General features: G+C 39.5%; 1 long non-coding RNA gene across 1 annotated transcript; it reads left to right on the plus strand.

Annotated features, from left to right (window-relative positions):
- Positions 1-686: 686 nt before the first annotated feature.
- LOC120244077 lies at positions 687-33010 on the plus strand. The gene is made up of 4 exons (XR_005531457.1): positions 687-757; positions 1511-1627; positions 4982-5087; positions 32720-33010. It is a non-coding gene; the product is annotated as an uncharacterized LOC120244077 (long non-coding RNA).
- The last annotated feature ends 39079 nt before the right edge of the window (positions 33011-72089 follow it).

The following is a 72089-nucleotide window of genomic DNA, read 5'->3' on the forward strand; positions in this document are numbered from 1 at the left end:
AAGGGATGCTGTGATATATTTATTTATTAATTTTCGGTGTCTCTCCAACAGGGTGTAAGCCCCATAAAATTAGGACTTTGTCTTCTTTATTCATTGCAGTTTCTCTTGTGCGTAGGACAGACTCTGACCTATCACAGACCCTTAATAAATATTTATTGAAAGAAAGAAAGAATGAATATGAGGGCTCTAGCCCTTAATGAAGGTGGTGGTTTACATCTAGCACGTGATACATAAGATGTACATCACAGCTTGAGAGTGCTTATTTTTTCTGGCTCTTGCTATGTTTTCATAGTTGCATCTACTGTGCCATGCTGATTTGTTATGGAAAAATCATATATACATACATGGCAGCAGTGATATAAGTGTCACAAGCACGGCCTTAGAATAAATATTGCAGCAAGCACACATTTCAGCATTGTTTGCAGTAGCAAAAGATTGGAAACAGCCTAAATATAAGTTACTAGGGAAATGGCTAAAAAAACCCAAAGGCATATTTATACAATGGAATACCATACAGCTGTTTAAAAAACAAAAACAAAAACAAGAGAAGAATCAATATGGAAAGATCTCTAGGATAAACTGCATTATTAAGTTAAAAAAGTATAGAGCAGACTATAATACACAACCTTTTGTGGACAAAAGGGGAAGAAATAAAAATACATATTCATGTTTGCTTCCAGATGCAGAAAGTAACTCTAAAAGGATGAAAAGAAATTAGTAAAAGAAATTACCTGTTGGAGCTGTGGTAGGAACTGGGGTGAGTGTGACACTTTTTACCATCTGTTTTTATATATGGCTTGATTCTGGAACTATTTGAATATATTACCACTTAAAAATGAATAAAGTATAAGATAAAAAATAAATGATGAAGATAATGATTATTTTTCATCTAAGAAATTCTACCTGCTTGTTGGTACAACAAAGAAGTGTGGGCACCTGGGTGGCTCAGTTGGTTAAGCGTCTGACTTCTGCTCAGGTCATGATCTCGCCATTTGTGAGTTCAAGCTTCACGTCTGGCTCTGGGCTGACAGCTCAGAGCCTGGAGCCTTCTTCAGATTCTGTGTCTTCCCCTCTCTCTGTCCCTCCCTGCTCACGCGCGCTCTCTCTCTCTCAAAAATAAATAAACATTAAAAAAAAAAAGAAATGAAAATTATTTTGGATCTGGTTCAATAATAATTGTGAAAGTTCTCTGTGAAATGCATCATACAAATGTATGGTATTATATTTTTGGCATGCATTGTAACAAAAAATATTTTAAAAAGGTAGAAAATGACATAGAAGGCAAATGGACAATTCAGGCTGGGGAAGATGGATGAAAGTAGTTCTAATAAACACAATCAGCTTTTAGCTAGGCAGAAAGGCCCCACAAATGTTCAGGTTATTAGCTGATACTCACAACTACTTGGTAATCATGCTTCTAATGAGAGTGAGCACTAATGGCTCAAGGAAATGTGAGTCAAATTATGAAGTTTTATTAAAATGTTTTCTCCATTTGTCTTCAATTATTTAGATCCAATCTAATTTTCCTTCAAAATTATAGTCTGGGGCTCAAGCTAATTTATGTGACTGAACATTTAAAAATAGATGTCCTCTCTACCTGGATGTAACATCACTGAGAAAGAGTACGGTACGTTTCCACAGCACCGTTGCTGAAACACAACCGTTTTTCCTCCTAAACTTATTCAATAATGTGCAACGGAACAAGCATAACCAAAGCTTTGTCCCTGAACGCCAAAATGCCGAGAGCCTGCATGTGATCCTTTCTTCCCCTTCCCTACTGTAATTACTTCTTCAGTGGCTGTAGCAAGCTCCCTTGCACTTTTATTCTAACCTTTGGCAGTTGGACATAGACAAAGCCAAGAACCAAGGTCAGAGTCTAGGCAAGTGAAACATTCAGGGTCCAGAAGAGCAATACTTATTCAGCTTTTTAGATAATCATCACCAAACTGTTCCTAAACCTGGCCATTCAAAAAATAACCGCTTTGTGGCATCTGGATGTCAGGGACTTATTTTATTTTGATGTGCAGCCCCTGGATGTCATTCAACATTGGTCAGGAGCCCGTATGGTTACTTGTGGAAGGATGTGTGTGTGATGAATAGTTTGCTGTCTTTCCCAGTCAAGGTACCTGATGGCCAGCTATTCTTCCTCACTTTATTCTTCATCTTCTATTCCTTTTCTTTACGGCTCTGATCTTCTTTCCCTCTCTGTCTTCATGTTTTGAGACAAAATTTACCTTTCCTTTAAGGCCACAGTTGCATAGCATCTTAGAAGGAAAAAAAAAACCATTTTGATAGAACTGGCACTTAAGACTTTAATAACTTATTAATATGAGTGCCCCAAGTTACAGTAGTTATGAATATTTCAGGTGGAGTAACTTTTTCCTCAAGGGTAGGTATTGTCTCATATAATTGGACAATACACATATTTTAATTCCTAAACATCTACACTCCTACAGTATGCAGTGATTTCTCAATTATCTGCATAAGAGTGTTGACCAAATGAATAATTTGAAAGTATTTGACATTGAAGTCCATGATACATTTTTTTCTCCCAGAAGCTTATTTTACTAATTACTTAATAATAATTTTACTTATTATTACTAGTTTGGTTTGAACCTGTATTAAAATAAACACTTCTCTAGAATACATACCAAACTGCTTCAAAGGAGAGGCAATCTAGAAATAGTTGAGACATAGGCAGAGGCCAAAGGGAAATGAAATATGTTCAGAATCAGAAGACTCAACATTTAGTCAAATATTTATTTGTACCTTACTATATTCCAAAAAAATTTTGAGATGGAATAGTAGCTGTGCTTCATTATAGGGGTGTTATACCTTCTGAAGCCCAAATGCAAGATTCCAGCTCTTTGTCCAGTGTAGGGTTTTGCTGTCTGATAATAACAACAGTAATCGTTCCTCAACAGTCTACAGTGTCAAGTACTGTGCTGAATACTTAATATGGTTTATCTTAATTAATCTTCAAATTATTGCTGCATCATTTTACAGATGAGGCTCAGAGAAATTAATCACCATGCCCAAAGTCACATAGCTAGTACCTGGCAGAAGTGTCAGTTGGAACCCAGATTGTGTGGCTCTGATGCCAGTGTTCCTAACACATTCGCCCTATTGCCTCTGTTTGTGTTGATGATGATAGCTGTGCAGCTATGACTGCTTTTTAGGAAAAAACAACTGGGCATTTTTAAAGTGGATCTCAGAGCCTGAAACAGTATCTACACTGTGAAGGAAGTAGGTTTTGTTAATGTCCAAGTATCCTATCTGAGAAAGGGGTTGTATTCGTCTTACCAGGACAGTTCTGTGAAAACAAGTGAAACCGTAAACATTTAATGATTTCCCAGATTCATTAGTTCCAGGTAGGTGTAAAGTCTTCAGATCTCTATAGCCACATGGTTTTGGCTTGACCAGAGGACCTGGCTGTGGAACTCCTCACCCAGAGTTGCACCTTCCTATTTGCCATTACATTTCTTTTTGTACTATCCCCTGCTAAATGATTCCCTCAAATACAGGTCTTTCATCTGCCCTGGGCTGCGCCCTAGTCCTAGGGTGGGAAGTATCACTTGGTGGGCCTTAAACCCCACACTCTTCATAGGCTCTGCTGTCCAGATGGTAGCCATTGTGATTGTCCTCTTAGTTGAATGTCCTGGCCTTACCTGCCACTTATCCTTCCCAGTTACTGTTCCTGAGAATTCAGTGGTATTTGAGCCCATCTGTGATCTTTGGTGCAATCTCAACTTAGTGTACCCTCCTAGAGGAAGACTCCTCCACAAGTTCTTTATCTACACCTCTCTTTCCCATCCTGCTGTCTACCCTCCACCACTTTCCTGTGTCTTAAAACACAATCAAAGATCAATGAATATTAAGTTTTAGCTTTTAGCAGCTAATATCAATACTTCCTATAGTGGTAAAATTTTTGGTAGTTACACAAAATTGTTAGATTCAATTATATGCAGTTTTGTTTTTTTAATGGGGCGAGGGAATCAGAACCTATAGTAACATGAATCTTCCTAAGGACGCACTCACCCGCCTCATGAAAATTACTTTGCAGAGACAATGCACAGTATCTAAATCATGTCAGTGCAAATCATTACTTTGTCAAGAAGTGGGGACTTAATGCTTGTGTTATTTTAAAATTGTTTTCAGGCTGAGATTGGCATACCTAATTGCTTTTTAAATACACTTGTTAAAGCATCAAGGATATTGCTGATGATATTTAAACGCCTTTGGGTGGGCTGCTGTCATTAACAGGCAAGGTTGGCATTTTCCTCTCTAACCTCGAACTTGATGGTTTTAATATCTAGGCTATTAAATTTACACCAGGAAGAACTCTGGCAGACAAATCTTTTACCAAAGCAATTTAAGCAAACAACAAAAATAAAGAAAAGGGTAAAGCATTTAGCTTTCAGATAACATATTATCCAAGGACTGCCCTCTATTTTTGTGGCATTATACAGACTTGTTTGAGACTGAAGATGCTGCATTTGGGGTTGACTTTTTTGTGGAATCAGCTTCTGAATTCAGCCCGGAAGCAAATGTTTTGGCTTCAAGTGTGGTGTTAATGAATTACTGAAGAAATTTCAATGGGAGGTAAAGATCCTAAACTCTCTTTAATTCTTTTTTGAAGGTCAAAAGTTAATTCCTTTGGGGAAAAAAAGAAAAGATAAAACTGATTTAGTTTGCTTCATTTAAAACTATTACTTTGGTCTTCTGCCTTCCCAAAAATCTGAGGGTCCTTCATTCAACAAGTATTTATGGGTCATTTATGACATTCTCTGCACCAGGAAGTATAGTGACCATACCCCAAAAAGACACATCCGTGGGAGCTTCTGTATGCCAGTTTGATAATAAGTTAACAAGGAGAAATTTGGGCTGAGACTAACATGCCTTAGGAGAGTTGTGGAAAATAAATGTATAGAGTTATTGTTTTCTCTTCTGATATGCATTTCCATATGGATTCTATTTGCAGATGCTTTCTCATTTCTTTCCTGTAAGATATACACACAACAAAGGAGCCCAGCCTGTTTTTAGAGAACCTGCTTGCTTCCTGTTGTTGAAAGAAAGTCTTATGTGAGGTAAAAGCACTAGGCAAGTCTGGGACTATTGGTGACAAAGAGTGTTATTTGGATAGAGGAAATATGCTATTTTCCTCCTCCGCTGGTATGATGTGCATTTATTAGAGCATGTATCAAATAATTTGGTTTTCCAATACATTATCAGGAATTAGTGAGATTGGTTATGGACTTAATTATGGTTTTCTCAAAAATGTTTTTAGTGTGCTCTCAAACATTTTGAAGTGGACCTTTATTATAGTTACCAAATTGTATGAAAGTGCATTGCCCTCATCACATAAGGGTCACAGGTGGAACATAGCAGGGCTGAAATGAAGGGTAATGGAAAAATCCAGTACTTGTGTTTGCTACTTAAATGTCATGGCTCGGTAAATGGATTTCTGTACTTCCTAGGACTCGGCTTCTACTACATTAGCCTGGCAAATTAGAGAGGAGAGGTTGCTCTGCAAATTGGCTTGGCGAACCATGTAGTTCATCTTTTTATTGTGCAAAACAGAAAAAATTGCTTCTAATCAATCCACTTCAACTTTTAGTCTAAAAATTATTTACCATCCCATCAGCTGAAAGTACCTATGAAATGGTCTATTTGAATTAACTGAAGGGAAGAGGTATTTGTATCAATAAGCTGATTACAATCATGAGGGCACAGTCTTACTATGGAACAATAAAGAGACTGCATTATTATTGAGGTGTCCTTGCCAAATTGATTAATGCTTTGAGGAGAATTAATCTACATTTCAAATATAATTGGACTCTTATTAACTAAATCAGAAATGTACCACTTCATGCCTGTGATGCTCAAAAGAGATAGGTTTTCCTTCCAAATAGGACATGATTAACTTTGAACTTTTTGTAATCTTTGCACTTGATTCTGCTTTGTAATGTGACGTTGGAGGTGCTAAGATGAAAGTTTATTATTTTTAATTTTTTTCAAAGAATAAATTAACAGAGAACTGATGTGAGGTACAGGGAAATTTCCACTTTGCCAATTACCACCCTCAATGATTTAAAAAAGTGAATGAAAGAAGTACACTTCTAAACGAAGTGTAATAATGAGGTTGGGGTATGCAAATTACAGGAGTAGACACTTTTAAGCTGTGCCTTAGCACAGCTGGCTTCATTAGAAAAGCATCAAGGACCAGGAGGCAGGGTTGCCTGGAAGGAAAGGGAAGAAGGGATGAGCAGGATGGGCAGAGACACAGAGGGGCAGAGGGGCAGTCTGATGACAAGGGATTTGTGAGATTCAGGTAGTCTGTGCTGGGAGTGAGGGGACTGTAGGCTGAGAAACCTCGGCCTCATTTGAGAAGAAACTTCACTCACAGCTCCAGATTAGGTGAACTTTGTTTGGCTTAAGATTTCTTATACAGCAGGAATGTACCCCAATGTTCATAGCAGCACTCTCAACAGTAGCCAAAACATGGAAAGAGCCTAAGTGTCCATCAATGGACAAATGGATCAAGAAGATGTGGTTTATCTATACAATGGAATACTACATGGCAATGAGAAAGAATGAAATCTGGCCATGTGTAGCAACATGGATGGACCTTGAGGGTGTTATGCTGAGCAAAATAAGTCAGGCAGAGAAGGACAAATATCATATGTTTGCACGTTTAGGAGGATTAGGAGGAACTTAACGGAGGACTGTGGGGGAGAAGAAGGGAGGAAATAGTGGGGGAGAAGGAGGGAGGCAAACGATGAGAGACTCTTGAATGCTGAGAATAAACTGAGGACTGATGGGTGTGGTGGGGAGGGCAAGGGGGGTGATGGCCATGGAAGAGGGCACTTGTGGGGATGAGCACTGGGTGTTATATGGAAACCAACTTGACAATAAACTATTTAAAAAAAAGAAAAAAAATTTCTTATACAGCAGGAGTCCAAATTTCTGAACAAAAAAATCTTAGCAGAGAGGAACAAAAAGTGCTGAAACCAAAAAAAATTTTTTTTTTGATGAAATCTAATTCATCTGATTGGCTAGACCAAAATCATCTAAATTCAAAAAAAAATTTTTTAAAAATTAATTCTTTAAAGAGAAAACTCCCCTCTTTTAGATGAATGTTAATTACACAATGGCAGATTAGGTAATATCTACAGATAATGTCATGTCTTCATTTGGATTGAGGTTCAAATTCTAGGCTCCCATTTCAAAAGAATCTCTTTCACCTTAAAAAAAAATAGAGCTCCATCAGAGAAGCCTCCCCTTTTGTGTTTTCTCCTTGACTTCCCCCCTGCCTGCCTCCAATGGGGGCTGCTCACGTGCTGGCTTATGCCTACAGAGAGAGAGAGGAAGGGGCAGCTGGCTTTTGCTTTGATTTGAGCTCCATTCCCCTTTGTCACTCTCCCTCTTGTTACCAGGGCCACATATGTTATTAACACTCAACTAAAGCTTCCTACCTCTTGCAAGTGAGGAGGGTTGAGCTGAAATGGACATTTGTACATTTGGTGCATATGGGGCTGCCTGAGGGAGAGCCTATTGCTTTAGTTCACCACTCTCCCCCGCCCCCCAGACGTGCCTCATTAGAAAACTGAAGGGCTAGTATTCAGGAAGAGGGAGAGAAGAAAGGACAAGGGAGGGATTCCCAGATGCACTGCTTTATGCACCAGAATTAGGGCTCTTGGGTAACTGCAACAGTCTCTGTGAAGGACAGCTGCCTAGAGAAGTTTTACAGGGCAATTCTGCTACTTACTGGTTAGACCTGAATGTAGGCTTTCAAGAGCTGCTTATATCTTTAGAATTTAGTTCCAAGTGACAACCTTTCAGGGCTCTGTTTCCTGATTGCAAAGCTGAGAAGGCTGACTCGATGGATGACTTCTTGGGTCCACTAAATGAAGTAATCTGGCAAATATCCCCCACCAATGTGTTCAACATACTGAGAAAACATAATCAGGAATAAAAAGGTCCTAAGTTCACATAAAATGGAATAGTATGTTTTTTTCTTTAACATTCTTTTTCTAAGCCTGTGTACACACCTAGTTAAATTTTTATTTGTATCCAATTCATATCTGCCCAAAGATCTGGTTATTTCTCATCAAACATTTCAGACTCAGGCATCCCTCAGGCCAAGGATGTTCTGAGCATGTTCCTACATAAACCTGTTTCCCACATTAAGAAATGACCCTTCATTCTCATGTCCTTGCTCAAATGTTTTGTTTACTGAGAAGTGGGTGGTAGGGTGTGTGTGTGTGTTGGAGTGTGGTATGTAAAGTTTCATGGGGAAATGTGTAAAAATATATAACAAAGATCTTTGTGCTATTCATCTTCTCCCATCCAAGTACTAACCAGACCCGACCCTGCTTAGCTTCTGAGATCAGATGAGATCTGGTGCGTTCAGGGTGGTATGGCCGTAGACTGTGCTATTCATCTTCTAAGAGAGACTACTGCTAACTTCTGTTTGTTGCGTGAGTTCCTTCTTCCCTTTTTTTCCAGAAACAATCTCTGGGGGCAAATGCTCAGGCACCTATAAAAGTCAGAACCTTGGTGCAGATCATTGAAGAAAGGGCCCAATAATATTTGCCTTGAGAATTAACTCCCCCTCCCACCCCAAGGTTTACATTATTTGAATTTATCCTGGGTTAATTAAAAAAATAGAGGGGCACCTGGGTGGCTCAGTTGGTTAAGTGACCTATTTTGGCTCAGGTCATGATTTTAGGGTTTGTGGGGCTCTCTGCTGTCAGCACAAGGCCCCCCGGGAATGATCCTCTCTCTCTCTCCCCCTCTCTCTTTGCCCTTCCTGCACTCATTATTTTTTCTTTCTCTCAAAAATAATAAACATTTTAGGGGCACCTGGGTGGCTAAGTTGGTTAAGCATGGGACTGTGGCTCAGGTAATGATCTTCCCAGTTGTGGGGCTCTGTGCCTGAAACTGGCTCTCTCCCTGGCCCTCCCCTGCTCACACACTCTCTCTCTCTCAAAAATGAATAAACTTAAAACAATTAAAAAAATAAACATTAAAAAAATTAGAGTAGTTACTAAAATTATTGTCTAGCTCCTTTTCCGACACTCACACCATCAGAGGGAGCCAGGTGAGGGGGAGGGTGGTTGATTTGACATTACAGTTGGCCCCAGAGCGCAGAAACTTCAGGAGGCAAATTGAAAGTGTCTTTGGCCGATGAGCTGTGTAAACCTTTAACTAGACAGGAAGGACAGTGACCTGGGAAACGGACAGCTTGGCTCCCAGGGCGCCCTCACTGGGGAGGTTCCCTGTAAACCCCTCCAAGGAGGGCGACATTCTCTGAGCTTGGAAACCCACGACCCCTGGATATCACCGGGATCGTGCCGAGCAGCTTCAGGTTTCTGAGGGCAAAACAACGTCCTCAGTCGTCCAGTTAGAGAGCTTCTATTTTCCTGCCCTTTCTGAGTCCAGGTCAACGCGCCAGCTTTGCCCGCGCACCAGGCAGGTTACTCTGGGCGGCCCGACGGACACTTCTCACGGTGATATTTAGCTACCGCGGCCCCAAAAGAGAAGTGCCCGGGATGGCATGCACACGATGGGGACCCTTGTACTACTGCCCTCCCCGCCTTCTGACATTACGGACAGTGAAGAGGGGAAGGAGGGAGAAGCGTCCGCTCCCCGTCCGGTGCGCGCCCGCCCCAACACTGACCAGCCCCTTTCATAGGTTTAAAAAATGTTTTCGTATAGTGAATGAAGACCGGGTGTGGGGTTGGGTTTGCAGCCGGGCGGGGAGGAAGGCGATCCCGCTTGTTTAGGAAGCTGTGACAACCGGAGGTTTACGGAAGAGCGGTCTTTGCGCGCCGGTTTGGAAAGCCGGTTCAGAGCCCTCCTCCCCATTTTTTGTTCCGCTGACACAATTTTAGATATTTTGTGTGTGGTTTTAGAAGAGGGACAAACCACAACAAAATCCACATATAAAGTATAAGTACATACATTACACAGCATGTTAAATTGAATTATACACGGGATAACATTTTTCAAGTTTCACGATGGCAGCAGCACTTGTAGGATTTTAAGGTAATATTTCTAACAAAATGCTGTGATGCTCGCTGTGGGTGGCTTCGCGTTTGAAAAAAATTCCTTTTTCCATTCGGTAGGAACTTTCTCAGTGTTTATGAATGAGCTTGATGCTGAGGATGGAAAATTTTGGTTAATTTTAAATAATACACCATTTTATCATATGTTTGGAACTAATTAAAGCTTATAGTGTACATATGTGTATATGTGCATTGATCTATATGAAAAAATAAAATCTTAGAATTCTAGACAATTAGGACTATCAGTGGCCTTTGTCCCCAAAGAGCAGCCCAAGTCAGTCACTTGACAGATGGACTGATCTCACAAAGCAATTCTTTTGTCTTCTTGCGAAGAAGTAGTGCGTTTCTGTTCCTTTGCAGTGGAGTGTTTTCTAAGAATTATTTCATGTCAAATTACTTTGATGACATGCCATATAGTATTTAAGTGACTTCAACTTACGCTTTTTGAGAATTTAGAATTGATTTTAACCTTCACATTTTGTTTTCCAAAGAAATACACACACACACACATAATCCTGGGTTCAGATTTGTTTACCGGTAGTGTTAACAAAACAGGTGCAATGAATTTTCTAGTTTAAGGGTTCTTTTATTCCTGTTCTTACCCTGTATCCCAAGACAGGAGACACTGGAGCTGGGGCAGCTACAGGCTCTCCCTCCACGTCTATGAGGTATTCTAAAATATATGGGTTTGTGATGGTGGCAGTGGGACGGGGTAATTTAATGAGAGGAAATCCACAGTGAGTGGAAAGACTTTCTGAGAGGGCTTCTCATTTCTCTGCAATTGCTGAGCAAGCATCGGCTTCCATTTCTGCCTCAGACTCTGGGGACTATGAAGAGCTTTTTTGGGAACGGCATCTTTAGTGCATGCACTCATCATATTTCTGCAGGTATTATAAAGATACGGTAATGCTGAAATTTGTACACATGTCAGGGAAGATGGTGAACACTCACAATTCCTAAATATGATTAAATTTTTAAAATACCGTTCAGCTCCTCTTTTTTTTTTTTAAACAAAATGCAAAAACCTCTTATGCCAGGGGATACAGCTGTGGTGTCAAATATTCCTTGCTTTCCGGTGCCGCTCCTGTGACTGTCAGGAATAAAGATTGGCACAGCTTACTGAGTATATGTTCTGTTCTGAACACAGTTCTAAGTACTTTATATGCATCATTTCATTTAGTATTTACAACAATCCCATGAGGCAGGTAATTTTATTTACAAATGAACAAACTAAGGTTCAGAGAGGTGAAAAAGTTGCCCAAGAGCCCATGGGAGATAAGAACCAGGACGGGGAATCAAATGTGTTTCTGACTCCAGAAACTGAGTTCTCAATCTTTGTGAAATCATTCCATTTCAGATTTCATTTTCTTGGTCATTTTAGAGCAATAGCTTTAAGTTCCTAATTGTGTTCTAAGACAATTTCTTTTTATTTTGAGATGGCTCTAACATTTGAAAAAAATAATTTCTTTTCATAATAATAACAGACGTTTGCTTAGTTTCCAAAACCCTGTTCCACGCTTGTTTTCAGTAATTCTGATGTCTGTCCTGCAAGGCCATGTGTAAAAAAGATGATCCTTGGACTACTAGCATCAGGTTTAGAATTTAGAAGCAGGGTGCTAGTTAAAATGCAGATTTCTTGGGGCGCCTGGGTGGCTCAGTCGCTTAGGCGTCTGACTTCAGCTCAGGTCATGATTTTACCGTTTGTGAGTTCGAGCTCCACGTTGGGCTCTGTGCTGACAGCTCAGAGCCTGGAGCCTGCTTCCAATTCTGTGTTTACCTCACTGTTTGCCCTCTCCCACTCACACTCTATATCTCTTTCTTTCAAAAATAAATATTAAAAAAATAAAATGCAGATTTCTCGATTCCTTGTGGACTGGGGTGAGAACTGGCAGTCGGATGAGATTCGGGAAACTGCCTTTTAATAAGCTCTTACAGTATACCAACAATTAGAGAAACATGAATTTTGGAAGGAAACCTTGATTTCTATCCCAATTTTAACACTTTTTAATTGTATGACCTTAGGCAAGCTGTTTATAGAGCTGTAGTGAAGATTAAATTAGATTGTGTGTATCAAAACAGTAATGTTTAAGAGTGCTAATAATGATAAAAACTAAAGGTGTTTTTGATCACTTGCTATGTGCCACATGCTGTACTGGAAACTTTGCACATATCAGCACCCACGTTGGGGGGGCTGCCATTATTCCTGATTTACAGAAGAGGAGGCAGAAACACCAGAGATTAAGCTGAGCCAGGATTTGGTGGCAGGGGGTCTGGCCCTAGGGCTTTGCCCTTTACCCCTGTATCTGTTGTCTCTCATAGTAGATATTTAATGACCATTACTTCCCTTGGGACCATCTTATAAAGTCAACAGCAACAAAAGCTGATAAAAATACTGGATGGGAAACAATAAGAGCTTTTTTCTTTTGATTCAGAACATGTAAGTAAACGCTATATGGTACATTTCTCTTTAAGATTATTCCATTCATGGGGTGCCTGGGTTGCTCAAACAGACACATCTGATCCTGGACTGAATGAATAATCTTTTAAAATTATTTTTTTTAAATTAAAACATTTTTTAATTATTATTATTATTTTTTTAAATTTATTTCTGAGAGAGAGACAGCATGAGCAGGGGAGGGTCAGAGAGAGAGGGAGACACAGAATCCGAAACAAGCTTCAGGCTCTGAGCTAGCTGTCAGCACAGAGCCCAACGCGGGGCTCAAATCCACGAACCGTGAGATCATGACCTAAGCCGAAGTTGGAAGCTTTAACAACCTGAGCCACCCAGGCGCCCCAAATTATTATTATTTTTAATGTTTATTTACTTTTGAGAGAGAGAGAGAGAAGAGAAGAGAGGCATGAGCAGGGGAGGGTCAGACAGAGAGGGAGACACAGATTCCTAAGCAGGCTCCAGGCTCCGAGCTGTCAGCACAGAGCCCATCATGGGGCTCCAACTCACAGACCAAGAGATCATGACCTGAGTGGAAGTCAGAGGCCTAACTGACTGAGCCACCCAGGCACCCCATTTTTTTTTTAAGTTTATTTATTTATTTTGAGAGAGAGAAAGAGAGACAGAGACAATGTGAACTGGGGAGGGGCAGAGAGAGAGGGACAATCCCAAGCAGGCTCTGCACTGTCAACACAGAGCCCCACATGGGGCTCAAACTCATGAAACTGTGAGATCATGACTTGAGCTGAAACCAAGAGTCAGACGCTTAACCGACTGAGCCACCCAGGCACCTCATATTAAATTATTTTTTTAGCCAATATTTTTTACACAGCACTGGGAGACAGCTGGCCTCTTCTCTAACAGGTAAGGTGCTGGAAAAACTTTACTCTTGGCCCTGCGGGTGTGTCAGGAAACGAGGTTTTCACCTCCTTTTGTGTCCAGAGGGGTGGCCATGTGTTGTTGCAATCAGAAGGAGAGAATCCAGGGGTGCAAGTGCTAGTGTGGTTTCCATAAATGAAGATGTTCTGCTATTCATTTTCTCTGTGGGGGATGAGAAATTGCAGACCTTGCTCCAGTGAAAACAGCTTTGATCAAAACCACTTGAGCTTTCTTTCATATTAAGAGGCACATATTCTGGGAAGTAGAACTGATACAGATTAAAATATAAATCTCATCTAAAAGCTATTTCAAGAGAACTATGTAACAAATATTTCTATTTATTTCCCTAAATGTGTCTCTTTTCTTAGAATCAGAACTTTCAGCTAGGTTTTATAGGGAATGTTCCAGGTGCCCAAAAAAGAACACTGGAGCCTTGGCCATCAGATAATTTCCTCTGCCTTCCTCCTCCTGCTGGAGATTTATTTTATAAATTTGAGCGAGGAGAGCAGAAGCAGCAGGAGAGGCTATGAGATTTATATTAGAAAAGGCTTTAAAAAGGAGAAGTTTTGGGGCGCCTGGGTGGCTTAGTCGGTTAGGCGTCCGACTTTCGCTTGGGTCATGATCTCGCGGTTCGTGGGTTCGAGCCCCGCGTTGGGCTCTGTGCTGACTGCCAGCTCAGAGCCTGGAGCCTGTTTCAGTCTGTGACTCCCTCTCTCTCTGACCCTCCCCTGCTCACGCTGTCTCTCTCTCTCTCTCTCAGAAATAAATAAAAACATTAAAAATTTAAAAAAATAAATAAATAAAAAGGAGAAGTTTTTGTTTGGGATTTGAGAGCTGCCATTTATGGGGAGGATATGACAGAAATGGGGAGAACAGATATTAAAGATGTTTTGCTATGTGTAAGAATTTACTCTCCTTCATTTCTGGGATCTTTAGTCTTTTGGATAAAAACCATCAATATTTTAATTGCCTTTTTTTTTTTTAAATGAACTGTGTTTCTGAGAATGTGTCTGTATGAAACACTGAACTACAGGGAGCCAGAGTGTCCTTGGGTTGTATGGGCATAATTTTACTTGAGCTGCAGAAAAGGCTGCGTTTATCAGTCTTTTAGAATTCAGTAAGGTCACTGATGAGGTTTAAAAGAGGTGGTTGTGCAAAAGAGAAGGGGAAAGGACATAATCCAGGAGCTTGTAGGAAAGAATGGGGCAGAGTTTCCTGATAGTGGTGAAATAAATCAGGAAGGAAGCTTCTAGAATAACTTTAACTTCTTGCCGTTAAGTTCGTCTATAAAATGGTAGAGGATGATAAGATGTATTCTATTTTGTTCTACTTAACTAGAAGTTGGTATTAGAGTAGAGATATCTTCTGAGGAATTCAGAACAGCCTTGATGTGAGGTTAAGTGTGGGCAAGAAGGAAATGAGAGGATTGAACAGAGCAAACTTAAAAAAATTTTTTTTAATGTTTATTATTTATTTTTTGAGGGAGAGAGAGAAAGTGAGAGCAAAAGCGGGGGAGGGGCATAGAGAGAGGGAGACACAGAATTGGAAGCAGGGAGCACAGAGCCTGATGCAGGCCTCCAACTCATGAGTCGCGAGATCATGAGCTGAGCCAAAGTCCGACGCTTAACCTACTGAGACACTCAGGCGCCCCACTTTCTTTTTTAAAAAACGTTTATTTATTTTTGAGAGACAGAGATAGAAAGCGAGTGGGGGAGGGGCAGACAGAGAGATAGAGAGAGAATCCCAAGCAGGCTCTGCACCATCAGTACAGAGCCCATCATGGGGCTTGAATTCATGAACTGCGAGATCATAGCCTGAGCTGAAGTCCGACCCTTAACCAACTGAGCCACTCAGGCACCTAAAGAAAGCAAACTTTAAAAAAAAATGATGGCAACATATACATAGCATAAAATTTACCATCTTAACCAATTAAGCATACAATTCAGTAGTGTTAAGGACATTCACATTGTTGTGCGACCAATTTCCAGTACTCCTGTCACCTTGCAAAGCTGAAACTCTATACCTCTTAACAACTCCCCATTGCCCCCTCCCTCCAGCCCCTGGCAGCCACCTTCCATTTTCTATCTTTATGGATTTGACTACTCTAGTTAACTCATAAAAGTGGAATTATGTAGTATTTATCTTTTCGTGATTGCCTTATTTCACTTAATGTAATGTCCTCACGTTTCAGCCATATTGTAAGATGTATCAAAATTTCCTTCCTTTTTAGGGCTGAATAATATTCTATTGTATATACACCCCATTTTGTGTATCCTTCATCTGTCAATGGACACTTGGGTTGCTTCCAACTTTTGGCTATTGTGAATAATGCTGCTACGAGCATATGTGTACAAATATCTCTTCTAAACCTTGTTTTCAGTTCTTTTGAGTGCATACTCAGATGTGGAATTGCTAGACTATATGATAACTCTATTTTTAATATTTTGAAGAACTGCCCTATTGTTTTCCACAGTGACTATACCAGTTTACAGTGCCACTAATAGTGCACAGGGGTACAAGTTTCTGCACATCTTTGCCAACACTTAATTCTTTTCTTTTTATTTCTTTCCTTCTCTTTTTAAAAATGGTAGTCATTCTAGGAGTGCCTGAGTGGTTCAGTCGGTTAAGGGTCCAACTTTGGCTCAGGTCATGATCTCATGGTTTGTAGGTTTGAGTCTCACTTCTGGCTCTGTGCTGACAGCCCAGAGCCTGAAGCCTGCTTCAGATTCTGTGTCTCCTTCTCTCTCTGCCCCTCCCCAACTCACTCTCTCTCTCAAAAATAAACATTAAAAAAATTAAAAAAACAGTAGCCCTTCTAACATGTAAGCTGTATTCATAAGCTGTCGCTGGGAAACACAACTTAGTGGGTTAAAACAACAAACTTGTATTATTGCTTATGAATCTGCAGGGTGGCAGCTTGGATTAGGATCAGCTGGGTGGTTCTCTGGTCTTGGCAGGGTTCACTTACACATCTGTGGCCAACAGCTGGATTGCTGGCTTGTTGAGGGAGGGCCCAGCCGTGTGGCTCATCCCAATCTTCTAGTAGGTGAGCTTGGACTTATTCACATGGTGGTAGGAGAGTTCAGAAAGTGACAGTGGAAACATCAATTTGAGGCCAAGGCTCAGAAATTGCTCATTCCTTACATCACATTCATTGGAAAATATAAGATCCCAGACTAGATTCATAGGGTAGAGAGCCAAATTTTTAATGATAGGAGCTGCTATGTCACCCTGCCAAGAGCTGTGGAAACAGGGAGGAGTGAAGAACTGTGGCCATTTTTGCAGTCTAACACAGCATTCTAGAATTTTGGTGGGAGTATTAGAGGTAAGAAATTTGCCAGAAGATTATTAAGATTCTTATAATACATGGTTGGTTTTGTCTGTCTAGTACAAATATTCCAGAACCCTTTAAAATATTGTGGGTTAGGGGCACCTGGGTGGCTCAGTCGGTTAAGCATCCGGCTTCGGCTCAGGTCATGATCTCACTGTTTGTGGGTTCGAGCCCTGTGTCAGGCTTTGTGCTGACAGCTAGTTCAGAGCCTGGAGGCTGCTTCAGATTCTATATCTCCCTTTCTCTGACCTTCCCCTGCTCATGCTGTCTCTCTCTCTCTCAGAAATAAATAAAATGTTAAAAAAAAATTAAAAAATATATTGTAGATAAAAACTGGGAAGCTATAAATGAATTTGGAATTTTTTCCGATAGCCTTGTTTTTTAGCACAAAAGAACTATGTATTCATTTTTAAGAATAAACTTTATAATTTTAGAATAAAGTTCCAAAGATAGTACAGATCCTTTACTCAACTTCTTCTACTGTTAACATCTTATTACCATGATACATATGTCAAAACTAAGAAACTAACATTGGTACATTACTATTAACTAAACGCCAGATTTGTTTTGGATTTCACCAGTTTTTTTTCAATAATGTTTCTTTGCTGTCCCAGGATGCAATCTAGGAAAGCACATTTTATTTAGGCAATTATTACTTTAAAAAAAGACTATTTTTAGAGCACTTTTAGGTTCACAGCAAAATGGAGGTGAATGTAGAGATTTCCCTTATGTCCCTGTACCCACACATGCATAGCCTTTCCCATTATCGGCATTCTCCACCAGAGTAGTACATTTGTTACAATTGATGAAGCTAATTGACAGACCATAATCACCCCAGATCCATGGTTAACATTAGGGTTCACTCTCAGTGTTGTATATTCTATAGGTTTGGACAAATGTATAATGACATGTATCCATCATTATAGTATCATACAGAGTAATTTCACTGCCCTAAATGTCCTCTGTGCTTCACCTATTCGTTCCTCCCTCCCACTCCTTAACCCCTGGCAGATACTGATCTTTTAACTATCTCTAAGTTTTGCCTTTTCCAGAATGCCGTATAGTTGGAGTCATTCAACATGTAGCCTTTTCAGATGGGCTTCTGTCACTTAGTAATGGGCATTTAAATTTCCTCTGTATCTTTTTGTGGCCTGATAATTCAGTTCTTTTCAATGCTGAATAATATTCCATTGTCTGAATGTACCATGGTTTATTTATAAATTCACTCCCTGAAGGACATCTTGGTTGTTTCCAAGTTTGGGCAGTTGTAAATAAAGCTACTATAAACATCCATGTGCATGTTTTTGTGGGGAGATAAGTTTTCAACTCCTTTTGGTAAATATCAGGGAGCATGATTACTAGATCATCCGTTAAGAGTGTGTTTAGTTTTGTAAGAAACTACCAAGTACATCCAAAGTGGCTTACCATTTTGCATTTCCGTCAGCAGTGAACGCAAGGTCCTGTTCACTCCACATTATCACCAGCACTTGGTGTTGTGTCAGGGTTCTGGATTTTGGCCATTGTAATAGGTGTGTACTGTTATCTCGTTGTTTTGCTTTGCAGTTCCCTAATGACACGTGATATTGGGCATCTTTTCATGTTTATTTGCTATCTGTATGTCTTCTTTAATGATGTGTCTGTTAAGGTTGTTGGCCCATTTTTTAATCAGGTTGTTTTCTTACTGATGAGTTTTTTTTTTTAAAGCTTATTTATTTTTTTTGAGAGAGAGAGAATACATGTGTATGAGCAGGGGAAGGGAAGAGAGAGAGAGAAGGAATGAGAGCATCCCAAAATGATAGCACAGAGCACAACGCAGAGCTTGAACTCACGAACCTCGAGATCATGACCTGAGCCGAAATAAGAGTTTGAGGCTTCACCTATTGAACCACCCAGGCACCCCTCTTATTGACGAGTTTTAAGAGTTCTTTGCATGGTTTGGATAACAGTCTTTCATCAGATGTGTCTTTTGCAAATATTTTCTCCCCGTCTGTGTCTTCTTGTTATCTTGGTTTTGTCTTTTATAGAGCAAAAGAAACCAACCAACTTTAATTTTAACTGGTAAAAAAATTCTCAAACTGAGTAGACACATCATAACGAAGCTGCTCTTGACAAAAGACACATTGGTTGTTCTGTGGACAGCCCTCTGCTTGAAGTGGTACACCCTCTCAGGGCCTAGCTAAGTAGCTGGCGATGTCTTTTGTTAGTCCCGTCAAACTCCACATCTTGGCTTCCTAATGTGTTGTAGCACTGAATTTATTTCCTTCTTTCCAAGCTTCAGAAAGCCTCTCTCTTTCCTGGGCTTCTTTCAGACTCTGACCTTCCCTCTCTCAGGGGCCCTCGAGCTGTTTCCTCACATCCCTAGCTGTGCCATTTCTCAGCCCACACAGTCCCCTTCTCAGGCCTCTCTTAAATGCACAAAATTACATGTATGTGACGGTTGGAGCTGAACCCTACTAGATGGACCAGGTTCCTTAGGAAAAGTTTAATGCTCTTGGTTTTCAGCTGTGAGTCTCAGTGGGGATGAAGGGCTGCAGGGAAAAGGTTCTTTCACATGCTGTTTGTCTTCCCTGCTCACTTTAGTACTACTGTTAGTGATGTGAATATGATATATCTTTTATTAGGTCCAAAAAAAAAAAAAGACCAACCAAACAAATAAAACACTCATTTAGGGAGAGTTGATTACATAATTATCCTTCTTGTATTTATACAAATACAACAAATTTGTTCTAAAAGACAGAGATACCAGGTTCTTATTGTACCCCTGGTTTGTTCTATTTTTTTCTGCAGGTCAGTCAGAGACTTTCCCCGTATTTTGACTTCAGGGCCTTCTCCAGAGTCATAGCGTTTTCAGGGCTGTGCTGTGCATGCCACACATGCGCTTTGGGGAATGGAGCCAACGGAGTGCTGCTCCCAAAGGCCAAGGAACTTGTTTTCTTGACCAGTTCCTGATGTCAGCCAGCCTTGTGGTCATTTGCTGCCTCCTCAGAAGGTAGAAAGAGGCACGCACAACTGCCCGACCCCTAGGTGGAATAGTGTGCCTCCCTTTCTAGTGAACTAATCAGCAAGGCAAAGGCAGAAGCAGTTTTTTCCCCTGAGTGATTTTTTGCCTCCAGAAAGTTATTATCTTCCCAGGTGTATTCAGTGACTCATGGCTTGTCAGCACCATTCAAAACATTATTATTCCAGTCCACATGACACTATGCATGTGCCCTCACTTACAGTTCATATTTTCATTGCACACACACCTAACACCACCCAGTCAATGGCTAATCCCTACATGCACAGTCATACTGGAGGTGCGCAAGTTGATAAGACATGCTTGGATTTCTAGATTTCTGTAATAAGCAATACAGTGTTCTTTGGGGTCACGAGAAGATCTCATATGAAAGCAAATTATTACTTTACTCAAAACACAACAGAGATTTACAAAGCAGCTCAAAGAAACCTTAAGAACTCACCAGAGAGGTCTCTAGGTAATTAACTTGTGTGTAAAACTAAGTGGGCATGCCAAACCCCACACCCCCCCAACTGGTAAAGTTTTCAAGCCTGGAGGGTTAGGTGTGTCCCAGCCCATTTTCCTCTTTTTGTCTGAATTGAATTTTCTTCCTAAATATTTCATGTTGTCCTCTGTATTCTGCAAGACTAGCTGTCTGCTCTCTCTCTCAACTTGTGTAGTTAAACAGTTTGCAAGGTCTTTCTTTCCAAGTACCTCAATGTCAAGCTACTTCTATTATTCCTAAGACTTGCTGTCCTTGCTCCCATACCTTATAAACTCATTTTCTTTCCTTTCTGTTTGGTTTTCCTCTATTTTCTATTCAACTGACTTATTCAACTCAGTCACAGAGGCACAAAACAAGCTGCTAACAAATTTTGCTGAATAAATGCATTGAATGAATGTTCTCTTATTATCTCTCTGCTGGGTCTTTTTCTAGTGTATCTAATCCTTCAATGGAAGTCATGTTACTAGACTGTTTCAACTAAAATACCAGATCCTCTTGATAAAAATTGTCCCCCAGATCCAAGATATTAGGGGTTTATAGATGACACTGTATATCACATTTTTCTAGTAGAGCAGGTTGTGTAACTTTGTATTTTTGGTTGTTTTTTCCCCCCAAACATTTGTCTTTTGCTTTTGAGCAATTGTGAGGCTTGTTATTTAAAACACATACGTATACAGTTAAATCTCACAGGGTGATCATACCCAATGGCCTTTGATGTTTTAGAGTAAATGCCCTATTTAATCAGTGAAGGATTATCACTCTTCATCACTAGAAGTCCAATGCGATATCCATTGCGCCACAGAGCCACCTGGATTATCACTCTTCTTAGAAGTAAGACCATCATGTTGGGTGAGATCAGATGCAGTTGACCTTAGCATGGCTTCCCTTGGGCCCCAAAGTCCCCAGTTGGGTGGGTCAGTGAGGGACATACCTGAAGGTCACTCATAGGGCTCCTTCCGGTGAGGTGGGGTCCTTACCAAGCTTGGGAAGCTTGGTTCTTATTTTGCCACTGACCTTTTATCTTTACTCCCAATCCTTTATCTATTATCTTCTTTTTATCCTATATTCCCAACAGGTACTTCTGTTTTCATTGCATTTACAAACAAGAAGCTCTCCTAGTTCTTAATCCAAATGCAGAAACCAGAATTCCACATCTTCACCTCAAGATGGAAGCAGAGCCCAGGGGCTTCTGTAAAATGTTTCAACCTCCAGGATCTAGTGTCCTGAGAAGCCCACTTTCCTGAGACTTTGTAACTTATTCAACAATGTCTCATGATCAAAATCTTATTGGTTATCTGTGATAATCACAGATTCTCTCCTGCACTAGCTCTTGACAAAGGGAATCAGAATGTATTAGTTTATTAGGGCGGCCATAAGAAAATACCAAAGACTGGGTGGCTTAAGCAACAGAAATGCATTTTCTCACAGTTCTGGGGGCTGGAAGTCCAAGATCAAGGTGTCAGCAGGTTTGGTTTCTCCTGAGGTCTGTGTCTTTGGCTTGCAGATGGCCACCTTTCTGTGTCCTCACAGGGTCTTCCTCTGTGCACGTCCCTGGAGTCTTTGCTTCTTCTTGTAAGGGCACTACTCCTATTGGATTAGGGCCTCATTCTTCTTTTTTTTCTTTAATATTGTTTTAAATTTTATTTTTATTTTAGGGAGAGAGACAGCATGAGCAGGGGAGAGGGACAGAGGGAGAGAGAAAAAACCTTAAGCAGTTTTGATGCTCAGCACAGAGCCAGACATGGGTCTTGATCCCATGACCCTGGGATCATGATCTGAGCCGAAATCAAGAGTTAAACGGTCAACTGACTGAGCCACCCAGGTGCCTCTAGGCCTCATTTGACCTTCATTACCCCTTTAAACGCCTTTTCTCCAAATATAGTCACATTACAGAGTGAGGGTTTCAACATATGAATTTGGGAGAACACAATTTAGTCCATAATGGATAGAACACTGGACTAAATCAGTTTGAAGTAGCAGATCCTCTGCTAAAAGCATCCTCTGCAAGATCCTCATGATCTTGCAGTCCATGGGTTTGAGCCCCATGTAGAACTGTGTTGACAGAGCCTGGATCTTGCTTTGGATTCCATGTCTTCCTCTCTCTCTGACTCTCTCTCACACATGCTCTGTCTCTCCAAAATGAATAAACATTAAAAAATTTTGTAAAAAATCAGTGATCTCATGAACACTCAGAGAATGGTACTGTGAGTTTTAAAAGGGAATCACCTTCTCTTATTGAGGGGACTTCTGTCATATATTTATGTTCTTAGGTGCAACGTGTTGGGTTACTTGCTTGATAATCCTTCCAAGATGCAGATATAACTCTGGCAACATATATATGACCTTATCGTGCATTCTCAGTCTTTTTCAGAACTAAAAACATTTCTTTTTGTTTTGTTTTAAGACAGCTGACTTAAACTTTTTTTTCTCTTAAACATTTCTTACCTTTAGAAGAGTGCCTCCGGTTGGAGCAGCAGTAAGGGGAAGCAGAGGATACATTGCCCTGAATAGCACAGCTATGGAGTGAGTGTTCTCTGGCTGGTCAGGACGGACAAAATAACAGTAGCCAGGTCTCCAGCATTCAAGCTGTTCCTGATTTCATAGCAGCGACCAGGTCAGGCTCCTGTTCCTACAGTGGCCTCACGACACTGTCTGGAGAGCAAGTAAGGATATGTGTATCACGTCATACCATTCCATACTGATGAGCCTTACTTAGGGAGAAGATGTGTCTGATAGTTTTCTTGTTTCTTGAACATGCCCAAGAGTGAACTTCTAACAGACAACTCTAAGCGAGAGGCATGTTTACATTTGAGAAACTTCTGTTGTCACAGGAGAAAATATTGCTTTTGGCAGTGTAACTGGGGAGATAGACTGCTCTACTCAGAGAATAAAACAAGTCTTTCCTTTATGATACTCCCTTTTTTGGCCCCATTGAATTAGGTGTTGCAAACCGGTAGCCCACAGGCCAAATTCGGTTCACAGATGGGTTCCATTTGACCTGCCTGGAATTTGCGCAGGTTTTAAATTTGAGCATGTTTAGACAGAGCGTGCGCTTTCCAATTTGGCACAATAGCCTGCACTTGCTCTTGTCTTACACACCACATGTTGGTTCCCACTCATTTATGTGACTGGCCTGGCTCCTAAATGCATTTAGCTTGCAGCCCTTGTTAAATCATTTCCCGGACACAGTCAGAGACTTTGCCTCAGTGCATAAAAAGGTTTTTATCTATTTCTTTTCTTCCTTTTTTTTTTTTTTTTAGCTTTTGTTGCTTACTGCATATGGATCAGAGAATACTTACATCCACATCTAAAATATTGAGGGATTTGAAAGGGTGNTTTTTTTTTTTTTTTTAGCTTTTGTTGCTTACTGCATATGGATCAGAGAATACTTACATCCACATCTAAAATATTGAGGGATTTGAAAGGGTGCTACCAATGCAAATGCTCCTGTAGTCGGCAAGAAATGGGCTCCCAACTCCTTGATTTCTTCTAAAACCTGAGAAGTGAGTTTGAGTATTATACTTCATGCATAAGTTATTCTTACTTCTGCGACTAGACCTGGGCTATCCAGTATGCTGGCCACATGTGGATACTGGGCACTTGGAATGTGGCTGCTCTGAACTGAGATGTGTTATGGGTGCAAAATACACACTGGGTTTCAAACACTGAGCACAGTAATAATGTAAAACAACAGGGGCGCCTGGGTGCTCAGTTGGTTAAGCGTCCGACTTCAGCTTAGGTAATGATCTCACAGTTCGTGGGTTCGAGCCCTGCATCAGGCTCTGTGCTTATAGCTCAGAGCCTGAAGCCTACTTCAGATTTTGTGTCTCCCTCTCTCTCTCCCTGACCCTCCCCTGTTTGCACTCTGTCTCTCTCTCAAAAATAAATAAACATTAAAAATTTTTTTAATGTAAGACAATAGCTCATCAACAGCTTTTTGTATTAATACGTTAAGATAATAACATTTTAAAGATACAGGGCTAAGAGTTAATTTCATCTGTTAAAATGATCTTTTAAACATTATCTTTTAAAATGTGGTGACTAGAACATTTAAAATTGAATATGTGGCTCACATTGTATTTTTATTGGACAGTGCTAGATGAGAAGCTAACCAAAATGAATTCTTAACTCTATCAGGTTTATTAAGTTCACAACACTATATGCTGAGTTTATTTATAACAGCCCTTCTGTAAAACCAGTAACGAGTGGCCATTTTCAGTTTCCAGAAGAAGGCCCCTTTCTGGGTTGGGGCACTAAAGACGAATGGCTTTGCTGTCAGGGAAAATGTGTGCTAGGAAGAGTTTACATTCAGGCATCAGGTGAATACAACAGAAGAGTTTGGGTTGGAAATTTGTTGCTGCTTTGATTATGACATGTTTTACCAACTTTGTTACTCATATTTCTCTATCAGGCAGCTGTTGGGCTTGTTTTAATGTACTTGCTCACACACACAAACACATGTGCGCACGCATGCATGCGTATGTAACACCCCCCCCACACACACACACAAAACTGTGGCCAAAAGCCTCTCTTAGGGGTTCTCTTGGCATCTAATAAAAATTCCTTACTGGTGGGATGTGATCTTGGAATTCTAGTGGAACCCTAGTGGCTATTGGAAATCATTTGTGTTGGTACAAAAATTAGAGACAAGAAAGTACTGAAATTAATATTGAATGGTGTATGAGGAGGTAGGAAGCAAATGGTATACTGACTGGAAAGAGACTAGAAGCTGGAGGAGGGAGACTGAGGTGTTTGAGGGCAGGTTCTGCCTCTCCCCAGCCTGTACCCTCTGGGGTTTACTGTGGCTCCTGTAAAAGGCAGTACCAGTGATAAGTCACATACAAAGTTACTGTGCAGATCTAAGCAGATAATAAATGTGAGTGCTTATTATTATTTTAATTTGAGGAAAGGGAGAGAGGGAGAGGGAAAGAGAGAGAGAGAAAGAGAGAGAGAATCCAAAGCGGACTCCATGCTTCGTGTGGAGCCTATTGTGGGGCTCAATCCGGTGACCCTGGGATCATGCCCTGAGCTGAAATTAAGAGTCTGTCACTTAGCCGACTGAGCTACCCAGGTGTCCTGTGAATAGTTTTTTAAAATAGAAGTTTCCTGGGGCGCCTGGGTAGCTCAGTCGGTTAAGTGTCTGACTTCGGCTCAGGTCATGATCTCATAGTTCATGGTTTCAAGCCATGTGTCCATCTCTGTGCTGACAGCTCAGAGCCTGGAGTCTGCAGCCTGCTTTGGATTCTGTGTCTCCCTCTCTGTGTCCCTCCTCTGCTTGCACTTTGTCTCTTTCTCTCTTTCAAAAATAAGTAATAAAAACATTTAAAAAACCCCTCTAAGATTTCCACATTAGTACTTTTATTAGGGAATATAAGTATTTATTCTGTAATCACTATTGTCAACAAATGCTTGAGTAACTATTTGCAAGTTACTGCTCCAAGAGCAGTGCTTAGATTTGGAACAGGCTAAAGCAAAAGCTGTGTTTGGTTTTTGTATCTCCTGTGGCCTCCACTGTGGCAGAAAAGGAATCTACTGTTACAAATACGCTTCATTTTACTTGACCGTTAACCCATTTTTGACATTTTGAGATTGGTGAATTTAACCTTGGTCCTCTTTGTTGTGCCCCATAGATTATTTAAAAATTTCTTTGCTATGCTTTTACTCAAGATAAGAATAATTGTGTCCTTTTTAAAAAATTTTTAAAATTTGTATTCTTGAGAGAGAGAGAGGCAGAGAGAGAGACAGGGAGAGACAGAGTATGAGCAGGGGAGGGGCAGAGCCAGAGAAGGACACAGGATCTGAAGCAGCTCCAGGCTCTGAGCTGTCAGCACAGAGCCTGATGCGGAGCTTGAACTCATGAGCTGTGAGATCATGACCTGAGCTGAAGTCAGACACTTAACTGACTGAGCCACCCAGGTGCCCCCAGTTGTGTCCTTTTAATGAAAGCTCTAGAATGAAAGCTCTTCTCAAGGACTGAGGATATGTCACTGATGACTTCAGAAGCTGATTAATTTGGTTAAGGCTTCAAGCACTTGGGTTTGCTCCCTTCTACCCTTTTATGTTGTAAATTCTTATTTATATTCTTTTTAAAAATAAATACCTTTTAGCTCTTCTGATGCTCTGTGCCATCAGAGTAACTTTTCATTATTTCAAAGATCACATTTCTAAAAAATTTAGAAGAAAAATGTCCAGTGAGGGAGAAACGCAGCACGGAATGTGAACTGCCTTCTCCACTTAGTGCTGTGATTCTTTAACTTTTGTTTCAATCAGCCAACTCTATTCCAGTCTCGTTTGTTTTCAGCAGAAACATAAATCTTGGCAAGAGGGAAGAAGATGGGTAAAAGAGATGAGGTAGGAAATAAACCTTACTAGGAGAGAGGAAATGTCACTGTGGATAAGGAGATTAAAAGGCAGAGTGAAAGGTCAATGTGGTGAGCTGACCAAGAGTGTATCCTTGTCCTAACTCCAGCCAGGCTCCTCTGAGCCTCCTCTCAACTAAGCATCAACCTTGGTCTGCCTCTGGATGATGCTGTCCACCTCTCTGTGCCTCTTCTGATCGCTCAAGTCCACATTCCTAGAATGACCTTCACGCTGCTTAAGTGCCTGCCTGAGAAAGTTCAAGGTGCTAAAAGAATTTATTGTTTGTTCTAGTTAACACTTGATAGTAGGCCCCTGACTATTCTTTTCTTAGGGCATTTACTAAAAAGGGCTTATAATTGTGAATCCATTGAGAAGTATGTGTATATCCTACAACTCAAGAGTGTCTTTCTCAAGGACCTGAAAGCCACACTTTCCTTTAAATGTAATCTTTTCAAATGTAATCACCAGCAAGGATAGGACCTCTGTATCCCAGTCTCTGGGAGGACAGAATCCTAACTTTGATACTTAACAGCTACCAAATACAGCTGGCCTAACCGCAGCTACACTGACCACTCTTTATAATTTTTCACATCCCTATCTCTACAGAGCCCTTGCTTGCCCACCTTTTTTCTTCCTCTTTCTCCTTTAAAACTCCCAGTCACCTCTGGTCAAGTTGAAGTTGAGTTCAGTTCATGCTGGGCCCTCTTTCCTATGGCAATAGCATATTATTATTACATTTAAAAAATAATTTTTTAAATGCTTTATTTATTTTTGAGAGAGAGAGAGAAAGGTAGGGAGGGGCAGAGAGAGAGGGGACAGAGGCTCGAGGGCAGGTTCTGTGCTGACAGCATCACGCCCGATGTGGGGCTTGAACTCTCGAGCCATGAGATCATGACCTGAGCCAGAGTCAGACACTCAACTGACTGAGCCTGGCACCTGCAATAGCATATTATTAATTAAAAATCTGTCCTTATCCCTTTAACTAACATCTGGTTTTGTTTGTCTTCAGCAGAATGTCCTCTCAGCAGACTCCTAATGAGTCCCGCCCTTGTATCATCCACTCCTTCTGAGTGTAACCAATGGAATATGGCAAAGGTGATCCAATTGTCACTCCCTTGATTAGGTTACATTATGTAAGACTCCATCTTAGCCAATGAGAGAGATCCTTCTATTCTCCTTGAAGAACAGCCTATGGAGAGAACCATGTGGCAGGGAACTGTAGGAGCTGAGGATGGCCTCTGGGTTCGAGCTAGTTGAAGCTAATAGGAATCCAGGGTGCTCAGACATATAGCCACGAGGAGATGATTCCTGCCAACAACCTCCATGACAACTTGGAAGTGGATTCCTCCTAAGTTGTGCTTACAGATGAGAAAGTAGCCTAGTCAACACCTGGACTACAGCCTTGGGTGAACCTGAGTGGAGGACCCAGTTAATCCTTGACTGGATTCCTGATCATGGAAGCTGTGAGATAAAAAGAATGAGTGTTTCAAAATTCTAAATTTGGGGCACCTGGGTGGCACAGTTGGTTAAGTGTCCGACTTCAGCTCAGGTCATGATCTCAGGGCTCATGAGTTTGAACCCCATACCAGGCTCTGTGCTGACAGCTCGGAGCCTGGAGCTTGCTTTGGCTTCTGTGTCTCTGTCTCTCTCCATCACTTCCCCACTCACACTCTGTCTGTGTCTTTCTCTCTTTCAAAAATAAATAAACATTAAAAAAATTTAAAAAACCCAAAATGCTAAATTTGTGGTAATTTGTTACACAACAATAGAAAATGAATATGACTACATACATTTCTATGCTAAGATTATATTTTTATTTTTAAAGATATTTTATTTTCATTTCTTTACTATAAAATTTCAAGCATAAAGTTGATTGACTTTTATATTGATACCTGTATACCTAACACTTAGATCCTACTATTAACATCTTACTATACTTGCTTTATCACCTATCCATCTAACCATCCTTCTATCTATCAATCTTATTTCTTGGTGCATTCAAACTAAAATTTGACATCAGTACCCTTCCCCCTAAACGTTTCAGCATGCATACCATTAACTAAGTTCAATATTCCTTAACAGTATTTTTTCTTTTGATATACAATTTGCATACAACAATGTGCACAAATTTTAGGTACGTTCATTTGACAGATGTATACACCCATGTAACCCAGAGACCCATCACAATAGTTAGTGGACTTTTTCATCACACCACAAAATTCCCTCATGTTTTATCCCAATCACTTCCTGTTCCCACCCCACAATAGAACCATTGTTCTGTTTCCCCCTTTATATTGGTTTTGCCTCTTCTAGAACTTCATGTAAATGGAATCATATAATATGCACTATCTTGTACAAAACTTCTTTTATTTAGCATAATGTTTTGAGATATATCTGAAAACCTGAAGGAATAGTTTCCTAGGAGATGGTTATATAACGGAATTGAAAAACTTATCAACTATTTACCTGAAAAAGGACATGAGGGTGTAGAGGTATGGGGGGAAGTGATTTCAAGCTGTCAACAAACATAATTTCTACATAATTTAAGTGATTTCTTAGCATAGATACAGATAGAAAACTGTTCAGATTCCTTCACTAAGCTACCAGCACCCCAATACAAAAATCAATTAATATAACACTCAAAAAAGAAGATAAATGAATTTCACTTTTCAAAAAGCCTGAATACAGTATTAAACTGGATCCATATGCCTAATAAAAAATAACGCATAATAACCAAACATAGGTTATCCCAAGATTGTAAGGATAGCTTAATATTTTTAAAAACCTATCAATATAATGCATTATCTTAATACTAAACAACAATCAAAACCCCAAACATTTGATTATCTTCAAAGATGTGCTAGGAGAGGCATTTGAGGACTTTAGTTAAACATGAAAGTGGAGCATGTGTTCAAAGACTTCCACAACTCCACTAAAATAACAGTTAGGGAAATGTAAAAGGGTAGAAACTGTAAATGAGAAAGAAAACTAGGCAGGAGACTACAGCTGACTAGAGAAAATAATGCAATTCTGGAAGGAAGAAAACAGATGGGAAAGAGGGGAGGTATGAGAACCAGAAACAATAGTTTGAACCACCTATGCTCAGAACAGCTTAGGAATGATGATGGCAGGTAAGGATATGCGTGGGCTGAAAACAAGATGTTCTGCTGACAGTTTTTATCAAGAAGAATTAGATCCTCAGATTCCCTCTCTACCTCCCATAGCCAAATGACTCTACCTCTCTGGCCATGGAAGAAGACTGGTTTATTTTCTAGAGATGTTGGGACAGAGAGATGTGGACTACCACATCAACTACCAGTGAGAGTTGAAGCAGAGTGCCATGTTGAAAACAGGGTAATTAACTTGATAATGAAGAGACTCTGGGTTCCTTTTCAGTGCCCAGGACACTGATACTTCCCTAGGAGAGTAGAGCATTATGCTCTGGGAAAAATGAGCAGGCCAAAAGAAAAGACCTATAGAAATAGATACTTGTGTTCCCCAATGGCATGGCTGGGTCCATGCCAATTACTCTGTGGTGAGGACCATCATTCTGTAAGCCTTATCCATGAACAAAAATACAAAGGGTTTTTTTTTTTTAAGAGAAAAAAAAGACAACTTAAGAATCACACATTTAAGGAACTATCTTAATGTGAGAATATTTATAATGAAAGAAAGATGTTAGAACAGATAGAAAAAGAAACTCAGAGGAAAGAGAGACAAGACAGAAAGTAGAATAAAACTTCCACAAGGCTATAATTAATATTGTCAGAGAGATAAGAAAAGATTGCATTAACAAAATAAATGCAGGATGCTATAAGAAAGGAAAATTTAGAAACCAAGAAAAGCCTTTCACATGTACAAAACATTAACATGAATTTTTAAAAAACAAATCAAAGGATAGGACAAGAAAGCTAATGAATCTTCTAGGAAGGAGGAGAAGCTTAAAGAAGAGGAAGAGAAGCAGTGAGAGGCTTCCTTGAAAACCAGGTCTGAGAGGCAACATGGAAATGCTGGTGCTTTATTTCAGTCATAATCCTAGGGAAGACATGAGGACAAAAGGGGTGTGAAGCAAAGGATGTCCAGAGATGTATAGTGATGCATTACCAGCCTGGTTATCCCTTTGTGACATGCCAAAGGAATTAAGCAGGTTGGTCAGTTGATAGGTCCACTCAACATGGGAGATTTTTCCAGGTAGGCTCCAAGGAGCAACCATATTTTGGAGCAAACAATGGGAAAGAAAAAGGAGAGGGAGTTGTTTCTGCCCAGATCCTTCCCAAATCTTGCTTCCTATTGGTCAAAGTTTACCCCATGGTAGTTAACCTGTCTGCACATCCTGTTTGTGTCAGTGTTCTCTTTTTGGAAGCTACCAAGGATGCCATATGTATTGTTTAAAGCTATATAGTGTAGTGTGTCATTTAAGTCCTGAAGTGGAACAAGGAGCCAGAAACTGGTCTGTCTGTACAGCTATGGTCAGGGGAGGGTTTGACATTCCCAGGGCAAGTGGCCAATTGGCCCCAAGTAATAGAACTGGCCAGTGGTGGTAGCCAAGGTGAAGAGGTAGCCGAATGCCTGAGGAGGTGACTAAAATTTGTCTAAAATCGAAGAATCAAGATAAATCAAGAAAAAAATGGGTATGCTATTTAGAAATAAAAATTTACAAGTTTACAGTTAAACCTTTAAACTCATAGAGGAAAAATGTAAGTGAAAACCCAAGTATTCCAGGGGTATAAAATCCTTTCTAAGTATAACCCAAATGGCAGAAAGCCATAAAGGAAATGATGGATAGATTTAAAACTTCTCTTTAACAACAACTAACACCACCTACTCAAAACATTTAAAATAAGATTTTGAAAGAAACAAAACTGGTTAACAATACATGACAAATAATATCCTTAAAATATATGTCACTTACAAGTAAATGGTGATAATGTGAATATCTCAATAGGAAAATGGGAAAAAGTTATAATCATTCAATTCACAAAATGAAATAATACAAATTGCTAGTTAAGAGATGAAAAAAATAGTTAATATTCTATTTAATTTTTTTTTTTTTTTTTTTGAGAGAGATCATGAGTGAGAGAGACAGGCAAAAGGAGAGAAACTCAAGCAGGGTCTACCCTCAGTGCAGAGCATTGAGCTCAGTGCTCACCAAGGGGCTCAGTCTCACCATTGTGAGATCATGACCTAAGCTGAAAGCAAGAGTTGGATGCTCAACTAATTGAGCCACCCAGGTGTCCCAGAAATAGTTAACATTCTATTCTAATACATAAGTACAAATTTAGATGAAATACCATTTTAGCTTATCTTCTTGGTCAGAAATAAAACAAGCAGTAATACCTAGTGTTGGGAGGGCATTGAGTAAATGCTTATTTATGGTAGATCTGTAAGTATACAATCTTTCTAGAGAACAATTTGACAATATGTATTATAAACCTTAAAACCCAGGTACCCTTATAGTTTGAAGTCTGATTTAAGGAATATATCTTAGATTAGGACACAAAAATGTATGTATAAGTATGTTTATTTCAGCTTTTACTATAAAGCCAACAACACAGACCATAAAAATTGAACAGTAGGTTACTGGTTACATAGATGACAATATGTCCAAATATTGGAATAGTATGCAGTCATTAAAAAGGTGCTTTTCTGTTTATAGCCATAAAAAGATACTCATGGTATCCTGTAAATAGAAAAAAATCACGATTTATCCCTTTTTTCCTAAATATTTACACTTATTAGATGCAAAAAAAAAACTAGAGAAAAAAGAGAAATTTTAGTTGCAAAATGTTTGCAAAGGAGGGTAGACTTTATAGAAGAATTGGCCTACTGAATAAAAGATAGGAGAGATATTTAAAGAAAATCCCCACAAGGTTGCAGATAGTCTAATCATGGTGGGGAAAGTTTTCTCACACAATTATCATATCTGCAAAGAGTATCATATATTTGTAGATGTCACCATCCTGAAAGGCAGGGATAAAGATATTTTTGTTAGAAATCAGTAGTGATGGAGTTCAGGATACGATACCCCAAGATACTTTGGCATAGTAAACTTATTAAGCTGAAGGAGTTTGAGAAAACAGTAGAAAGAAGGTCACTCTGACCTTTCCCCTGCTCTTCTTCTCTGAAACAGGTCATGAGATGTCCTGACAGAGATGTCCTCCTATTCCCCAAAGAAAGAAAGAGCACCTTACCTCTGAAGACAAAGGATGCTGAGAAGAATCTTAAGAAACAGGGCTGGCTAAATTCCCCTGTTTACTATATTAGCTTCATACTCCTTAACCTGTCATATTTCTCCTTGGTTGTCCACTCCTCATCAGACCTATCATAAAAATCCTAAGGTCTATTTCTTCAGGTCTTTATTTCCTTATGTAATTTTTTGTATCAGAAAAAACTTATGTTAAATAAATGTATATGCTTTTCACTTGTTAATCTGTTATATATATGTGTGTGTGTGTGTGTGTGTGTATAAAATTGTGTTATATATATATATATATAAACACATATTCACACTGAAAAGTGTGAGGAAGAACAATTGAAATTGTTCCTAACCACCAGAAGTATCATTTTGGTGTATTTGGTACACTTGCTATGTTTTCTTCCAGTAACTTTTTTCCTTTGTTTATTTGAATCTATAATCTGCTTTTTTCCTCTTAGCAAGTAAAGTACATGCATATTCCATTGTTATTATTTTTCCCATAAAATTTTAATGGCTTTATGAAATTCTACCATATGCATATATTACATTTATTTACCTATTATTGGGCATTTGGGTTACTTCCAATATGGGGCTACTAACTAATTTTAGTTCATAATGAACATCTTCATTACATAAATCATTGTATGCATTTTCAATTATTTCCTTAGCTCCTTGGAAATAGAATTACAATGTAAAAGGTGGGAATGCTTTTAAGACTCTATACATGCTGTCAGATTGACTTCTAGAAAGGTTGGAATCAAAACCACCCACCGCCACACAGTCTGTACACTTAGGACTGAAACCATCTCCCATATAGTTTACTGTCTATACCAACATGACTTTGCTCTTCTCCTGTCTTCCTTAGCATGACTTTACTATTCCAGGAGACTCTTGCCCAGAAAGATTCACCAACCAAAAACCCTATCAATTCTTCAATGGAAAACACCACTGAGATTCTTTGAATCCTTGCTTCAAAATGCCCACCTTGCTGTTCCCTCTGATCCTGGAGTGATCATGATCCTTACTCAGTTCTAACCATGCTCTGACCCACTCAAAGCTTTAAATTTCTTATTTTCAGTAATTCCAATGTGGCCGTCTCATATCCTAGATACAAAATAGTACAGAGCTGGTGTTCTCTCTTAACTCGTCAGGTAGTTACCTCAGCTTTGTCTTAAGTAACTGAGCCCAAGCTCATTCCACTCACTGAACTATAGGCGATTAAGTTGAGGGGCAAGATATTGGGGTAGGAAAGCAACTTTATTCAGAAAGCCAGGAAAACAAGGAGGTGATAGACTGTTGTCCCAAAGAACCAGCTCTCCTTAAGCATGAACTTTGAGCTTCTTCTATTTTAGGAAGAAGGGAAATAAGGAAGGGGTTAGAACATCTGTGGATCCAAAGAAGGCCATGTAACTTTTTTGTCCTTGGTCAGTTGATCTTGACATACAGGAATCTGGTCATGTCTTTACTGTAAATCTTTTTTTTTTTTAATATTTTAACTTTAATTTTAATTTTTTAAAATAGTTTATTGTCAAGTTGGTTTCCATATTACCCCAGTGCTCATCCCCACAAGTGCCCTCCTCCATGCCCATCACCCCCCTTCCCTTCCTCCCCACCCCCATCAGCCCTCAGTTTGTTCTCAGTATTCAAGAGTCTCTCATGGTTTACCTCGTTCCTGTAAATCTTAAACATAGCATAATCATTTCTGTACATACTTCCTTATCTCCTTGGGTGAAGTAGGTTTTGGGTAAAAAACAGTTTTTGCAAATCTTAGCTGTAACAGGCAGGGCCAAACAGAAGTTTCTAAGCTATAGGTCACAGCAGCAAGGGAAATAGAAGCGATATGGAGTCAGACATGCTAAGTTTCTCTCTGTTATATTAACAATTTATGTTGATGACAGTCTATACACTGGGCAGGGTATAAAAGCCCATGTTGAGAAATCAGTTTTGCATCAGCAGGTCCAAAGGGATACAATCAGAATCAGATGTTAACCTAATCAAGCAGCCAGCTCCATCAGTGACAACCTTATAGATATATTTTACTAAATGTTAAATCAGGATTACTGATAGGAATGCCATACATTCTTTTATCAGGGACCTCTGGTTTATGCCTGTTCTCCTGGTAAAATTATTAACAGCACCCCTTTTGCTCTTAGATTGTCCTGGTTTAGGCTATGCATTCCGAGGAGTTCTTTACTCTCAGGCAGCGACTATTCATCAGACTTGATTATGACTCTAATTAATCTAGTCTCCCATAATATTACCAATAAAATTTTATTACCAATAAATATTGCCTTAGTTATTAATTGCCTTTAGGGCGAGGCCCTAGGCTAGAGGCTTCTTGTGCCTTTTTTATCTCATGTGAATTCTCACAAGAGTGCTCTGACTCTATTATTATCCCCATAGACCTACCCAGAATTGAAATCCCCAGACACAGTACCCAGAATTCTATACTTCAAAAAAAAATTTTTTTTTAGTGTTTATTTTTGAGAGAGAGAAAGAGTGCAAGTGGGGAAGGGCAGAGAGAGAAAGAGGGAGACACAGAATCTGAAATAAGCTCCAGGCTCTGAGCTGTCAGCACAGATCCTGACAGGGGGCTTGAACTTGGGAATGGTGAGATCATGACCTAGGCCAAAGTCGGAGGCTTAACCAACTGAGCCACCCAGGCGCCCCAAAAACTCTGTGCTTTTGAAAGCTCCTGGGTAATTCCAATACATCTGTCCCTGGTCAGGAATTCCAGAACCTTTGTGCCTGTTGATTTGGGAGAGGTGATGATGTGTGACACAGACTTTTGCCCATGAGGGTCTTAGAGCTAGGAAGTCTCTTAAACAAGTGTATACATGTCCAATAAAGATATATCGAATGACAAAGCTAAAATAATTTAGTAACAAGTTTCATGTTTTTTATTCAAGGGAAAACAATTCATGGACCAGGGAAGTACAGTGCCTCACAAGGGACACTCTTCCCAAGGCACTTTGGGTAAGAGCAAGTTTTATAGTGTTGGAAGGGACAACTTGGACACAAAGTCTGATTGACTAGGTCAGGGGTTTCCTTGTAAGGCCACCAGGTCCTATTTTCTAGGGTAAAGGGAGCTAGCTAAAGCTGAGTAGGGGGTGTGATTGGTGTAGTTTAGACTTTCTTTGCAGGTGTTTCCCATAAGTGTATGCTGACTAGGTTTAGATTTGCCACGTGGGTCAATGGCTCCATTTTGTGGGTCCTGATATGAGAATTAACTTGATCAGATATAAACTGCTATTAAATGGACTTTTCAAGTACAACTGTGTTATGGTGTCTGAGAGTTGTACTATTTGTATGGAGATGGAAAGCAGGAATTTCTGCTCTTCAGGATGGAGAAGACTTTGGTTATTAACTTTCTGGTTTGATTTTTTTTTAATTTTTTTAATGTTTTATTTATTTCTAGGAGAGAGAGAGAGAGAGACAGCGTGAGCAGGGGAGGGTCAGAGAGAGAGGGAGTCACAGACTGAAACAGGCTCCAGGCTCTGAGCTGGCAGTCAGCACAGAGCCCGACGTGGGGCTCGAACCCACGAACCGTGAGATCATGACCTAAGCGAAAGTCGGACGCTTAACCGACTAAGCCACCCAGGCGCCCCCTTTCTGGTTTGATTTTTAATACTGCTCTTACATTATAGGTCTTAACAGAAGAATGTGGAAAAAGGAAAGTATTTTATAATATTCAAACCCAGATCCACTTTGATTTAGATCTCTTCTAGGATGTTCTTGGGAGGAAAGAATTAAAAAAATTGGATCTTAATGGAGCTGGATGTATGGAGAGAGGAAAGAGTGGGTACAATGAATGAAATGTTTATGTAGATAGCAATGAAGTATTTACCTATAGGAGCATGCTGTTTGTATGCGCTCTTCACAGTGCACTTGGTACTTGAAAGGAAAAAATGTTGCCATGGCAACATTGTAACAAACAAGGTGGAATTGCATACAGATGAATCACGACTTCATATGCAAGACAAAGAAGCAAATGTTGGCCTATTAGGGGTGGCTCTATAAAGCTTAAAAATTACAGCAAACATTTTAATGAGACTTTCTTATTGTTTCTCATAAAAAATGAGGGACATACACAGGACAGTAGAAGCTGCGAATTATATTTATTCCATAACATTACTGCATTGGGGCATGTTGTCTTTTGCTTCAGACCAATCTGCAGGCGTCCTAGCCTTTTGACAGGACACATGGGGGTTGAAATTGTTCTCTTTCATATGTGTAGTTAAGGAGTTCACACACACACACACACACACACACACACACACACACACACAAAGATAAACAAGACAAGAAGCTGTCTTCTACCAGGTTGAAAGAGCCATGTACAATAGTCATTCCCTTCAGAATGTGAGGCAGAGTGAAATGCCTGTTTGTGTGGGTCCAACAGCATTGTGGTGATCCTTCCTGAAGGGCAGGAAAGCTTGAGAGTATCTTGCTCAATTGAGGGAGCAAATTTGAGTGTGTTTGTGATTCTTTGGAATCTTCTTTTTGGGTTCCATGAAGAGAAGTCACGTGCAGGCCCCACAATCACATACTACTCTAGATTCATTGGTTTGGGTTATGATTAGATGTCACCCCTTGCTTCGAATATGCCATGTCCTGGGGCTAAGAAAGCATTATGTTGTGGGCATTTTTTTTTTCTTGATAAAATGCCATTCTTTGCTACAAAGCTGAGTACTGATAGGCCGCTCTTGGCTGTGAGTCTTAACCTTAGTGATTCCCAAACCTGAGCCTGCTCCAAAATCACCTGGAGGGCTTTGCCAAAATATGGACTGCTGGTCCGGCGCCTATAATTTTTGAATTTGCATTTCTGACAAGACTCTGAGTGATGCTGATGCTTTTGGTGTAGGGCCCACACTTTGGGAATCGTTGCTTTATCCCAAAGTCACCTGATAGAGAGGATAGGACTATGGATTATTGATGTTACTCCCTTCCCACTAAGTGGCTGTGGAGTAATTCTGGAGGTTTCCAGTGGAGAAGGCTGAGGCCGAGACTTCATTGTTTGAGGTAGATTTAACCACGAGATGAAGAAAAGGATTCTCTTTAAATCAGTTCATAGGCAGTAAAAAGGGACTCTTTTCTGTATTTTTCTGTAATAGAGGAATGTTGAAAATAGAGATGTCAGAATGTGCTATTTAGAGAATAGTTCTTGACCAAGCAACACTGACATCGAATGAAAGCTTATTAGAAATGCAAAATTAAATTTTTTAAAAAACATTTATTTACTTTTGAGAGACAGAGAATGAACAGGGGAGGGCAGAGAGGGAGACACAGAATCCAAAGCAAATTCCAGGCTCCGAGCTGTCAGCCCAGAGCCTGATGCGGGGCTCAAGCTCACAAACCGTGAGATCATGCCCTGAGCCAAAGCTGGACCCTTAACCTACTGAGCCACCCAGACACCCCTAGAAATGCAAAATTTTAGACTCTACCTCAGGCCTGCTGAGTCAGAATTAGCATTTAACAAGCTCCCCAGGTGATTCATATGCACATTATGAATTTGAGAAGCACTGTGAGAGACAGACCACCAACTCTGAGGTCAAGATGCCCAACTTTTAGCCCAGGTTCTGCTTTTACCCAGCTTCATAGCCCTTAGTGGGCTTCAGCGGGTGGGCTAGGGGTGGGTTAGTGACATACAAGTTTCCTGTCAGTTCTGGAGCATTATAATTGTGCGTCACAACCTGGCAGGTCTGAACTTGGTCTGCCATTTCAGAAGGTTTTTGAGAAGTGTGGACCCCAGGGCCTCTGAGGTCCCGGTGCTCTTTCCCTCTACTGCCACCCCTGTGAGCTGGTATGAACCTGGGTGGGAGGAACGCGCTGTCGTGTGCCGACGGCATGACCTCCTGGGAGTTCTCTTATTATGAAGGTGAATATGGATAGGAGTATCTCTTGTTATGAATTAAACTGTGAGCAATCTGGGGAAAGTGCATCCAGTACACCAGCACTAATAAAAAAGCCCTCCTCCTTATATGGAAACCAACTTGACAATAAACTATTTGTAAAAAGAAAAAAAGAAAGCCCTCCTCCTGAGTAGCCTTTAGGAAAACAGATGGGTGAGCTTCTGTGCCTTGGCTACATGCAGTAGGTCACATGATTGCAATACTTACCTTTCACACAGAAAACATCCCCAAACTAGTAAAATGCTGTCTTTAAGGAATTTAGAGGTTTCTGTCTTATTGAAGTGTTGAAATAAAACCATGGGCATTTTCAGATTTAAAACATGAGATAACTAATATAACATGAACAGGGACGGATGTCTGGTGGTCCAAATTAAGAAACAGGATTTCATATGGGAATATTTAATTTGTTTGATAGGATAAACTCTTTTGAAAGACTTCTGGCATGTCAGCTTTCATATAAAGCATATTTTCTTTAAAAAATTTTTAAATGTTTTATTTATTTCTAGGAGATAGAGAGAGAGACAGCGTGAGCAGGGGAGGGTCAGAGAGAGAGGGAGTCACAGATTGAAACAGGCTCCAGGCTCTGAGCTGGCAGTCAGCACAGAGCCCGATGCGGGGCTCGAACCCACGAACTGAGAGGTCATGACCTAAGCGAAAGTCGGACGCTTAACCGACTAAGCCACCCAGGCGCCCCTAAAGCATATTTTCTTAAGGCCAGCTCTGTGGATACTGCACATACCTTACTTCAGTGCTCTCAGGGTTGCATTTTGTATTCCTTAAATAGTCTGTCCTCCTGACTTGTTAGTAATTTAAACCCACTTTCTCCTAAATCTGCTCCAATGAATTAAACACTTTTGGCTGTGAGATGTTACCTATTTGCCTTTGGGGGAGTTTGATTTTTAGATGAGGTTTCTTTGGATTTTTAAAAATTTTTTAAATGTTTTTTATTTATTTCCGAGAGAGAGAGAGAGAGAGAGAGACAGCGTGAGCAGGTGAGGGACAGAAAGAGAGGGAGACACAGAATCTGAAACAGGCTTCAGGCTCTGAGCTGGCCGTCAGCACAGAGCCTGACATGGAGATCGAACCCACGAATCATGAGATCATGACCTGAGCCAAAGTCGGACGCTCAACCGACTGAGCCACCTAGGAGCCCCTCTTTGGATTGTTACTAAGAAAAACTTTTGGTCCCTTTTTGGACTTTGTCAAATATTGGCAACAGGTGATTTGATCACACAGGACCCAAACCTTTTACTTCCCTTCAAGAACAGGCTCTTTCATGTTCTTTTGTCCTCTGCTAGGTTGGTTTCTACAGACAAAAGATATTTGCTTACATTTGTTTTTTCCCTTACAATACTTGATTTTCATCCTTTGCCAGGCAGGTGTGAGGTATATCAGAGCAGCATGCTGGGAGAAATGCTGCTTGGAATATAGGCAGAGCCCTGGTGTTTGTTGAGGGAGGAAATGTGGCAAAAACAATGGAGTTGGGTTTTCTGTGGACTGGCTCAGAGTCAGAGGCGAAGGGAAAACATATCCTTGATTGAAATCCTCTTACCCCTGGAACCTCGATGGTTTGTCCACAAAACCAGCTGTTAGGATGGGAGCTGGGATTATGAGAAGGGAGCCAGCTCTGCAGCCAGAATCCTATGTTATTTGCATTCTGTTAGGGGAACAGCTACTTCTGTTAAGCCAATGTCATATTTGGGGGCACCTGGATGGCTTAGTCAGTTACACAATGACTCTTGATTTTGGCTCTGGTCATGATCTCATGGTCTGTGCTGACAGTGTGGAGCCTTCTTGGGATTCTCTCTCTGTCTCTCTCTGCTCCTCTCCTGATAGTGCTCTCTCACTCTTTCTCTCTCTCAAAATAAATGAATAAACATTTTTTTAAATGTCAAATTTGTAGGGGAGGAAAAAAAATTTACTGTGCCTTCCAGAATCCTTCCAGCTAGTTTAAGAATTGACATGAGACAGATTAATAGGAGGAAAAAAAAAAAATTTATTACTTGCACATAGAGGCCCAATAATGAAATTGAGACCCAAAGAAATGACCAAGGCAGGCAGTTTTTATACATTTTAGACAAAGAGACAATAAATCTATGAGGAATTAACAGGGCAAAGAGAACAAATATTTGGGAGATTTAATAAATTCTAAGGGGAATTTGAGCTTAAATAGTAGATTAGTGAAAAGTAACAAGATTTGTTTTTGTAGATTTCTGGGCTTTAAAGTCCCTATCTCTGGGGATAAGGTGTCTTTTTACTTATTAGTACAGAGAGAATACCTCTTATATGGGAGATTTGTATCCTGCTTTCAGGGGGAAAAGGGAGGTCTGAGCATCCATGCATGGACTGTTTCCTAAGTAATTTTGGTTCAAAATAATCAATATGCTATTGATACATTTTGGGGCAGAGCTGCCCTATAAATGCTAAAAGTGACTTTGTATGTTGGAAGGGAGATTTTGTTGTTGCCTGCTCATTTTATGTCAGCACTGTGTATGTGTCTTTTATTTTGATTTTTTTTAAAGTTTGTATTTATTTTGAGAGAGAGAAAGAGGGAGAGTGCAAGCAAGGGAGGGGCAGAGAGCGAGGAGAGAGAGAATCCCAAGCAGGCCCCGAACCATCAGCATTGAACCTGATGTGGGGCTTGAACCCATGAACAGGGAGATCATGACTTGAGACAAAACCAAGAGTCCGATGCTTAACTGACTGAACCACCTGGGGGCCCCATGTCTTTCTTTTAAAGAAAACTGGGAGAGGGAGAGGAGAAAATGGGTGATGGGCATGGAGGAGGGCACTTGTTGGGATGAGGACTGGTTGTTATATGGTAACCAACTTGACAATAAACTATATTAAATTAAAAAAACAAGAAAAAATAAAGAAAACTAGGATAGTCTTGCATAAAAGCCTATGCAAAATTTATTGCAACTCTGTTTGGAATAGTAGGACCCTGGAAACACCCCCAATACACAGCAATATGGAATTGCTCAAATTATGACATATCCATACCAAGAAGTATACAACCTTAAAAATATATTGGATAGTGGGTACCTTGTTGGCTCAGTCGGTTGGGCATCTGACTCTTGATTTCAGCTTGGGTCATGATCTCACGGTTCGTGAATTTGAGAGGCTCCTGGCAGTGTGGAGCCTACTTGGGATTCTCTCTCTCTCTCTCTCTCTCTCTCAAAGTAAATAGATAAACTTAATCTTTCTCTCTCTCCCTCTCTCTCTCTCTCTCTCTCTCTCTCCCTATATATGTGTGTGTGTGTGTGTGTGTGTGTGTGTGTGTATAGATTGGATAGAGGTGACTGTGTGGCTCAGTCAGTTAAGTGTCTGACTCTTGATTTCAGCTCAGGTCTTGATCTCAGGGTTGTGAGTGTAAGCCCTGTGTTGGCCTCCACACTGGGCATGGAGCCTACTTAAAAAAAAAACAACAACAAACAAACGTGTGTGTGCGTGTCTGTGTGTGTGTGTATGATAAAACAAGAAAAAAAAAACAAGAATGCAAGGCATATCTGCTTATATTGACACACCACGAGATGGTAAGAACAGAGTGTATAGTTAGCATTTGGAGGGAAGGGGCAGTATAAGCTTGATTACCTGAGTATTTGTGTATACACAGGTATGTAGACGTGGAAATCTCTGGAAGGATGCAAACGAAGCTGGTAGCACAGATTGCCTCTGTGGGAGAGATAAACTTGAGAGACTTTATTTCCACAGGGTACTCTCTTTGAAGTGTTTTACTTTGTGCATTACAGATTTAAATAAACAACCACACAGCTTATTCAGAGAGAAGCAAATAAGCACTCAGAGGAAGAGCACTATGCGGCATGACTGCCATGCGGGGTGGGGGAGGGGGGGGAGTGTGCATCCAGGAAGAGGTGTGCCCTTGCCGGCCCTGCTGTAGCTCCAGCGGGCTGTATGGCCGCAAGGGAGACGCAGACACCGTGCTTCCATCCCTGAACACTGTGCACCTCACCCCAGGCTGGCTGGCCCCATGGGGACCAGAGCGTCGCCTCTTAAGTTCTCTCCTATGGCCTCAACGTGGCAGGTTGCTAATTGACTAAGCTTTGACGGGTAGGATGACTAAAGGCCCAGAGAGGCCGCCTCTGCCCAATGTCTTCTTCCGTCCCGCTCGATGGCGGCCCTCAAGCCATTCATTTTCCATTTATGAAAACACTGGGGTGGATTTAGCTTTTCCTTTGGGAAACACAAAACCACACAAAGAGCGTGTGTGTGTGGATCTTCTTTCAAAATAGTGGGGCATTTGAAACCAGAGCTGCAGCTGCAGGGACTGTTTCAGTCTCAAGTATTTCGATTTCTGAAAGTGCTTTAAAAAGATGCTGAAGAGAAATCCCTGAGCACTTTTGGAAATGGAGGACTTTGAAAGCCTGTATTTATCCGCCCTTGGTAAAAAATCGATTCCTCTCGTGCACAACTTCCCAATCTTTTTACGTCATGGCGCACAGAAAATGACACTATTTGAAGAGCATCTAGACTAAAACTGGAAGGACTTAGAGAACATCTTACTTTAAAACATTAGTGTTATTTTGTTATAGAATTATGTTAAGAAAAAATATATAAAGTGTTAGAGAAGATATTATATTTTTTTAAAACTTCCAAATAAAATCTATTCAAAATTTTAAATGAAAAAATAATGCTTGTTTTTTTTAATGTTTATTTTCATGTGACACACACACACACACACACACACACACACACACACACATACGGCGAGTGGGGGAGGAGCAGAGAGAGAGGGAGACACAGAATCCAAAGCAGGCTCCAGGCTTTAAGCTGTTGGCACAAAGCCCCACCCCGAGATTGAACTCAGAACTGTGAGATCATGACCTGAGCAGAAGTTGGATGTTTAACTGACTAAACCACCTACGTGCCCCAAGCTTGTTTTAATGAATATAACTTTTTCTTTAATTATGAAACATTTCAAACATATACAAACAAAGGGAATAGTGTATTACCAACTCCCCTCCATCACACATCCAGGACCTAGACTAAACATTGACATTTTGTTTTTTAGTTTTCATCTACTCCATCGCCCCCAGCTTTTTTTTTTTTTTCTGGAATCTTTAAAAGTACATCACAGGCATCATTTTCTTTTATGTGAAAATTCTTCAGTATAAGTCTCTAACAGATAAGACTTAAAATAATAACTATGATACCATTATCACTTCCAGTAAGTTAAAAACAATTTCTCAGTATTATCTGATACCTAGTCAATTTTCTTCATTTCTTTGAAAAATGTCTTTTTATTGTTGATCTGTTTGAGTCAAGACCAGAACAAACTTTGCAATTGGTCAATATGTCTTTTAGATGTCCTTGCATCTATAACATGGACATCACTTTTTTGTTATATAGCAAATTTTATTTATTCATAAATTACACCTCCCTATATTCAAAAATGCTTTTATTGAGATATTTCACATACTGTGGTAGGCTGAAAAATGACCCCTCCTCCCCCCCCACCAAAGTATCAGGCCCTAATTCTTGGAACCTGTAACTGTTACTTTTTTTTTTAAAATACTTTATTTATTTTTGAGAGAGAGATAGAGACAGCATGAGCAGGGGAGGATCAGAGAGAGAGGGAGGCACAGAATCTGAAACAGGCTCCAGGCTCTGAGCTGTCAGCACAGAGCCCGATGCGAGGCTCGAACCCACGAACTGTGAGACCATGACCTGAGCCGAAGTCAGACGCTCAACCGACTGAGCCACCCAGGCGCCCCAACTGTTACTTTTTTATGGAAACAAAATTTTTACAAATGTAATAAAAGTTAAGGTCTTGAGATGGAGAGATTATCCTGGATTTATTGGAGCGGGGCCCTAGATGCAGTCATATGTATCCTTATAAGAGGGAGGCAGAGGGAGATTTGATACACCCTGATGGTTATACGAAGAAGGGACAGACAGAGATTTGAAGGTGCTGGCCTACGAGAGTGATGTAGACACTAGCCAAGGAAAACCAGAAGCTGGAAGAGGCAGCGAATGATTCTTCCTAGATCCTCCAGAGGGAGCCCAGCCCTACAACACCTTGATTTTGGCCCAGTGATACTGACTTTGGATTTCTGGCCTCCAAAATGGTGAGAGAATAATTTTTTTAACTTTATTTATTTATTTTGAGAGAGACAAAGAAAAAGAGCACGTGGGGGAGGGGCAGAAAGAGAGCGAGACAGAGAATCCCAGCCATGGGGCTTGCTCACGAAACTATGATCATGACCTGAGCCAAAACCAAGAGTCAGATGCTTAACCGACAGAGCCACCCAAGCACTCCTAGATTTTTGTTGCTTTAAGTCACTAAGTTTGTGGTGATTTGTTTTTCAACAGCCGCAGGGAACAATTCACCCATTTGAAATATACAATTTAATAGTTTGTAGCCTATGCAGATTTGTGTACCCATCGTAACAATCAATTCTAGAACATTTCACCACCCCTCAAAGAAACTTTGTACACATTAGCAGTCACCACCATTCTATCCATTTTTCCTAGCTCTAGGCAACTACTAATCTACTTTTTGTCTGCCTATTCTGGACATTTCATATAAATGGAATCATATAATTACATGGTCTTTCATGAGTGGCTTCTTTCACTTAATGTTTTCAAAGTTCATCCATGTTGTAGCGCATGTCAGTACTTTATTTAGTGCATAGCTAAATAAAAACATGACTTTGTAGTATCAATTTATAAGCTTAAAATGTTTGTGAGAAAATCCTGATCAAGACTTTTTTAAAAATGGTAGTCTTTTCAAAATATTAGTAGTACTATTGAAACTGTGCAAGCCAGTGATTAAAAATGTTTAATCTATTTTTATAGCTATTCTAAAATTTATAGTGATTGAAAGTCTACTTAAGTAATTTAACATTCTAGGGGTTCCTATATAGCATTCTAAGGGGGCCTGGCTTAAGGTGGCCCACTTGGTTAAGCTTCCAACTTTGGCTCAGGTCATGATCTCGTGGTTTATGAGTGCAAGCCCTGCGTCAGGTTCTGTGCTCACATCTCAGAGATTGGAGCCTGGTTTGGATTCTGTATCTCCCTCTCTGCTCCTCCACAAACTTGTGCTCTGTCTCTCTCTCTCAAAAATAAATAAACATTAAAACAATTTAAAAAAAGAATGTCACTTTTTTTTCAATTGAGCAGACTCCACACCCAATGTGGGGTTTGAACTCATGACCCTGAGATCAAGAGTCACATGCTCTACTGACTGAGCCAGCCAGACAGCCCAAGAATGTAACATTCTTTTCTTTCATTGGCAAATGCGGTGTTGGCATTTCTCTTGAGGACATGAAATAGCAAGTGTTTTAGATCATGATGAAGTTCTGTCACTGCCTGGATACCATGAAGAAGGAATAGTAGCCTCACATGGGCGTAAGTACAGGATAGATGTGAAGGCAAAGATGGGGGCCATACCTGAAGCTGATGTGCCAGCAGTCTCAGCTCAGTCTTCCAAGACCTCCTTCATGTATGCCCCGTTCCTTCCTTAGCGGCTGCAGTAGCCCTTGATCATGGCAGAGGTGGGCTGCAGTGAGCTGCTGAAATACCAGATGGTTATCTCCTTGGTCTCTATCATCCTGTTATGGTGGAACAAGGAGTCTGTGCTCCTCATTGTGTTCACTGCAGAGCCCACTCTCCTCGGGCTGCTTTTTTTTTTTTTTTAATATTTTTATTCATTTCTAGGAGAGAGAGAGACAGCGTGAGCAGGGGAGGGTCAGAGAGAGAGGGAGACACAGACTCTGAAACAGGCTCCAGCACAGAGCCCGACGCGGGGCTCGAACCCACAAACCTTGAGATCATGACCTAAGAGAAAGTCGGACGCTTAACTGACTAAGCCACCCAGGCGCCCCATCCTCGGGCTGCTTTTTGAGGGGCTAGACCAGATTGCTCAAAATCAGAGGTGTCCAGCAGCATACTGTGACCCGTTCATGGTTCACACGTCAGCATACCCATTATAGAGGGTGGACATGAGCATTTGAGGCTAGTATGTGATGGGAAATAGGAGGAATGCACAAAGAGTCATCCCTAGTTTTTCAGTCTTGTTGAATTTCTATGGATCAGTAACTGCTATGTGCTTCTCATCTCTCTTCTTTCTGAACATTCGTGTCTATTATGGTTATCTTATCCTTGCATTAATATTGTATGTTGGGCATTTGGGAAGTAGATAACTTGTTATGTTAGATCATAGATCTTCTGATCAAGAGGAATCATATCCAAGGAACTAGACCTGAGGAAGCCCATCTTCATCAAGGTTCAGGTGATGCGGTCATGGACTTTTTAAGCTGATGCTATGGGATGAGATTGTGGAGGTCTTGGAAGATAGTGAGTGCATTTGCATTCTGTGGGGATGAACATTATTGTGGCTAGATGGTGGGATATCTAAAAAAATAATTGCCGTCAATTCCTTCCCCTCTGTGTGCTCATGCCACTTCCCCATTAAGAGGTGGGTTTGGTTTCCCTCCCTTGAAAGTGGGATGGCTCTATGACTGTATTGACCAATAGAAGCAGAAGTGATGTTCTAAAACTTATGTAGAAATACAAAGACTTGGAATATTTAAAACAATCTTGAAAAAGTAAAAAAACAAAATAAAATAAGACAAAAAATTGAAGGACTCTCCCTACCTGATTTCAAAGTGTACTTTAACTTTTTAATTAATTAACACTTAATTAGTGCTTCATGGTGATCTTGAAAAACTTATTTATTTACTTATCTTTATTATGAAAAACTTCTATTGGACTTGAAACTCATTCACATCATCACAAGAAATTTGAACATTATATTTGTCAATGAGATAGAAGAATGACACTTAATTTGTATCGGTTTAAGAATAGACATATGGAGGGGCCCCTGGGTGGCTCAGCTGGTTAAGCGTCTGACTTCAGCTCAGATCATGATCTCACGGTTTGTGGATTCGAGCCCCATGTCGGGCTCTGTGCTGAGGGCTGGCTCAGAGCCTGGAGCCTGTGTCTCCCTCTCTTTCTGGCCCTCCCCTGCTCATGTTGTATCTATCACTCTCTCAAAAATAAATAAAACATTAAAAAATTTAAAAAAAAGAATAGACATATGGACCAGGATAGAAAGAAATGGACACATGCCTATGTGGCTAATTGATTTTTACAAAGGTACCAAGGTAATTCAGTGGAGAAAGAATAATCTTCTCAACAAATCATGTTGGAATAACTGTATCAATGTGTGAGAAAAAAAGAATCTCAATCCCTATCTCATACCACACATACAAAATTAACTAAAGATGGATCATAGACTGAATGTAAAAGCTACAACTACAAAGTTTATATAAGAAAATATAGGAGAAAATAGTCTCAAACTTGGGTAGCTTAACATTTCTTAGAGAAGACACACAAAGCACCAAAAATTTGACATGTTGGACATTATCAAAATTTTTAAAAATTTGCTAATCAGGGCACCTGGGTGGCTCTATGCATCTGACTCTTGATTTCAGCTGAGGTCATGATCTCATAGTCATGAGATCAAGCCCCTAGTTAGCTCTGCCCTGGGTGTGGAGCCTGCTTGGGATTCTCTCTTTCTCCCCCTCTCCCTTTCACCTGAACACACACAAAAAAATTTTACTTATCAAAGGTACCATTAAAAAAATGAAAGGCAATCCACAGATTGTGGACTTGGGGTGGAGACACATCTGCATAAGAACTTATATCCAGATATATAAGAAGTTCTTACACATCCATAACAAAATAAAAACTATGCAATAAAAATGGCCGAAAGATTTGAACAGACATTTCTTAAAATTTTATAAAAATAGCCCTTAGGCACATGAAAAGGTATATCATCAGTCATCAGGAAATGCAAATTAAAATCACAGTGAGATACCGCATAATCATTAGAATGTCTAAAATTAAAGTCTGACAGCACAAATGTTGGCAAGTATGTGGAACAACTGGAATTCTCATAGTTTGCAGGTGAATTATGAATTAAAAATTGTAAATTCCCATAATTTTGTTTCTTAAAATGTCAAACATGTACCTATGTACATGACTCAGCAATTCCACTCTTAAATATTTACCCAAGAGAAATAAAACCATATGTCTATAACAAGATGATGTAAGAATATTTGTACAAGAATACTTACAGCAGCCCAAATACTCATAATAGCCCAAACCTGAAAACAACCTAAATGTCTGTCAACAGGAGAGTAGATTAACAAATTGTGGTGAAGTTTAGTAAACAGTGGGAGACTCTCAGCAATAAAGAAAAGTAAACTATGATACATACATAACATGGATAGATCCTGGATACATTATATTGATGAAAGAAGCTAGACCCAGAGAGTGCATACTGCATGATTCTGTTATATAAAGTTGAAGAACAGGCAAAACAAATCTATGATAATAGAAATCAGAATAGAGGATGCCTCAGACAGTAAGGTGGGAAGTTACTGGTTAGCACAAGAACTTTCTGGGGTAATAGAATGTTCTACATCTTAAAATTTTTTTTTGTAAGTTTATTTATTTTAAGAGAGAGAGCATGAGTTTGAGTGGGAGAGGGGTAGAGAGAGGGAGAGAAAGAATCCCAAGCAGGCTTCACATTGTCAGTGCAGAGCCCGATGTGGGGCTTGAACTCCCGAACTGTGAGATCATGACCTGAGCCAAAATCAAGAGTCAGACACTAAACCCACTGAGCCACCCAGGTGCCCGAAATGTTCTTTATCTTGATGGTGATGGTTACATAGGTGTATATATTAGCAAAACTCATTAAATTATAAACTTAAGATATGTGTATTTTACTTTGTATACATTTTGTCACAATTACAACATTGCAAATGTAGAAAAGCTGTGCAGATTAGTGTGTCTTACGCCTCATCATTTAGGTCTTAGTTCAGATATCACCTCCTTGGAGAGACCTGCCCTAATCAACTACAGTTGCCCTTGCTGTTCAGGCTATATCCTGTCATCCACTTTTATTTTCTTCCTGCTGCTTATCTGTATCCATAAGCACATTTAAAATGTGGGAGCTCTATCACCTCCCACTACAATGTAAGCTCTATGAAAACAGGGACTATTTATGTTTTGTTCACTGCTTTATCCCCAGTGGCTGGCACGTTGGATTTGCCCAGTAAATATTTGCTGTTATTCAATGAATAATGGCTATAAGGGCAGAAAAACCAAACTAATATAGATTCTATTTGAGGAGCATGGGATGGGTAAAGTGCCAAGAGGCATAGCATCATCAAAGTTACCAACTATACAGTTCTTCTATTCCTTCAATAAACATTTGCTAGGTGCCTGGTGTGTGCCATTGTGGGACTGAAGCCTTGCATACCAAGATAAATAAAACCAGATTGTTAGTGGGATTGAGACAGGTGGTCCTGGAAGTGGGGCAGGCTCCTTGAATCCCCACATGCTTTGGAACATCTATCTTAAGGTCCATTTTATAGATGAATAAAATGAATCTTTGTTTCAAAAGTAGCAACTTCCTGTTAAAAGCTTGAGAGCAGAAGAGACAACCAAAATCAGGGCCTCCTAGAGATTAGTTTGGATCTCTCATCATGGTGGGAGAGGGGTCTGAGCATCGGGAAGGAGGAAGAAATGTTGGATGAGATACTTCTTCCACAGTAGTAGCATTTATTGTATGTTTTCTATATGGGAAGTCAGACCTTGGCTGCTAAGTTTTTTTCTTCCTTAAGAAACATTCTTTTAAAATTGTTTTGTCAGATTTATAGGATTGCCATGCAATGTGTGCTTGTGGAAGAATTTTAGGCAAATGTTTTGAGATGTTACTCATTGATTGATTAATTGCTTCCGAAAGAGTCTATTGAATAGACCATTATCTGGAAAACACCTTCCTAAGCCCTCACAGCCACTGTCTCCCAGAAACAAGGACCCATCCATTTTAGCTTGTTATAGTCACTAGCCTTCTTCCCAAGCACTTCCTGATCAATGGCAGTTCACACATTTCCTTCCCAGGAGAGCTTTGGAACATAAATAGACACTACCCAGCTTGGGTGACATTTTGAACAACCTTTCAGGACGTAAACAAACAGCTGGGCTCTAAGTCCATGAAGCAAGAGTAAGAAGAAGCAGATTTATATTTCAACAGGGATAACAGAGGCTTGACATAAATGACAACTGTCTCATTCTAGATTTCCTTAATTGGGCCTAAAAAGAGCAGTAGACTAGGCAACTATGTGTGGAATGATTTTGGTGTATTTCTGCCTAGAAGCAGAGAAGAGATTTATGAGTTCTTTAATTTTTTAAAGTTTATTTTTGGATTATGAAAGTGATACTTGCTCATTGTTTCAAATTCAGGCAATATAGAGTGACACATGAAAGATAAATATTTCTCAACATCCCATTACCCAATCATAGCCACTATTAACAGTTTGATGTATTTTATTTCAGTTGTTTATAAATATATGTACATATAGCATATATGCAATTTTGCATCTTGAGTTCTTTCATTTAGCAACTTCCCACATTATGAAATATCCCCCCAAAGCCTGTTTTAATGACCATATAATATCTTGTAAGAATATATAATTGCTATTACTATTTCCTTATTTATGTTAATTTAGGTTGTTTACAGTTTGTCCACATTATAAATAAGAACTGAGATCAAAGCTTTAAATGTAAACCTTTCTATACATTTCTGATGCTGTCTTGCAATAGATCTGTCCAGAGCAGCTCTCCTTGTGATGGGGCATCCTAACTGCCTTCGTCAGAATCAGATATAAATGTGAATCAGGGGGTCCCACCCTAGACCTGCAGAATCTGAATCTCTGACATCAGAGCCCAGGAGTCTGCCATTTAGAGAAACGCTGCTGACACTTTTAGACACAGGGAAGGTTGAGACCCATACCTCTAAGAGGATTACTGTATAGAAAGCTATGTATATTTAAATTTCAGTTTCTTGACATACATGTCAAATTGCTTTCCTAAAGCCTGTGCACTTGACATACCCACCAGGAGCGAGCTTATGAGGGTGCTCAGCTCAGTACTCTTAAAAAACAGTGTGGCTAATTTGATAGGTAAAAATGATGGCTACATGAAATTTTTAATGGATGTGTTATTTAATTATTTTTGCTCAGTTAATTTCAGTTTCCCACAGTTATTCTAAAGTTATTTCTACTTTCAATTTTAGAACTGGTTCTCTGAAATTACTTGGTGGTGTTTTGTTCTTTGAATCCATTGATATATTTGTATTCCTCATATCTTATGTGTGTTTCTTACGTTTGTTTTCATACAAATATAAGTTCATAAGCACATTATTTTTTTGGTCTTATTTGTTCCTGACTGTATTGCCAGCACCTATAATAAAGCTAAAAATATAAAAAGCTCTCAAGAAATATTTTTCAAATGAATAAATAGGTGAAATCTATATCTATGTATGTGCTTCCTTTTTACCATTACCACACACACAAACACACGTGTGGCCAGGTTCTACTCAATAATCTTACTTCATGATTTCTTAAAAATTTTTAAAAATTATTTTTAAATTTTAATTCCAGTATAGTTAACATACACAGTGTTACATTAGTTTCAGGTATGCCTGAATATAGTAACTCAGCAGTTCTATACATTCCTCAGTGCTTATAATGATAAGTGTACTCTTATCTCCATCACCTATTTCACCCATCCCCCACTTATCTCCCCTCTGGTAACCACCTGTTTGTTCTTTATAGCTGAGAGTCTGTTTTTTTTTTTTTAATGTTTTTATTTATTTCTGAGAGAGAGAGAGACACACACATAGTGTGAATGGGGGAGGGTCAGAGAGAGAGGGAAATACAGACTCTGAAGCAGGCTCCAGGCTCTGAGCTAGCTGTTAGCACAGAGCCCGACACGGGGCTCAAACCCACAAACTGTGAGATCATGACCTGAGCCAAAGTCAGATGCTTAGCTGACTGAGCCACTCAGGCACCCCTGAGAGTCTGATTTTTTATTAATCTCTTTCTTTGTTCATTTATTTTGTTTCTTAAATTCTGCATATGAGTGAAATCATATAATATTTGTCTTTCTCTGACTGACTTATTTCACTTAACATCATACTCTCTAAATCTATCCATTTTGTTGCAAATGGCAAGATTTCATTCTTTTTTATGGCTGAGTAATATTCCATTGCATATAAATACTACATGTTCTTTATCCATTAATCTATTGATGAACTCTTGGGTTGCTTCCATAATTTGGCTATTGTAAATAATGCTGCGAAAAGTATAGGGGGTGCATGTATCTTTTTGAATTAGTGTTTTTGTATTCTTTGGGTAAATATCCTGTAGTGGAATTACCAGATTATTTGGTAATTCTATTTTTAATCTTTTGAGGAAACTCTATAGTGTTTTTTTCATAGTGGCTGTACCAGTTTGCATTCCCACCAATAGAGTTTGAATGTTCCTTTTTCTTCACATTCTCATCAACACTCATTTCTTGTGTTTTTTATTTTAGCCATTCTGACAGGTGTGAGGTAATATCTCACTGTAGTTTTGATTTGCATTTCCCTGATGGGTAATGTTGAGCATTTTTTCATGTGTCTGTTGGCCATCTGTATGTCTTCTTTGGAGAAATGTCTGTTTGTATTTTCTGCCCATTTTTTAATTAAACTTTTTTGTTCTTTGGTGTTGAGTTGTGTAAATTTTTTACATAATTTGGACACTAACCCTTTATCAGATGTGTCATTTGCAAACATCTCCCATTTAGTAGGCTGTCTTTTAGTTTTTTTGATTGTTTCCTTTGCTGTGCAGAAGTTTTTATTTTGATGTAGTCTCAATAGTTTATTTTTGCTTTTGTTCCCCTGACCTCAGAAGACGTATGTATAAAAATGTTGCTATGGCTGATGTCAGAGAAATTACTGCCTATGTTCTCTTCTAGAATTTTTATGATTTCAGGTCTCTCATTTAGGTCTTAACCAATTTTGAGTTTATTTTGTGAATGGTGTAAGAAATTGATCCAGTTTCATTCTTTTGCATGTAGCTGTTGAAGTTTCCCCAATACCATTTGTTAAAAGACTGTCTTTTTCCTATTGCATATTCTTCCCTGCTTTTCAAAGATTAATTGACCATATAATTGTGGGTTTATTTTGGGGCTAACTATTCTGTTCTACTGATATCTGTGCCTATTTTTGTGCCAATACCATACTATTTTGATTAATAAAGCTTTGAGGTATATCTTGAAATATACTTTTTCAAGATTGCCTTGGCTATTTGGGGTCTTTTGTGGTTTTGCACAAATGTTAGTATTATTTGTTCTAGTTTCGTGAAAAATGCTGTTGATATTTTGATAGGGATGCATTAATGTGTAGATTGCTTGGGGTGCCTGGGTGGCTCATTTAGTTAAGTGTCCAACTTTGGCTCAGGTCATGATCCCACTGTTTGTGAGTTCAAGCAGATTCTCTGTCTCCCTCTCTTTCAGCCGCCCCCCCCCCCAGCTTGCACATGCTCATTCTCCCCCCATCTCTCTCTCTCAAAAATAAATAAACATTAAAACAATAAATGTGTAGGTTTCTTCGGATAGTATACCCATATTAGCAATATTTGTTCTTTAAATCTCCAGGTATGGAATATCTTTCCATTTGTTTGTGTCATGTTCAGTTTTTTTCATCAGTGTTTTGCACTTTTGAGTATGGGTCTTTCACCTCCTTGGCTAAATTTATTCCTAGGCATTTTATTCTTTTTGGTTCAATTATAAATGGGATCATTTCTTTTTTTTTTTTTTAATGTTTTTTTATTTATTTCTAGGAGAGAGAGAGACAGCGTGAGCAAGGGAGGGTCAGAGAGAGAGAGAGTCACAGACTGACACAGGCTCCAGGCTCTGAGCTGGCAGTCAGCACAGAGCCCGACGTGGGGCTCGAACCCACGAACTGCGAGATCATGACCTGAGTGAAAGTCGGACGCTTAACCGACTAAGCCACCCAGGCGCCCCAAATGGGATCATTTCTTAATTTCTCTTTCTGCTTTCATTCAGTATATAAAAATATAATGGATTTCTGTATATTGATTTTGTTTCCTGCAAGCTTATAAGTTATCAGTTCTAATAGTTATGTGTGTGTGTGTGTGTGTAGTCTTTAGTTTTTTCTATATACAGTATCATGTCATCTGCAGATAGTGAACTTTTACTTCTTCCTTACAAATTTGGATGCTTTTTTTCCTTTTTCTTGTCTGATTGTTGTGTCTAGGACTTTCAGCACTCTGGTGAGAAAATATTCTTGTATTATTCCTGATTTTAGGGTAAAAGCTCTCAGTTTTTCACCACTGAGTATGATGTTAGCTGTGGGTTTTTCATATATGGCTTTTATTATGTTGAGGTATGTTCCCTCTCAACCTGCTTTGTTGAGGGTTTTAAAAAATCATGAATGGATGTTGTACTTCATCAAATGCTTTTTCTGCATCTATTAAAATGATCGTATGGTTTTTATCCTTTCTTTTGTTGATGTGATGTTTCACGTAGATTGGTTTGTGAATATTGAACCACCTTTGTATCTCAGTCATAAATTCCACTTGATTGTTGTGAATGACTTTTTAAGGTATTGGATTTTGTTTGCTAATGTTTTGTTTAGGACTTTTGCCTCTATGTGCATCAGAGATATTGGCCTGTAGTTCTCTTTTTTTGTAGTATCTTTATCTGGTTTTGGTATCAAGGTACTGCTGGCTTCATAGAATGAATTTGGAAGCTTTCCATCCTCTTCTGTTTTTTGGAATAGTTTGAGAAGAATAGGTATTAACTCTTCTTTAAATATTTGGTAGACTTAACTATGAAGCCTTCTGGTCCTGGACTTTGTTTTTAGGGAGTTTTTTGATTACTGATACAATTTCATTGCTGATAATTGGTCTGTTTAAATTTTCTATTTCTTCCCAATTATGTTTTGTAAAGTTACATGTTTCTAGGAATTTATCCACTTCTTCTAGGTTGTCATTCTAGTTGGCATATAATTTTTCATAATATTCTCTTAAAATCCTTTGTTTTTCTTTGCTGTTGGTTGTTATTTCTCTTCTTTTGCTTCTGATTATTTTTTGAGTCCCCTCTCTCTTTCTCTCTCTCTCCTTTGATGAGCCTGGCTAAAGGTTTATCAATTTTATGGATCTTTTCAAAGAACCAACTCCTGGTTTCATTGATCTGTTCTATTATTTTTAAGTTTCTATTTTTTTAAAATTTCTGCTCTAATCTTTATTATTTTGGGATTTTGTTCGTTCTTTTTTTTCTATTTCTAGATCCTTTTGTTGTATGATTAGGTTGTTTATTTGAGATTTTTCTTGCTTTTTTGAGATAGGCCTGTATTGATATGAACTTCCCACTGCTTTTGCTGCATTCCAAAGATCTTGGACCATTGTGTTTTCATCTGCATTTGTCTCCACATATTTTTTTGATTTCCTCTTTGATTTTTTTGGTTGACCCATTCATTGTTTAGTAGCATGTTATTTAACCTCCATGTATTTGTGTTCTATCCAGATTTTTTTTCCTTGTGGTTGACTTCTTGTTTCAGAGTGTTGTGGTCAGAAAAGATGCACAGTATGACTTTGATCTTTTTGAATTTGTTGAGGCTTGTTTTCTGGCTTAATATGTGATCTATTCTGGAGAATGTTCTATGTCCTTTGAAAAAAAATGTGCATTATGCTGTTTTAGGATGGAATGTTCTGAATATATCTGTTAGATCCATCTGGCCCAATGTATGACTTAAAGCCAATGTTTCCTTGTTGATTTTCTGTTTGGATTATCTATTCATTGGTGTAAGTGGTGTGTTAAAATCCCCCACTATTCTTGTGTTCTTGTGAATTAGGTCCTTTATGTTTGTTATTAGCTGTTTTATATATTTGGGCACTTTCATGTTGGGTGCATGAACATTTATAATTGCTATATTTTCTTGTTGGATTGTTCCCTGTATGATTACATAGTGCCCTTCTTTGTTTCTAGTTACAGTCTTTGTTTTAAAGTTTATATTGTCTGATACAAATAATATCACCCAGGCTTTGATTTCACTTCCATTTGTATGATATATGCTTTTCCATCCCTCTACTTTCTTTTCTTTTCTTTATTTTTTTTTACAAATAGTTTATTGTCAAATTAGTTTCCACATAACACTCAGTGCTCATCCCCACAAATGTCCTCCTCCATGCCCATCCCCCCTCCCCCCACATCCATCAGTCCTCAGTTTTTGTCAGCATTCAAGAGTCTCTCATGGTTTGCCTCTCTCCCTTTCCCCCACCATTTCCGCCCTTCTTCTCCCCCTTGTTCCTCCGTCAAGTTCCTCCTAATCCTCCTATACGTGCAAACATATGATATTTGTCCTTCTCTGCCTGACTTATTTCACTCAGCATAACACCCTCAAGGTCCATCCATGTTGCTACACATGGCATAGGAGCACGTGTACCCCAATGTTCATAGCAGCACTCTCCACAATAGCTAAAACATGGAAAGAGCCTAAGTGTCCATCAACAGATGAATAGATCAAGAAGATGTGGTTTATCTATACCATGGAATACTACATGGCAATGAGAAACAATGAAATCTGGCCATGTGTAGCACCATCCCTCTACTTTCAACCAGTATGGGCCTTTAAGTCTGAAATGAGTTTCTTGTAGGCAGCATATAAATGTGTCTTGCTTTTTTATCCATCTGTCACTCTATGTCTTTGATTGGAACATTTAGTCCACTTACTTTCAAAGTGACTAATGATAGGTATGTACTTACTGTCATTTTGTTACTTGTCTTATGGTTATTTTTGTAGTTCTTCTCTGTTCCTTTCTTCTCTTCCTCTCTCCTGTCATGGTTTGCTGACTTTCTTTGGTGAAAGACTTGGATTCCTTTCTTTTTATATTTTGTGTATCTATTACTGGTTTTTGATTTGTGGTTGCCATTATGTTTGTATATAACATATTCTGCATATAGCAGTCTATCTTAAGTTTATGGTCACTTAAGTTTGAACCCATTGTTTACTACTCTCCTTCCTATGTTTTAGGTATATGGTGTCATGCTTTACATTCTTTTATTTTGTGAATCCCTTGACTGATTTTTATAGATATATTTAATTTTACTACTTTTGTGCTTCCTAACTTTTTTTTAACTCCTATTTTTGGTCTTTCCTTACTATTAAAAGAGTCCCCTTTAACATTTTCTTTTTTTGAGGGCTGATTTATTGGTCATGAATCCCTTTAACTTTTGTTTGTCTGTAAAAATCTTTATCCGTCCTTTTATTCCGAGTAGTGATAGCCTTGCTGGATAAAGCATTCTTAGCTACAGGTTGTTCTTTCAGCACTTCGAATATATCATGCCACTTCTTTCTGGCCTGCAAAGTTTCTGCTGAAAAATCTGCTGATAGCCTTATGGCATTTCCCCTTGTATGTAACTATTTTCTTTTCTCTTGCTGCTTTAAAAATTCTGTCTTTGTCACTACTTTTTTTTGCCATTTTAATTACTATGTGTCTTGGTGTGAACTTTCTTGAGTTGATTTGAACTTCCCATGCCTCCTGGATCTGGATTTCTGTTTCCTTCCATATTTTGTATTTTGGAAGTTTTCAGCTATTATTCTTTCAAATAAATTTTCTGCCATTTTTTTCTCTCTTTTTTCCTTCTGGCATCTCTATAATGTGAATGTTATTACACATGATGTCACTGAGTTTCCTTAGTCTATTTTTATTTTGATTGATTGATTGATCGATTTTTCTCTCTCCTGTTCAGCATGATTGCTTTCCATTACTCTGTCCTCCAGGTCATCAATCTGTTCTTCTGCTTCCTCTAGTCTACTATGTATTCTATCTAGTATATTTTTAATTTGAGTTACTGAGTTCTTATATCTGATTGGTACTTTTGTTTATGCTTTCTGTCTCTTTGTTAGGGGTCTAATTGAGGTCCTTCACTCTTTTTCTCAGTCCAGTAAGTATCGTTATGATCATTACTTTGAATTCTGTATCAGGCATATTACTTCTCTTTGTTTCATTTAGCTCTCTTGCTGTGATTTTTGTCCTGTTCTTTCATTTGGGACACTTCCTTTGTCTCTTCATTTTGTTTAACTCTCTGTGTCTGTTTCTATGTGTTGGGAAAGCACACTATGTCTCCTGCTCTTGAAAGTATGGCCTTATGAAGAATAGGGCCTGTAGTGCTCTGCAGTGCAGTGTCCCATTTCATCAGAATCTGGTGCTTCAGGAGTGTCTCCTATGTGCCCTACTATTGTGGTTGAGTTGCTCTCACCTTCAACCCAGTCATCTGTAATGGCTCTCTGCCTGTTGTAGGCAGAGTTTGGTCACTGTGTCATTAGTGGGCCAGTCTGGAGCTGCCTTGGGCTTGAGTTGGGTCAAATTAGGTGTTTGCCAGAGATGCAGTAGCACCAAACTGCAGGGGGCTTTCCCTATGTTGTCCCCTGAGAAACTTTTGTTGATGGGGGGCCAGCAGTGAGTCCAAATGTCTGCCCCCAAGCCACTGCTGAGGCCACAGTCAGAATGGTGTGTGTAGTTATCTCCCCCTCTCCCCAGGGCAGGAGTTACTGTGGAGTAGTGCTGGCCCCTATTCGGGCTGCTTGCACACTGGCAGGCTTATGGCACTGCCTTGGATTGGCTCCCACCAAAGGTGTAGTATTGGAGGGGAGAATCTTCAGAAAAGTGAAGGCAGGGTGTGGGGCATAAATTCTTAGCAAGGTTTGCAGAAATCTGCTGTGAGAGGAGACTTGAGGCCAGGCCTGGCTGGGGGTGGGAGTGGGGGAGGGGTTACATGTCTGCAGGAGACTGTGGGGGCAGGGTGTGTTATTTGCAAGGTAGGTTGAGAGTATTGGCATATTGCTGGTTCCTACGGGTGTCTCTGTGTGTGTCTAGTCTGGGGAGACAGCAAAAGGAAATGGCACCCTCTAGTTCCTTTATTCCTGGAGAAGTCTCCCAAGATTCCTGCCCCTCCAGCTCATACTTTGAGATTAGTAAACAAATCTCTCTATGGTATACCCCAGGCATTTTTCAAACTGCTGCTTCTCTGCTGTACCTCCACAAGGCTGTCTCTTTAAGGGCAGAGGCTTAATTTTCTCTCTCACCCTCTTGGGTCTCCCAGAGTTGGGCTACAGATTTTTAAAGGTCCAGGTGTTAAGCCCCCGATTGTAAGAACTAACAAAATTATGTATGCCTCTCTGGTGTTCAAAGCCAAATGTTATGAAGATTCATCTTTCCCATTTGGGTTTCTGGTACCTGGGTTGCCTCGTGTGAGGGTCTGTTTCGTTCTCTTCTCCATGCCTGTGGCATCCCTTCCTCCTATGTACAATCCTGAGGGTCTACCCTTCCTACTTTTTTGATTTGACCTGTTCTATATATTTAGCTGTGGAGTCTGTTCTGCCAGTCTTTGGGTCATTTTCTGGGTTATTTACACCGATGTAGGTGTTACCTAGTTGTATCCATGGGATGAGGTGAGCTTAAGATCCTCCTATTCTGCCATCTTCCTCAGAAGTACTCTTCATGATTTCTTTTTTTAAAAAATGGTTATTTAATTTTTTGTTTTTGGAAGAGAGAGCACAAGAGGGGGAGGAGCAGATAGAGAGGGAGACAGGGGATCTGAAACAGGTTCTGCGTTCACCTCCGATGTGGGTCTCAATCCATGAACCATGAGATTATGACCCAAGCCAAAACCAAGAGTTGGATCCTTAACCAACGGAGCCATTCAGGGACCCCTCCTTTCCTAAGGTCCCCTTCTGACCTGAGGTTACATGACTTAATTCTCTTATTGGTGACTTGATTCCAAGCGATACCAGCAGCCATGAAGCAGAAGGCCTTGTTGGTGGATGGAAAAAATAGATGGTATTAAAATAGGTTTCGTGACCAGAATTGTCTTTTTGTCTTATCTTAGCTGCCATGGAGAGCCCCTTCCCAAAGGGCCCTGGCCTTTGTCAAGCCTGAGAATAAAGAAGTGTGAGATTTAATTCTCACTGCTTTGATTTTGGGCAATCTGATTTCAATTTATAAGGCATCATTTTTGGCCAAGCATTTCTGTGAAAACTGTGATAGGATTGCAAGCCAAAAAATCAAACAAAACCAACCTCTGTGATACTAACAAAGTGGTCATTCTTGAGGAGTGTATTTGAAAATGGTGCATTATCATTTGCTTGAGCAAAACCTTGCCATTTTAACTTAAGAAAGCTACCTTCTTCCCGAGTCAAATTTTCATGCTGCTCAAGGGTCACTTTCTGATGGTGGGACAAAAGAATGGCTCCTGAGAAGGGCCTGGTTCCGTGATATCAGCATGATTTGACCTTTGGGAGTATACCCAGCACGTTGCCACCATGTACTTCCTCTCACCTTCCAGGACTTCTGAAAAATAATAACAGGATCACAATTGAGTGGTGTGGAATCTAGTCTTTGACCTTACCTGATTAAGTCACCCACATGTATGTAAACTCAAGTAAATCTCTAGGTGCCAACTTGAGCTTTGGTGAAAATTTGTCTTCTTTAACCTTGTAATTGTAAACTTCAAGTACCTTAATCACTTAGGAAAAAACTGTCCGTTTTTGTTTTGTATTGTTTTATCTTGTTTCTGTTGCTGCTGCTGCTGCTGCTGCTACTTCTTCTTCTTCAAGTACTACACAGAAAAATGTGAGCAAGCTTTGAGGGTTTGCTGGAGAGGGAGCTATAAAAGGCTGTGTAGCCATTTTCAAATTAGCTACTGGGTACAACTGCTCAATATTGCCTTTTTCTAGTTGGGAATTTGTGAACCCAATATGCCATTTTCCAATCTTAATCTTGATTACCTTTCGGATTCGTTTGCTTTTGGGTGAGTTTCTCTGGCACAAGCCAGTTTTTCCAGAGCCTGCTGAGCAGCCCATTTAAAGTTGACTTTAGAGGCTTCAAACTGGCAAAATCATACATTAAGTCTCTGAGACCATGCATCCCAATACCCTGTCCTCCCTCTCATCCCCCTAGCTTCCTGCTCAACTTCTGAAGTTGTGAGGATATAGAAAATCCACCTAGTGCTGTCTAGAAAATTGAGGTTCTTTGTCCTGTGAACTTACAACTTGCCTGTTAACTGTTGCTAGAAAAAAATATCTTTACTGGAAACAGTTTCATACAGTAGAATGATCAAAAATTAACTATGATCATGCAAAGATAAAAGAACTCTAAAATACGTTTGCCACCAAAGACAGGCAGCCCTCTTCCTTAAAGTGTGTTGGAATGAAGATTTGTAAAGTCAGAAAAGAACTAGATTGATTAGAAGTCCATGGGTGCTGGGAACTAAGCAAAATGCAGTGGGTTTTCCTTTTCTATAGGTTGAAAGATGGGGATGCTGAATTTCTTTGTTTTTTGAGCTCCTCATGTCTTGTTTATCTGGAAGCATACCAGACTTCAAAAGCTGGAGGGTAGCTTCTTGGTCTGTAATGCCTTTTTAATATGAAAGGACAATATTTAAAAGGCCATATCTCTCGAAGCCATCTCTCACATTTGGAGGATTGCTGACAATGCCTGCTCCTTGCAAACAGCAAGCAGGCTTAGAAATGGCAACAGCCCATGTCTTTACAACTTCTTTCATTAGTAAAGGGAACTCGGTGGGCTATACTGTGTCAGAGTTTGGCACCCACATAGATCTGGATGGGAGGAAGAACGGCTGGCTGCCACTATACCAGGTGTTCTGTAATTGTAAAACTAAATAATAGATAATAACCATCTTAGTGTGTTTATCAATGCAGTTTGCTCTCTACGATGTAGATGAGGTCACTGGAGACAATGTGCAGGCCTCTCATGCTCTTATTCATTAACAAGGCTCTGCTGGCTGAAATTCAGGCTCCATTACCTAGATGCTACAATGGTGGGGACCCTACATCAGGTTGTAATTAGGCTAGATCAGGGCTAGGGTACAGTTGCTGTAATCAGAATCACTCAGAATTAATTTTATACTTGTGAAAGGATATGAGATGAGATTGATTTAATGGTAACCAAAGCAATCCCCTTTTCTATAACTAAATCTAAAAGACAGAGAGAAGGGGAGAGAGAGAGAGAGAGAGAGAGACAGGGAAAGAGAGGTAAGAAAGGAGTGCAAGGGAAAACAGAAAGATGACCATTTTAGTTCCATTAATTTTATTACTAATTAGGAGAATATGTGTTCCAATAAGAGCAAATCTATCTAGCAAGGTGATTGCTATCTGGGTCCTAGAACCCTTTGAAGGTCTCTCTATGTGCCTAAAGCAGATTCTGTGATGCTTAATTTCCACTTCCTTTTTTGTCCATTTCATATGTGATTGGAAACAGCTTAATTAGGGCAAGAATTTCAATTTACAGGAAAAGGAGGAGGAAATTCAAGCTGGGCAATATTTCCTTTATCTGGTAAGAATCAGTTCTTTGGCCTTTTACTTTGGAACTATATATATCGCAGATTCAGTAACACTACACTGGCTTATATGAGAGCAAATAGGTTTTGGAGACCTGTTTGTGAAATAGTTAAAGAAGTTACAGAGCTGTGGGTGGTGTGATAAGGGGACCATATCTAATTCCTCACTATTGAATGTTCATTCAATTTTTCAGGTTAGCAAGATGCAGCTCTGGGAATAGAATCTGACCTTTAAGACCTGAGAGAATTGATGACACGTGTGTGCATATGCACACATTTTCATTTCTGCAAACACACACATGCAGACATTGGCATCCATGATTTGCAGCATTCATATGTATTTGATCTCTATTATTTAGATGTTGTAAATTAGATTATTTGCTCTTTTTTTTTATCCCCTTTGGCAGATTTATGAATCTCTTCCCATACTGCATTAACTTCAAGAGTAATCACAGTCATTTTGAGGCTAGGATACTGTTAAAGGATGTAGAGGGAATTGTGTAAAGGGAGAGATTTTATTTCTTGAATACATATCAGATTATTGTGTGGATGAGAAAATGGAATGGAAATATTTTGAACCAAGTGAGTAGGAAGTGTTGTGACAAAGTCTATCACTTTCAGACTTGAAAAAAACATTTCCCCCCCTTTCCCTCTCAGACACAATACCTTAGCTGTTCAAATAATAAAACAAAAATAAACTTATGCCAAATCATTAAGGTGATATTGATGCATATTATTGTATATTTAACTATGTGGACATTTTATATGTAGGTTTAGTTTTTATGTTACATGTTAATTAGGATTTTTGTGGTTTGAACAAAGCATCAAATATAGCTAAAATTTATTTCAATTCCTTTGGAGTTGAGGATTTTACAAAATGTTAAAAATATACTTCAAATGCATTGCTTTTATTGTTATTCTTCTGGCTTTCGTCGTGTACCCACTACTCGATATAAGGAAAAATACATTACCCAAAACCTTAGAGTTTACCATTTTTGTGCGTGTGTATATCTTTCTTTTTGTTATAGTGAATTTTTCTTCTGAAATAAGTTTTTTCTCTATTTCCTTCCTTTTCTAGCAGGTCTTAGAATAAGATCAATAGCAAGTAGGTAAGAAATGGGAATGTTTTATTCTCTGCTAGGGAGAGGGTTAGCCTAAACACGAGAAAATCCCTGTATTCTGACAGTAGCTGAGGAACACCTTTTGGAATTGGTTCTTTTGTCTGATCTTAAATTCAGATGCTTGTCCTCAGTGATTATAAATGCTTCAGGGTTAGAGTTTATGGTCAAGTGAAAGAACACATAGCTTGATCAGAAGCATCAAGTCTTCATGGCCAACATGGTGTTTATGTTGGATCTGCTGAGCCTTCCAAAGTAGAAGATTTAATTATTTTCTGTTTGCTTATTTTCTTGGCCCTCTTCCTCATGTCAGTGATGAGGGCTATAGGACAAGCCAGAGAGCTGTTTGTTACCTTCTGTCATTTACTGCATAGTAGACCATTGTGTGCTCTGATCTCACATGCACAGTTCCTGGTCTGGACTGGGAATCTGTTGGTGCTGAGCTTTTGATTACCTGTTCCACTGACCTGTTCATTTGTTTCTGGGAGAACCTTCTGGGTAGGAATCTCATCACCCTTATTTTATTCTGTTTTGTTTTGTTTGATGTGCCTGTGTGTGTGTATGTGTGTGTGAGTAAATTGAGAGATGTGGGTTCAAATCAATATATGAATGGTAGCTCCCCTCTCATGGACTCAACCTTATCACCCTGTTCTTTCATTCACTCAACAGTATTTACAATACAGAATGAAAAGTGAAGAACTGGAAAAAGCATGTTTCAGTTCATCGAAACAAGAGAATTAGTACCTCATTTTAAAACACTCCCATGGCCCCAAAGAGCTGGGCTTATTTGTACATCGTTTTAAAAATTCATCCAGCACTTTATCAGTTCTCACTGATATCCTGGAGTTGAGATGCCCTCCTGATTTCTGTGTCTGGATTCAACCACAAGTGGAACCAGATAGCTTCTATGTAAGGCCTCAGATCACGGTTGCCCTTGCCTGGTGGTAGTGACATACCACGTAGAATCCTGGAAGTATCCTGCCTCAGGTACAGACAGTAAGGGGGTACATGGTCTGGAGAGAATTTAAAAGCAATAAAAATGGACTAGATTTGGTCCGCTTTTTATTATCACCATTTGCTGGCAATTCTAAATAATGTTAAAGATAAAATATTTCTTCTCTCTTATCCTCCACAAAGTTTGTTGTACTAAGTTCTAAATAATTGCTGTAGTTGGGGGATGCCTGGGTGACTCAGTCGGTTGAGCATCCAACTCTTGATTTTGGCTCAGATTGTGATCCCAGGTGTGATCAAGCCCTGAGCTGGGCTGAGCATGGGACCTCCTTAAGATTCTTTCTCTCTCCCTCTGCCCTTCTCTCCTGCTCATGCATGCACTCTCTCTAAAATAAGAAAGACAAAAATCTTTACATAATTGCTGTAGTTAATATTAAGTAACGTATTCATATACTTATCTGATGTGGGGCAGACGTATTTACAACGTTAACTACTTTAAAGAAAAAGATATTTATATAGGAAAAGGCCCATTTTTTTGGTGGGAAATCTTGTTTCCAACCTTCAAACACAGCAAACAGATTCATATTCACTTCTATTAAAATGTAGGCTGAAGCATCCTTTGCAGAAATTCATTTCACACATCATAGAGTTTTTGTATTTACAATTTAAACAGTGAAACAGAGTGGTGAACTGTGAGGTATGATGTTTTTGTTGGTAAATGCAAATTTTATTTCATACATGAAATATTGAATGGAATTTGAATAATATCTTTAAAATGAGAATGTATTTTTAAAATTAAAACTAAACAAACAAAGCAAGAAAATAATGATTATTAGAGAAAGTAATTTTATCTAGAGGAAGGGGCTGTAAGAAGAATCCAGGGGGTGTCAAGTTGACAAGACATTTGTCAACTGCAGTTTCCTTCACTTTGGTGGTCAGCCTTCCAGCTAATGGAGGATAAGGCTCTTCCATAATTGACTCCAGGTTTCTCTCTTTTTGCCCTTCCTGCATGAGATATTTTTGTACCATGTTACGAGATAAACAGAAATGAATTCTATTTTGCAGTGCTTTTATTTAATCCCACTTCTGAGTGAATGGAAATTGCTGCAGAACACCCACCACAGCAATTTACATGTTTTCCCAAGCTTATTATTCCCTCATTTATGGGCCTCGGAAAAAACAATATCATGGCAGGAAAAGAGCCATTTCGAATCTTTCCATCCAGGTTTGCATGAAGCTAAGGCCAAAATTGAGCTTGGAATGTTTCTGGGGAACTTGTAAATTCAGTTTAGAAACCAAGCCAAGCAAAGGATGTCTTTTCCAAATGCAAAGTGAGAGTGAGACCCTCTGAGGGGGAGAGATCAATCTGGGAATAGGGAGGCGGTAGGGTATATATACCACTTGACATGCACACCTCCCTTCCTGTAGCTCACACGTCTCAAAACAAAGTCCAAGGGCTAAGGGAAAACTACCATCTCTACCCCGGGTCAGCCTTAGGAGCAGACCTCAGGGACAGTGGGGCACACCACCATTGCTAAAATGGGGCCCCAGCTATGCAAAACACAGAAGCGCAGATAAACTTTCAGGACTGTCAACCTAGCAAAGGACATATGCCACCACAAGGACGAAAAGATCCCTCAGCAAATGGCCAGATGAGGTAAACTCCAGTCTATGCATGAAAGATGCAGACGTTTACCAGTATCAGTGTGGGCTTTGAAGGCTAAAGACTGGTGGGGGCATCTAGTCCCAGAATTTGAAAATAAATGTCATGGAAACGGTCTTCTCTGAGTCACTGGGATGAATAGCTGATAGGATAATTGAAAAAAGCTGGTTTAAGTAGACATAGAATGATAGACACGTGCCTTAAATACTTTAACTTAAAATATGTACATGTACGGTAATTTGCCAGGCTTTTGACATAAGACCAAGGTTTTTGCTTTGAATTTCGATCTGTGAATTGAAATTTCCCCTGCATTTTCTATAATTTCCTGTTTTTGTTTCTATAAAGTGAAGAGCTTAAAGATACTTAGAAAATACTGCAGAATCTATCTGGATTCTTATGAGTTCTTTTCTCTCATTTTAAAGTCCAACAAAAATTTTTATAAACCAATTGCTTAATTTTTTCAAGGCATTCAATTTATTTTACATGACAGATATTTCTTTTGTGCTCATTTTTTAAACCAATTTACATGTTTTAATTTAATTACATAATTACAATAGTATTGGAATAAATAGGCCCAAACTACTGATCCTTGGTAAACATAAAATTCAACTGGTTGGAGCTACATGGAATCAGTGTTTTGTGGGCACCAGTCAGCAAGTTTTAGTAAGAAAGTAGAGAGCTTCCTGTTTTCAGAGATTGGAGGTACATTAAAAGAACTTCTGGGGGCACCTGGGTGGCTCGGTCAGTTAGGTGTTAGACTCTTGGTTTTGGCTCAGGTCATGATCTCACGGTTTCGTGAGTTCGACCCTGTGTTGGGCTCTGCATTGGTGGGGTGGAGCCTGCTTGGGATTTTCTCTCTCTCACTCTCTCTCCATCTCTCCCCCACTTCGCTGTCTCTGTCTCTCTCAAAATAAATAAACTTAAAAAAAAAAAAAAAGAACTTCTGCTGTAGGGGTGCCTGGGTGGCTCAGTTGGTTAAGCATCAGGCTCTTGGTTTTGGCTCAGGTCATGATCTTATTGTTTGTGAGATCGAGCCCTGAGTTGGGATTCTCTCTCCCTCTCTCTCTCTCTCTGCCCCTCCCCTGCTCTTTCCCTCTCAGAATAAATAAATAAACATTTAAAAAAGGGAACTTCTGCTGTAAAAGGTAAATGTCTTAGTCCATTCAGATTGCTATAACAGAAACTACTATAGACTGGGGGGATTATAAACAAAGAAATTTATTTCTTATAGTTCTGGAGGCTGGAAAGTCCCAAGATCAAAGTGCTTGCAGATCTGGTGTCTTGTGAGAGCTTGCTAGTTCATAGATGGCCATAATCTCTCTGTGTCCCTACATGATGGAAGTGGCTAGAGAGCTCCCTGGAGTCTCTTTTATAAGGGTACTAAATCCCATTTATGAAGACTCCACTTCATGACCTAATCACCTCCAGAAGGCCCATCTCTAAATACCATCACATTGGGGGCTGAGTTTCAACATATGAATTTGGGGGGGACACAAACATTCAGTATATAGCAGTGAAATTATAAAATGACTATAGTTATCAAGACGAATTGGAGAGTAGTGGGTCTTGGAAAAGTGGATGTTCTAGATAATTGAATACTTAAACTTATTCCAAACTAACTGTTGAGGGAAGCTTTTCACAATGTATTATGTCTTAGAAAAAACAGTAAGGTAAACAAAGCACTCGATACTCTAGTAAGCATAATGTGGTACGATAAAAATCATGAGCACCACTGGGAACATTTCAGTGGACGTCCCCCACTGCCTTGTTGGTCTAATTTGTGTTTCCCTTCTCCTTCCTGGATTTCCCCTCCTTCCCAAACACCATGGCCCTTCCCCAAGAGTCTCCTCTGACTGCCAGTCTCTTCAGTTCAAGTTGCCATTTCTGTGCCCTGCCTCTTTCATGTGGCTGAATTTTACTTTTTCTTCTTCCCAGCACAGGGCTTTTGCTTTCCTGCCACCACTGGAGTTTTCAATGACTGGGCTAATAGAGATTGGCTTTCCCCCACCCTATATTTTAACAGGTCAGCTAAGCTGGATCTTGACATCTAATCTTTGACTCTCTCCATCCCTTTTCATGCTGCTCCCTTTGGTTTGGGTGGCTGAGGTTAGCCCGACAGCTCGACAGCTCGTCATAAATGAGTATCCGGGAGTTTTGGAGGGAGTAGGAACCAAAGCCCTCAAGGTATGAGCGAGGGAAGATCTCCCAGAGAGTTGTGCTCTCGTTCTCTTGGCCTTTTAATATACATGTTTTTTTCTGTAAATTGCTTTTCCCATTTGGATGAATGATGAACTGCAATGGCCAGAGTAAAAAGCTACCAGAAATGAGTTCTGTTCAAAATTACAGAGGTTTACATTGGATGGAGTCTCAGTGAGTTCGCTTGAGAGTTCTCGGAATAATGCTGACGTACCTTTCTTTAAAAGGGATAACGGAAGAGCATGAAGTGTCACTGCTTTTTTGATGCTGAAATTGGTTTGGATATAACAAAACTGTCCTTCTTAAGGTTACGAAAAGACCAAGAAAACAACAACCCACTCACATATCTCAAATCCCAGGTGAGCTAAAGCTACAAATCACATCCATTTGTAGGATATGGTTGAGAGATGATTCTCGGATAATGAAGGTTCATAAGCCTGGGCTGTACTTAGCATAAGATGTAAACAGGGCCTTCTTGTTTTCACTCTGTCGGAAGCTCTAATTCATTTCTAATTACTATCTCCTGGAAAAACACTGTGTTGTCATTGCCTTTTAAATTTCCTCCTCCTTTAGAGAAAACACATATTTCAGATCATTGAGAAAAACCTTGTCTTGATTTAGATGATGTTTTTGTTCAACAAAGCAGAATTATTATTTTGTTTCAGGCACAATTTGTGTGGTAGGGAAAAGAGACTGAATACATTTTAATCTGGCAATGAATTAACAATAATCAAGAGAATGTGGCTTTTCCACTGTTACATGGTTCAGATCTACATGTTTATTCAAGTCAGAGAAGAAACATCCTTGCTATTTGGATTTCCAAAGTGAATCAGACAGGAAAAAAAATTGTTGGCATGTGATATATTAAAACCGTATTTTAATTTTCTATTCAATATTGCATTTTGAAACTTAAAAAATCCATAATGAAAATTTAAAAGAAAGCTTATAACATTAGCAGATGTAGTAAAGAAAAACTAATATTATTTTGCACAGACAAGGAAGTAGAATGGGGCAAAAATCAGCTTTTGTTGTGTTTCATGTTAGGAAATATTACCCAAATATATATGAGAACTTAAGCATACAAAACTCTTTGATTTTCTCACTCATTAGCCAAGGTTACTTGGTTATTTTATCATTGACTTAATCTGTCCTGATACTAAATTAAGGAAATGTACGAAGTAGTGGCATAGCCTTTTCTTTGAGAATTATGAATGCAAATGAGGTCAGTGAAGGGTCATGCTCTTCCTCAGCCCACTTGGAGATTCACAGGACATTGCACATGTAAGCTGTAGACCACCACTTGCAACTCAAGGAGAAGGTCTGGGAGAAAGACATGAAGTAGCCAGAAGAAACTTGCATTGTTGAGAAGTAATCAGCTGGGAAGACCATGCCCACATTAGTGAGGGTACAAACCAGAGAGGGGAGACAAAGAGCTCAGAACTTGCCATGTGAGTCTTAGATTTACCATCGGGCTCCAAGCTTGAATGGTAACATAGAGGGAATGTTTATTTATTTATTTTGAGAGAGAGAGAGAGCTTGTGTGCGCCTGCTCGAGAACAGGCACATGTGCAGGGGAGGAGAGAGAGAGAGAGAGAGAGAGAGAGAGAGAGAATCCCAAGCAAGCTCTGAGCTGGAAGCGCAGAGCCCGGTGCGGGGCTGGGTCTCATGAATCATGAGATCGTGACCTGAACTGAAATTGAAAGTTGGATGCTTAACTGACTGAGCCACCTAGGCTCCCTGCAAAATAAATTCTTAAATGTTTTGCCTTGTAGAGTCACAAGAAGAAATTTCAGTTATTCCTTGTGCCTTTACTAAAATGCCTAGCAAAACCATTTACTTATATGATTTTTACCAGCTACATTTTTTTGTGTCACATAGGTCAACTGTAGTTGTTATGATGAATAAAGACTGGAAATACCAATAAGCCACAGGAAAAAGAAATTAGTCACAGTCCTCACTCCAAGAGATAACTACTGTTGACATTTTTGTACATAAGTATTTTACCTGCAACTAATATACACACATATATTATATTATATATTATATTTATATATGTTCTTTTAAAAGAGCTCTCACATTATAAACAAGGAAAAATGTTATAAAATTCATACAGGCCTGGGGTCTGCTGTAAAGTTGCAGTTCATAAGCTATTTGATCTACAGAGCAAAGAAACAACCTCTTCCATGACCAATTTTTATCTAATGTCTTACCTGAAGACTTCCACTTCTTTTCTATTATTCCAGGGAAAAAAATAGGGGAGCTAGAAAATCAAATGCTCAATCATTCCTCCTTTGAGAGTTTCTCAAAGTGTGGTTCCAGGACCAGTAGTATCAGAGCCACCTGGGGACCTGTAAGAAATGCAGATCCTTGGATCCCTCCCCAGACCTCTTGAACCAGAAACTTAGGGTAGAGGTGGGTTCCAGGGGGTCGTGTTGGAACAGTTCTTCCAGGCAATTCCAAGGCTCACTGAAACCACTGCTCGTGGAGAAATTCTAGAGTAGGGTCTGGCAACGGTGATTGGTGGGTTGCTCAGGGACTCTTGAAGCCTGTGGTTTGTTTCAAAATGCACAAGGAGTCTACTCTGTTGGTGTCTGAGTGGAGTTTCCAAGAAGAGTCTAAAGAAAGAATAAGAAGCAGCTGTTTACTCTGGAAGTCAAGTGGCTGATAGAATTAGGAGTGTGTAATTTGAGACCGGAAAGCGTAGTTTGTGTGGAGATATGCCCTGAAGACCAAATTAGGGCTAATGACTATATGGAGGAAGAATAATTACAATATTTATAATTATTGGAGCACTGTTGTCATTTGTTTGCACTAATTTCTTCTGTTTTCATTAGAACAATTAATGTCAGCTAGTAAATAATACTGTACTTGTATTTCCTTAAGGATATTTGAGTATGTTGTCATCTTACAGCAGGAAGCACAGCACAGCGAATGTTTATTTTTTTTAAATATGAAAACATTTCAAACCTCAAAACATGACTTAAGCTAGTGTTAGTTTGGAATTAAAATGCAGGGAATTTTAATGAATTCTTTCTGTCTGTGTGTATAAAAACATTTTCCATTTCCAAATACTCTGATGCCTACTAGCTAAACCTGAAAGCTCTCTGAACGCTAGTTTTTTCACCTGCAAAATGGGCTATTAATGCTAAACATAGGTCAAATAAGATAATGCATTTAAAACTGCTTTCTAAGCTGCCTACTGTTATCATGATAATTTAGCT

Source organism: Hyaena hyaena, unplaced genomic scaffold, assembly GCF_003009895.1.
Source record: "Hyaena hyaena isolate Hyena2069 unplaced genomic scaffold, ASM300989v1 scaffold_369, whole genome shotgun sequence".
Lineage (NCBI taxonomy): Eukaryota > Metazoa > Chordata > Mammalia > Carnivora > Hyaenidae > Hyaena > Hyaena hyaena.